The 69,403-nt window shown below is 41.8% G+C and overlaps 3 protein-coding genes across 9 annotated transcripts; 2 read left to right on the forward strand and 1 right to left on the reverse strand.

The window, feature by feature from the left end:
* The first annotated feature begins 3,116 nt into the window (after positions 1 to 3,116).
* On the forward strand, positions 3,117 to 20,853 carry mak (male germ cell-associated kinase). Of its 3 annotated transcripts, none has more exons than XM_076291053.1 (16): positions 3,117 to 3,250; positions 4,857 to 5,124; positions 6,218 to 6,272; positions 6,409 to 6,530; positions 6,930 to 7,009; positions 8,578 to 8,710; positions 10,155 to 10,326; positions 11,051 to 11,218; positions 11,826 to 12,092; positions 13,022 to 13,212; positions 13,436 to 13,578; positions 13,864 to 13,998; positions 18,292 to 18,360; positions 18,855 to 18,974; positions 19,186 to 19,281; positions 20,023 to 20,853. In XM_076291053.1, exons 2-16 carry the CDS (start codon positions 5,024 to 5,026, stop codon positions 20,172 to 20,174), a joined length of 2,004 nt encoding a protein of 667 aa, XP_076147168.1. In that variant the 5' UTR covers positions 3,117 to 3,250; positions 4,857 to 5,023; the 3' UTR covers positions 20,175 to 20,853. The 3 variants fall into 3 exon arrangements, with proteins under 3 accessions (XP_076147168.1, XP_076147167.1, XP_076147169.1); XM_076291052.1 differs by lacking the exon at positions 6,930 to 7,009 and adding an exon at positions 8,226 to 8,308; XM_076291054.1 differs by lacking the exons at positions 3,117 to 3,250; positions 4,857 to 5,124; positions 6,218 to 6,272; positions 6,930 to 7,009.
* A 63-nt stretch (positions 20,854 to 20,916) lies between these two features.
* On the reverse strand, positions 20,917 to 22,543 carry tmem14ca (transmembrane protein 14Ca). Its single transcript, XM_076291055.1, has 5 exons — positions 22,434 to 22,543; positions 21,840 to 21,946; positions 21,636 to 21,737; positions 21,405 to 21,492; positions 20,917 to 21,134 (listed from the first exon to the last, which is right to left on the reverse strand). The coding sequence occupies exons 2-5, from the start codon at positions 21,916 to 21,918 to the stop codon at positions 21,077 to 21,079; spliced, it is 327 nt and encodes a 108-aa protein (XP_076147170.1). The 5' UTR covers positions 21,919 to 21,946; positions 22,434 to 22,543; the 3' UTR covers positions 20,917 to 21,076.
* A 9,833-nt stretch (positions 22,544 to 32,376) lies between these two features.
* tfap2a (transcription factor AP-2 alpha) lies at positions 32,377 to 42,599 on the forward strand. 5 transcript variants are annotated; one of them, XM_076291056.1, is made up of 8 exons: positions 32,377 to 32,459; positions 34,783 to 35,199; positions 35,982 to 36,017; positions 36,142 to 36,193; positions 37,748 to 37,973; positions 38,473 to 38,591; positions 40,140 to 40,281; positions 41,106 to 42,599. In XM_076291056.1, the coding sequence occupies exons 1-8, from the start codon at positions 32,409 to 32,411 to the stop codon at positions 41,392 to 41,394; spliced, it is 1,332 nt and encodes a 443-aa protein (XP_076147171.1). In that variant the 5' UTR covers positions 32,377 to 32,408; the 3' UTR covers positions 41,395 to 42,599. The 5 variants fall into 5 exon arrangements, with proteins under 5 accessions (XP_076147171.1, XP_076147175.1, XP_076147172.1 ...); XM_076291057.1 differs by lacking the exon at positions 32,377 to 32,459 and adding an exon at positions 33,081 to 34,340; XM_076291058.1 differs by lacking the exon at positions 32,377 to 32,459 and adding an exon at positions 33,081 to 33,489.
* The last annotated feature ends 26,804 nt before the right edge of the window (positions 42,600 to 69,403 follow it).

Genomic DNA, 69,403 nt, shown 5'->3' on the forward strand with positions numbered 1-69,403 from the left:
CCAAGCTGAATTACTCAGCAATGAGAAAGGGTGTGTGTGTGTGTGTGTGCCTGCGTAGAGTGAAGCACCAGTCCTATTTGCTCTCGTCCACTCTCAGTGGAGCATCAGACAGGGAGAGCTGAGTGCCACTCCAATGTTCGTCGCCAGAGTCCATTTCAGGCCTGGACGCTCTCTCACACAGAACAGAGACAGCTTGATCTTTGCTGGACAAGGAGCAAAACTAATGTATCTTTACATGTATAATCATGCTAATCACTAAATGCTTTTGTCAGCAGTTTCCCAACCTGTTACTTCAGCCTCCATTCAGGCTGCAAATTATTGTACATTAAACATGAATAAGATAATATAAGTGTATTAGTCAGTTGCTTTGAGCAAACAGGCATTGCCCTAAATCATTTTCAAATGGCATAAGGGTGACCAGATTGTGTTCTCTTTTTGGTTTGTGAAAAAGAGGAAACAAGAGAAAACACTGCCTCAAAAGGCTATTTTGAACTCATTTGTGAACGACGGAGAGAAACACAATGCAAATTCACTGTAAACACGTTTGAGGCTAGAAGAACAAAATCCTGGATGATTTTTAGGTCTCAAAAAGAGGACATGTCCTGGAAAAAGAGGACATCTGGTCACCCTAAACAGGTTTCCTCCTTTTAACAGCTGCTGGACTTCAGGGTGACCTTGGTGGCTGCTCTATATCTCACCTTGCATGTAAAGCAAACTGCCTATATATTTGTTGTTAAAGCAAACAGTGTATTCAGAGGCCACTGGCATCAGGAGTTGTTAAACAAGTAGAGGACATCATAAACATAGGCTATGCTTCGTATGGCTTCTCTATTGAAATACTCAATCAACATAGGCCTATTGAAAAATTAAAAGGTGAAAAAGGAACTCAATACATATTTCTATAGTTTCAATGATTTGATGACTACATATTATTAAGCCATTTGGGAGGAATAGGCTACCAATTGTAGTAAAATAACAATTTGTTGCAGTAATATACTATACTACTATAACCTCAACCTGTTCTTGCACTGAAATAGTTTTTTATTTTACCTTGTCTACATTATACTTTACTCTCCTATTTGTCCATATTATTTATGCTGGTCTCTAGACCTTACTCTTGCACTGTTGCACTGTTGGACTAATGTTGGACTACTTTTTGCACCTTCACCATGACACTTACTCTCTTGAGCACCTTGCCATGCACACATAACTAAAGGACTATGGTTGGACCAAAGATTCTAGAGCGCTACACGGTCAACTCTAAAATCTTTGGGTTGGACTACTTTTTGCACCTTCACCATGACACTCACTCCATTTAGCACCTTACCAGTCCCGGCCCTGTCACTACAAGCGTCTTATGCTTGATCACCCTCAAGCACATTGGACTTTCTTAATTTAATTTATATAGTGTATTTAGTATTTCGTTTTCTTAGTTTTCTTATATTTCTTATCTTCTGCTGTCTTTATTGTACAGTGGAGTTTAGTTATATGTTAATACTTAAAAAGTGGGTATGCGGCGCATAGGGGCGCAGCACCATGGGGGCGCCAAAGCGATGGTAAAAATAATAATAATAATAATAATATATTTGGTATATTCTATATGTAGCTACTGTTGTACGTTTCTAAATCATTTCTGCATTTCCTCAATGTTAAATAACATTTTAGAGGACTAACAGGCTAGAGTAGGCGCCCTATCTCATAAGATTCTATCATAGAATTTTGACATGGGGTGGGGGTGCCGTGAGCGCTGAGTGAGCAGGTAGGAGTAGTGAGTTTTCGTCTATGGAAAAAGATGGATAAAGCAAAAAAGCTGTCAGGGGCTATAAATAGAAAAAGAAAGGGAAAATGAGATGGCATGTCAAGGTATGCGACAGTAGTTAAATAAGTGGATGGTGAAAAGCAACAGATAGGATTTAAAGTGTGACGTCTGTGCTTGGAGGCACACGTTTCATGTTCATGTTATTCATGTTACCAGACTAACTAGCGTTTGCTAAGCATATGCCGATTGGAATAGCCTATTCCATTCAGATAGCTAGGTGGCTACCATGCTCATACTGCACTTTTAATGGCAAACTGCAAACAGAAATGTCACACTAGCAACAACTCATTACATGTTTCCATTTCCTAACAATGAAGACTCCTTGTAATAACTTAATATTGTGCTGTCAATGTGGCGCAAACAAAGGCTAGAGTTGGATCAGCCTTATCCTTTGTGAGCAACAGCTGGCAAAAGGACGTTATGAGAACCAATGTTTGACTCTCTTAAAGTGACAATGCGACATTTAACAATACTTCAAGTTCAAATCGGCAGAATTTCTTAAAAAATAATAAAAATGTAATACATTATTGACTTTTGTTTTACTTTAGTTGTTTGTGGTTTTTTTTTTTTTTTTTTTTTTTGGGGGGGGGGGGGCAATTTGTTGTTGCATACCCCTCAAAAAATGGGTAGCTGCGCCCCTGCTTATGTTTACCATTTCTGCTGTAAGTGCATGTTGTGTGTGAAGTCTAGCCTATATGCTACTGAGACCCTTGAATTTCCCCTTGGGGATCAATAAAGTATCTATCTATCTATCTATCTATCTATCTATCTATCTATCTAAAAATGTGTAGGCCTATTGTGATTACAAAATTGTTTGTTATTTAAACGTTTTTCATTGCCAATAGCCCCTCCAAGACCAAGACACAAACGTTTTTTCATCAAGCTTTAGCGCCTCCAAACCAGTTGATGAAATACACTGCTGGAATCTTGAGTCATTCTCCCACCTATCGGTCAAACAGGGAAGTACATTTTAGGTGTGTTGGACGGCCTAAATGTCCTCGTCTTGGCTACATTTTGGAAATTATATTAGTTTTTCTTTGACAATAATTTTAGCAACTTTGATTGAATTTTGATTACAGCCAACCTGGAATATAAGATTATTGTTATTGTACCTGATTTCCCAATTATTATTTTAGAACACCTTTAATCATCTCTTACAAAACTACAATTCCCACAAGTCATTGCTTATTTTGAGCTGGCAGCGTTCCCAGAGCCATAGAGAGCCAACGCTCTCTATGGCTCTGAGCGTTCCCGTTGCTCTGTGTTAGAGTCAGTAGCGTTGCCAAGGAGAGGGATGTACACACCTTGTCGGAACAGAAACAACACAACACCAACATCTTAGGAGGCTGAATGTATATGCTCGCTTCACACGATTCTTTGTTATTTTTATATAAATCCAGACAGCAATCATAAAAGGCACGATATATCATGGTAAGTTGAAAATTAAGCACTAGCTGTTGAACAGGCTTAAAATGTGTGGGACGCTTGTTTGCTAACGTTATCAAGATAGGAAGGAAGGAAGGAAGCTAGCTAATGTTAGCTTTCTACTACTCGACCAACATTAAAGTTGGGTAGCTTTTCAGCTCCAGACAGCTCCTGATTGAATCTAGATCAATGTATTTAAAAGGATGCATTCAATTTCATGTCAGAAAAGGCATGTTATGTCTGAGTTGAATGCAGCTAATTGGTAGGCTATGTTAGCCGACTTAATGCTTAATGTACTGCTTGTAAGTTAATGCTTGATGTTGGAGAGATGGCTAGAAGCTGCTACTTCACTTGCTCTGAAAAGGGCAAAGTTAACTCTGTTTTCCAGACTAGGTAAATCTTTATTAGAGATAAATAATTACTTGACAGATATTCATCTGGTAAAATAATTATTGCCTGATGGCCAAGTTTAAGCTGTTCGAGCCTAATGTGAAGTGAGAACTTTCATTGTAACGTTAACTGTTCAGTCATTTGTAATGTGTTACAGCACGATGAGTGCGGTGAATGCAGTGTTGGGCTCTAGATATGCTATGCTATGCTAGCTAGACAGCTCAATAGTATTTTGACGATGGTCAAAATAGCTTGTGACGTCTGATTACTGCAAAGCCAGACGATGTGTATCTCAAGCCATGTGAGGGGTTTCAGCTTATTCAGCGACCTTGGGAAGCTTGCAAATGCTGTTAAGTCTTCTTAACACCCTCTCCAAGAGATTACAAGGTATTCAAGCTTAAGGTTTGTGGATACAAACAAGGTGGAAAAAAATGGTTTCAGTGATGTTTGAAAATGCCATGTTGGACAATTCAAAAACCTTTGCCTGTTATCTAGAAAGACTTCTCTTCGCACCATTGAAGTGATATTTGATCATTCATTTTGTCCAGTGTGTACTTGTCACCTATGCCCTGCATGTAAACGTTTCTAAGGAGCATTGTTCCCTGTAAGATCAGGTGTGTGTTCAGGTAAATAGTTCTGAACTAGATTTCTGTTGGTGTCTTTGTGTCCCCTGTCAGGCTGCAACTAAAATTAGTTTAGAAATGAATGATGATTAAGAGGACCTTTATGGTGCCAGGGAGGCTGTGAATGATGCATAACAAGCCATTCCGCGTTACCATCACCTGCATAAGACCAAGCCAACACTTTCTTAAGATACAAATTGGCAGTCATTCTAATTAGCTATTAAAGAGATTGAGAGCAGCTTGTAGTTCAGCCGGCCCGCGTTGTACGTTTTGGCGGTGATGTAAGACCTTAAGCTCCTATTCCCATCTACTTCCATCATCCCTGTCCTGTGCGTCGGGCTGGTCGCCCTGAGGCTGACTCATTTCCCCTGAGCTGTGGCTCTCCTGGGCCGGCCTGCCTGCACACATGGCCTGCTAATCCATCCCCGCTGAGGCAGGCAGGCAAGTCGCACAAGATGGCCTCCCTCCTTTACCCACGCTGACGTAGTATTCCTAAACAACTCCCACTGGGATAGAGTCTGCAGTGGTGTGGAGGAGAGTCTGCCGTGTTGTTGTTTTCACACACAGATTATGTAATAACTTGTGCTGTGCATCCACAGGTACAAAGTTGGCACCCGCAGACATAATTGACTTGTGAAGAAAAGAAATGAGCTGGACATCGAGTGGATTCAAGTGACCCCACACAGCTGTGACCTACGGATCACCTGAGACCCAGACAACGTTGGAGGAGAGGGGGCTGCTCGTCCTTTCGTATGACGCCTGAAGGATGAATCGGTACACCACGCTGAAGCAACTGGGAGATGGCACATACGGCAGTGTGCTCATGGGGAAAAGCAATGAGTCAGGAGAGCTGGTGGCCATTAAGAGGTATGACTTCATCTGTATGAAATATATGTATGTCTGTATGCATATATATATGAGCTGGAAATACATACCTATATATGCAGCAATGTGAAGATGGCATAACAGGTGCATTACTATAGTATGTGACAGCTATCTCAGTGCTTGTCATTGTGGTTAATTAATTTGAATGCTGTATAGGCTATATCCTGGACTGAAACAGCTGATCAGGCAGTGCGATCAGTCATTGACCCATTTTGCCATATTCTGGCTCAAGGTTTATGAGTAAAGCCTAACGTGGACTTAGAGACCCATGGGACAGTCTGGCTCAGAAAGTCTCAGAGTATTAGAGCAAATTAGCTCAGTCTGAGGGCTTCCGTCCTTTTTTCCCTCGTCTCGTCTGAGCCCCTCTGGCAAGCCAGCTTACACGTCCTGTTCTTTCAGCGGAGCTGCGTGTCTGAATAATGGATGCCCCAGCGGAGGCAGCAGCGGAGTGTGTACAAGCGGCCCGTTACCATGCAAAGCGATAGCCCCGGTGACAGTGAAAGGAGTGAAAGTGCACCGTGTTGAGTTGCCACCATGCCACATCAACTGATGTGCAATATAGCCACGTGTGTGTGGGAGTGTGTGTGTGTGTGTGTGTGTGTGTGTGTGTGTGTGCGCCACTATCCATTACATAATTCCACACACAGAAGCAGTGTCAGGTGCATGACTAGATTGGGTTGCACCAGAACGGCAGTTTACCAGATAGCGTTATACTGTACACAGTGTTACAGGAGTGCTATAATCTATTAATGTGGTAATGAGCACAGTACTAGATATAAATGGGAGTGTGGTTCACCTCAAAGCTGTCGGGTGTCAAATGTTTTTAATGCTATTTACTATTTCTGTGTATTTCTAATACAATTTCTAGTACATGTACTGATGATTAGGGCTATAAGCCCAGTGGTCAAGGAAGAAAAGAGAGATTGCAATTATTTGGTGGTAGTAAATTCAAGATGGATGGACAGTTTTATGTGTCAAGATAACTCCCGTGCCTGACAAAAATTGGCTGTTGTGGTGCTTGAACCATGGAGACATGGCTCACTCATTGTTTGGCCACCTGTACTTTGTGTCACAGGATGAAGAGGAAGTTCTATTCCTGGGAGGAATGCATGAATCTGAGAGAAGTCAAGGTGCCAGTATATATTAATATTATTACTAATATTAGTGTTCCTAGTGGGTAAACATTTTCCCCAAAGCTTTTGTTTTAAACTAACTTACATGCTCATGGCTGATTGTATTCATCTGATGTTTTGTATGTTCTTGCAGTCACTAAAGAAACTAAATCATGCCAATGTTGTGAAACTGAAGGAGGTCATCCGTGAGAATGACCACTTGTACTTTGTCTTCGAGTACATGAAGGAGAATCTCTATCAGCTAATGAAGGACAGGTATGAAAAGTACCTTAGCACTCATACCAATCCCTTAGGCTAGTAAAGACATGTTCTGGGTAGTGTATATTTTTATTCTGTGTAGTTCTACCAGATCTAGAATGCAATCACTCCCTGTAATATCAGTATGAAAATGGTCATGTATGTATTTGTACAGAAGTAATGTGCACATTGTTATTCAAATACCTTATATTTATAGAAATGTATGCATTGCATTGTATTAAGCTTGTAGAAAATGGGGGTCTACCACATGCAGTTTGATGGTTATGGTTTTAATAACCAATGTCTTGTTTGCTGACACCTACAGTACTAGTGCAGAAGATAGTCTATGTTTAGGGCTAGAGAGGTAGCCTTTGTTACATTATCTACATATAAGTTGTGCTGATTCTCCATTTGCAGAAACAAGTTGTTTCCAGAGTCTGCCATCAGAAATATAAGCTTTCAGATATTGCAAGGGTTATCATTTATCCATAAGCATGGTAGGTTTACCTCCGAGGCCTGTGAAATGCACTTCTGATAAACCAAAACAATTGAGCATGGAATTGTATGTACTGACAAATTCAAAAGCACAAACAGTGCAATATACTTTTAATAAACATACAATGAATACTTTTTAGGCCTTGTTGTATTCAACTTAATCTTACACTTGCCTCTCCTCTCCATGCTCAGCTGTTGGGTTTGTACTTGAAGGACTTGTGAAAAGTCAAGTGTGCCCCAGATATGGAATACAGCATAACTTCAAACTCACTCTGTTTAGATAAGGAGGGTTTCCATAGAATACGAGGGATTGAATCACCCTGAAAGGCTTGCTCAGATATGGCTGGCTGTATAATCTGAGACCCCGTTTACATTTGTTTTTAAAATGTGTCTTGGGTGATCTGATCACAAGTGGTCAGTTCTAAATACAAGTGTAAACAATCACCAGATCATCGTGATCTGATCGCTCAAACCCTTGCTGTGATGGTCTAAGACAGTGGTTCTCAAACTTTTTCAGACCAAGGACCACTTAATCAATAAAAATAGCCTCACGGACCACCTAGCTAAAAAAAAAAAGTAGACAGTAAATTACACAATAGGCCTACTCACTGATTGTCTTTGCACCTTGCTTATTGGGTCAGAGAATTTATATGATTTAAACTGGTATGCCTTACATAGGCAGTGTTGCAGAAATGTTTGGATTTACATACAACTTGGTTCAATATTGCAAATAACTCATCTATATTATATTTTACCACGTCTGCTCACGGACCACTTGGGCTAGCTTGCGGACCACCAGTGGTCCCCGGACCACACTTTGAGAAACACTGGTCTAAGACACATTTGACCACATGTCTTTTGTAGTGTAAACACTGCATTTGGATGCGCCCCGGACAATGGGAGTCATAATGGATGTGACGTTAGCAATAGCAGAATCTAAACACAAGTGGTCAGCAATGTCTCTGGCTGTACACCGTGAATTCATGTGTAAACAGTGATGTGTCTCGGCTGACCACTTGTGATCGGATCACCCAAGACGCATTCTAAAAAGAGATGTAAACAGGGTCTGAGTATGGCTCACTTGACCATAACGTCACATGTCCTGTGGGTTGTATTTGTTTCGGGTCTTGTCCTTCCTCACTTTCTTTTTCTTTTCTATTTTCTCTCTCTCTCTTTCTCTTTTTCTTCACTTGGGTGATCTGTCTATCGCCATCTTAGAGAAAATAAGATGTTCACTGAAAATGAAATCAGAAACATCATGTTTCAGGTGATCTCTGGCTTAGCCTTTGTGCACAAACATGGTAAGCCTCTTGCTGTCCTCTGTCCTGTTATTCTTTTATCCCATTCATTTGTGATTTGCGATATTTTTATACTCTCACTTGATGCCATGAAATAAATGCTGTAAATACAGTATGTCACAACATCAGCACTCTGACTATTAGAGTGGTCAGCTCTCTGACTCCCTGACTATTAGAGTGGTCAGCTGTCTGACTCCCTGACTATTAGAGTGGTCAGACTTGTATGTGTTCCATTTCCAGTTCTCACAGTGTGTTTATGATGGCACATGTAGGGTTTTTCCATCGAGATATGAAGCCTGAAAACCTGCTCTGCATGGGTCCAGAGCTGGTGAAAATAGCAGACTTCGGACTGGCCAGGGAGATCAGATCCCGCCCCCCATACACAGACTATGTCTCCACACGATGGTAATAGAACTTTAAAATGCCTTTTCTTGTGATATTCCTTAAAAACAGGTCTGCCAACAAAAACACATTTGAAGTGAGGATCTATAAGCTAGATCTTTTTGCTTAGATAGGCCTAGATTTTTTAAAGCATGTGTAGTAGAATCAGTACTGTATTAGATTTTTAGTCAGAATAAAAATGTATTCTGTAGTATGCCAAAAACAACCATAATTATGCCCTACACAATTACTGTTTTGCATTTAATGAATTCACAAGTCTACGATATGAATAAAGGTTTGATGGGGTACACGGTTTGCAGTACCACTGCTTTATATTTAAGTTGCTGTTAGATTGCCCATTTCTAATTTAATGTGTAGGGTAATGACTTACATTAGGAAGAATGCAAATGGAGTGAGTGAATCGCTGTCCTAACAAATGTTTAGCTCCACTCACTCAGTAAGATCCAATGGACCTTACACAATGATCTGGCCCGCTGCCAATCAAGCATTGAACTTCATTCCCCTACAGCGGCATTCCCTGTCCTCAGAATGTACTTTGCAACTTAATAATGGCTGAAACACAGACACTTTGTTGAGTCTGAATTTGGAATAATTTCTGTTTGTAAACACAATATGACAATACATTGATAATAAGGCACTTTTGGATGGGGACACAATTTTGGTACTAGTGTATTTAGACTCCTGATTGCACGAATATGGCCTGGTCTCATGGTGAAACAGAGAAATTACAGGGTGAAAAATAGGTTGTTGATGTGGTCAGCTGCCTTTGGCAGGTACCAATTCCCAGTGCGATTAGAATGTTGCAGAATAAATGTTTTCAAGAATGTTTTGGTTCATTAAATGTAACATGGATTTTTAGAATCTTATCGTAAATGTGCTAATTACCAACCATTTCGTTCGGAAAAAAAACCAACAACGTTTTTTAATACTTCAAAATAACAATTGAAAAATGAACGAACCTTACATTTTTCAGTAGCCATAGGTGTGTAGATTTGAACAAAATCTAATTTGGTTCTTACCGGGGCTTTCACTGCCTGAAATATTCGATTTTGTTTACCACCTCGGAGTTTAGTGCTGGGCTGGTGGGTGCCTATTCCCAACCTTTCTCACGGCACATCAACGGTTAGCCCGAGAATTCTTGTCGAGTTGTCGCAAATCAAAATTCCACTGGAGCTCCAAGCGGATTTGTACACGCAGCCTTACAACTCTGTTTACAGCTCTTCGAGTCACGGTAAAATGTAATTTTTGGTACATAGCTAATTTAAATACACTTATGGTATGGGTGCTTGCGTTTCTTTTGGAATTCGCCGTCTTGGTTTGTATAGAAATTAATATTAAGTGACACATATACCTAAAAAGTTGGAAATACGTGACGGTTGGTAATAGCTGACGTTCCTATACATTGTTGATGAATACATTCTTCCATTAAAATTCCATTTTCCCCCAGGTATCGCGCTCCAGAGGTTCTCCTCCGGTCATCTGTGTACAGCTCCCCCATAGACATCTGGGCCGTGGGCTGCATTATGGCCGAGCTCTACACCCTCAGGCCACTGTTCCCTGGCAACAGCGAGGTGGACGAGATCTTCAAGATCTGCCAGGTCCTTGGCACGGTGAAGAAGGTAAGATAAGCTTTATCTGGGCCACATCAGTACCTGCCCAAGTTGCGCCCAACAATCCATAGAGGTGTGACCGCACTCAAGTTGCTGGAAATTTCCCAAGGTCACCTGTGTTCCCTTTAGAAATAGGACACCATCTCCCATGAAGGAAGAGTGCTATTTCAAGCTTTTCCTTCTCAGAAATGTATATTACGGCAAAATAATTAACACATATTTTACAAATCATGCATTTTAGCACATTTGACATAAATTCCATTAATAATGTGAAATTGGCTGCTGCTTTGTTCCTTTACAGCAGTGTCTCTCAAACTTTTTCAGACCAAGGACCACTTAACCAATAAAAAAAAAATCACGGACCACCTAGCTACTCACTGAACCACCTTGCTTATTGTCTTTGCACCTTGCTTATTGTGATTTAAACTGGTGTAGCTTACATAGGCAGTTTTGCCGAACTGATTTACATACAAGTTGGTTCAATATTTTGCAAACAACTCATCTATATTATATTTTACCACGTCTGCCCGCGGACCACTTAGGATAGCTTGCGGACCACCAGTGGTCCCTGGACCACACTTTGCTTTACAGTATACCTCCTACATATTAATGAGTTCATATGGAACTCCAAGATACTTTTTTTCAATCGTTTGAATGTCCACCTGCCAGACCTATCCAGCATACCATACTGTAATACTACATGACCGAAACACATCTTTTCTGTGTCCTGCAGTCTGATTGGCCTGAGGGATACCAGCTTGCGTCAGCAATGAACTTCCGCTTCCCACAGTGTGTCCCCACCCCTCTGAAGACCCTAATCCCCAACGCAAGTCATGAGGCCATCTCCCTGATGAGGGACATGCTCCAGTGGGACCCCAAGAAGAGACCCACGGCTGCACAGGTACAATGACCAGCGTGGTCAATGATGCCCCTTCTCCACTGGAACTAGACTAAAGGGCCACTCACACCAAGAACGATAACAACAAAAAAGTATCTTTCTAATAACATGGAGTCATGGAGAACGATATCGTAAAGTTTTAGCCATTCATCAACACAAGGAGAGACTTTCCTTCTCGTTAGTTCAGTGTGGATACTTTTACCGCTAAGTTCTATCTAGTTATCTTTAAAGTTATCATTCCTGGTGTGGCTATTTTTCTATCAGCATATTGCACGTATCTGATAATTGAGGGTTATAAGATCAGGCTAATGTCAGGGGACTGGAGTTAAAAGATCTGTGTTACAGTATGGCTCAGTCTGTTACGCTTGGCTTTCACCCTGATACTTTACTGAAGGACAAGCCATGGTGGCATTATTAAAGATCTTGAATGTGTGCTGATATGATCATGTAGTTGACATTATAGATTGATGATATGGATTTGAACAGTTAGATTTTTATTTTCAACCAAACCTTTGCATAGGTCTTACAGTTATTTTGCGACTGAAAGTTAAGGAGAGATTTTTAAATAAGCTTGGCTGACATTGCATTTCATATTGATGTCATATTTTAGGCTCTACGATATCCCTACTTTCAAGTGGGGCAGTTGCTGGGTCCCCGACCACAGAGTTCAGATCTCCGAAAGTCCCAAGCAAAGTCGTCCCAGGCTACAGATCCTAAACTAGAGATCCAGTCGGCCTCGGAACCGGTGCTAAAGTCCTCGACGAAGCTGTCTGGCAGGAGTTCCCAGCAGCCCCTTCAGCCTCTACCTCAGAACGTCCCTCAGACAGAGCACCACAGCGACCCGCTCAAACAGGAGCGGCCACACGGACTCCCAAAGGTGACCTCAGAGCAGCTCCTGGAGTCGCTCTTATTCATTTCAATTTGCATTCTGTTGAAAACATATCATGACAGACGCACCACATGTACCCTTTCACTTCAGCTCGTTAGCTTAACAGATGACTTAGCTATAGCAATACATGTTAGTTTTAAAGAAGCCCTATGCAGGTCTGGTTATTCCTTTGCTGTTTCTGGGTTTTCGCCGGATTTGGGCTCGCATTTTTCACGACATAGCTCCTCCTGCAGCTTCGGTAGCAAGTGACTGCTACGCTAAACCCCCACTAGCTAGCAAGCTAGCCATCAAGAAACGCTAAACACATACAGGGCTCACAATAAAACGGTCGAGCAAACACATTGTTCAAGAGACTATCAAACCACATTACAAAAACGAAGTTCACCCAAGGGTAGGCTACTTAATTTCAACAGCAACAAAGCCAAGTCGGCGTCTGTTTTGCAGTCTTCTTAGAAACTACAATCTGACTACATTTTCGAGGCGCAATTGGATACTTCCGTTGAGTTACATCCGGATTTACCCGGTCCGGGTTCAGAAAGTTGCATATTCGTTTTTTCCGCGGAGAAGCGATAAAGGGAGACGAAGCACCCACCAAACAACCCAGAAAGTGTTGTAGAACCATCAGAACGACTCTCAACCTGTATAATTAAGGTCATTTTTGCTAAAATTGTTGCATAGGGCTTCTTTAAAACGCATCACTTTTGCTATGTTTTATACCTGGCGTCCGAGACTTTTGAATAATTATTGTCGCTTTAAAACACTTTATAAAAATGTTTATATAAAGTTTAACGGTGGACCAGGTAACGTACATAAGACTGAGTTTGCCTCTATTATTAGCACAGTATCATTTTGACAAACAGATCTGTGTGTTGGCAGTCCTGACCCCCTTATCCTCTGGTCTTTGTTTTTCTGGACAGAAGTCTTCTCTGCCAGGTAGCGAGAACACTATGGTGGGTGTGAAGGGTGGACGTAGGCGGTGGGGTCAGACCATGTCCAAACCGTCGGACAGCTGGGATGACTCAGATCGCTCGGACACTGCCGTGTCCAGCTCCAAGAAGCCCAGCATAGGCCCTGAGGAGGAGAAGGCCAACAAGGACTCCAACGCTCAGTAGGTTTTGTTCAAATTGTCGTTTTTGAAACTTTAGCTTATCATCATTTTACTTGTTTTGTTAGTCAAACTAGTTTGCATTTTCTCAGCATGCTTTTGCTTATGGTGGTATTTTAAGTGAATAACAACTTTTGCGAACACAAAAATTAAGTCTTTACTGTAAACGTGAACTTTTGCTGTCTCACATATTTAATTGTCCCTTGTTTCTCCTTAAAACATCCAGGTCCAAGGAACAAAAAGCCCTGTATACCTTCAGCACTGTGACAAAGCTGCCAAGCAACATTAAAGTCAACCAGACAGATTTGGGTATCCAGAATTCAACCTCAGCCAGACAGCATTACCTGCGCCAGTCACGCTATCTTCCAGGTAATGTGGAATTAACTGCACATAGTCATTACGGTGCAGTTTTCAGACATTTTTCTTGACAGATCCAGCCTGCTGCATTTTGTGGCTGTCTTGAGCCAGTTGCACATTGCTGTTGTATCTTGTCTCATGTTGTACTGTATTCATTCGGTTTGCTTGTTGATTAGCTACCTTTGGAGGTCCACAACTAATAGCACAAGGAATTGAACATCTTTTCCTGTGTTTCACTCATGTCATGACATTAGCTTTGCCTTGACAATGGATGGCTGTTTTTGTGTACTCTTACAGGCTTGATTAGCAAGAACACATCATCATCGGGTGACAAGGGCACAAGCAAGGACCCGCTGGAAGGCACCACGAATCCCATGAACAAGCCACTTGCTCCCATTGGTGGTGGATCATCCATCACCCGGGTCAACGCAGGTCAGTGACTGTTACTTTTCCATGGTGCATTTGTAAAGGCCTGGCATGGTCTGCGCTGCCCAGGTACTAAATATGATCCGTTCTGCTCGGCTAACCTGCTAATTTCCTAATTCACGGCTAATCTGACATGCCAGTCTAGCACAAAGCAGTGGTTTGAATGAGCTTAAGTGGCACGGCCAGGCGGGTGACCGGCGTCTCTATTATTCATTTGCCCCACATGACTGACACCAGATATTAACCCTTGCTCTACCCTTTACTTAATTCATTAGACAAGCAGAGTATTGTCACTTGTAGCTTAAGCTCAAGTGTCCCCCAGATTGCCACTGTAGGTAGTGGGGCAGATAACTGTAACAATCGTTCAATTCTGGTGACAAGCGTAAAATTTGATATGTTTATCCCTCTGAGGCCATTTATTTGAAAAATAACGTTAGCCACGTGAATTTTCAAAATGGCGGCCATTTTCCAAGATGGCCGCCAATTTTGCCATTGGAGAAACCCATTTTGCCCCAGAATTTTAGCCATGGGACATATTTCAATGTTTTTATTATTGAATCCTACATTTCAGACCTTGGGAACATCACAAAAATATATATGAGTGTGATTTTAGAGTATTTAATGCCCTTTCTAGCAAATAATATGAAAAAAAGGCACAAAACGTGAAATAATTTCAGAAAAAATATTTAATTTGAAGTATGGTGAAGTAATAGAAAATGTGGTATATATGTTTGAACTATTATGTTTTCTGAAGCATCTAAGGATAAAGTTACTAGTCCAGGCATTTACAGCTGCATAGAGCTGTACAGGTAAGACCAAACTGATAGGGTCGGAGAAAAAAGGTAGAGATATCTACAATACATGGACATTAACGGAGGCAGAAGCAAAAGTTTTTAAGCCATACTATGAACGTTTTGAAGCATATGTAATGCCGATGTAATTTCCGCACGCTACAAGTTCCATGAGAAGATACAGGGACCTAGCGAGCCTTTTGAGCAGTTTGTCACAGAATTGAGGCTGCTTGTGAAGGACTGTGGATATGCGGTGTGGATAACGGTGAAGAAAGATAAGGGTCGCTTCCATGGTCGCGCTAAAACCTGCGGCTACTGTGGAAATAAGGCACACGACACGAACAGCTGCCCGGCAAAAGGGAAACAGTGCATGATGTGCAACAAGTGGAACCATTTTGCAAAAGTATGTCGTTCCATGCAGTGAGTGAAAATGAACCTGACGAATACACAGACGGTGAAGACTTGTTTATTGATGCAGTAACAGAGGGAAATAGTTCTCAAGATACCAAATTGGACACCGGGGCCTCAGCTAAGGGATTGGGAATACAGAATATGCTACAACCCTCAATGTGCCCGCTTTATGGTTATGGTAGAGAGCAGCTTGTAGTTAGGGGCAAGTACAACATGAAATGCCAATACAGGGACATTCAGTTGATGCTGAAGTTTTATGTTGTAGACACACATGCACCACCAGTGCTAGGATTGCAAGCATGCCTGGATTTTGGATTGATCAAGCTCATTCTCTCTGTGTCCGCTGAACAAGAGGTGTCTATAATGGAGGAGTTTGCAGACGTTTTTAAAGGAATAGGACTTTTCCCTGGTGAATGTACCATTCACATCGACCCCAATGCAGTGCCCGTTGTTCACCCACCAAGACCCGTTGCTTTACGTGATCGCCTGCGGGATGAGCTACAGAGTATGGAGAAACAAAAGATCATCGTGAAAGTCACCGAGCCAACCGAATGGGTCAACTCAATGGTAGCAGCAGAAAAACCACGCACAGGCAAGCTGAGGATATGCCTTGATCCCAAAGACTTGAACAAGGTAATCAAACGACCGCACTACCCATTACCAACCCTCGATGACATCACATCCAGGTTAGCTGGAGCATGCTACTTTAGTGTCATGGATGCCAAGTCAGGCTACTGGGCTATAAAGCTCACAGAGGAGTCTTCCAAGCTGACAACCTTCAACACAGTGTTCGGACGGTACAGATTCCTGCGGTTACCCTTTGGAGTAAAATCTGCCCAGGATGAGTTCTAGCGGAAGGTGAACGAGACCTATGAAGATCTACAAGGCGTCATGGCGATTGTGGACGACATTTTCATATACGGCATATAAGCAGGAGCATGATGAAAACCTCCGTGCCATGCTGCAACGTTCCAGAGAGAGAGGAGTGAAGCTCAACCCGGAAAAGAGTGTTGTCTGTGCCACTGAGGTCAGCTACTTTGGGCACTTCATCACCAAAGATGGAGTCAAGCCTGATCCAGCCAAGATTGCAGCTATCAAAGAGATGAAAGCCCCAAAAGACAAAGGTGAGCTGGAAACAATCTTAGGCATGGTGAACTATCTGTCAAAATTTGCCCCAGATCTTGCCAGCATCAATGCGCCTCTCCAACAGCCGAAAACGTACTACGATAGGTCAGCCAGACCTCTGTCGCCGCTGCAGGAAGGTCAACACATCCGCTTTCAAGAGCAAGGTCAGTGGAAACCTGCAGTAGTCATCAGACCGGCTGAAACTGACCGTTCCTATCTCATACGTTCAGCTGAAGGAGGACAGGAATACAGGAGAAACAGACGCTACCTCCTTTCCACTAAAGAACATCACACTCACACTGACAAGAGTCTTGAGGACAACACATCACAGACTCCACACAACAGCACATCTCCTACTTTACAGACCGCAAATGAATTTGCCTCTCTGACCACCAATTACAAGACAAAATCAGGACGTGAAATCTAGCCTAGAGCTATTTTGACTTGTAAGACTATGTAAAAGGGTGTAGGCGGATAGCTGCCCTTCCAAAAAAAACCTCACTCACTTAGAAACAGTTGCTAGGCTACATTAGTTCTTGGCATTCCAATGTGAACGGAAATACAAGAATACAAGGCAACATCCAAATACTTTTTTCTTTCTTTTTTCAAATTAAAATGAATTTAAAATTCCTTAAGAAGAATAAATGATTGTAATCAATCAATAATGAATAATAATGATAATTATGAATAGTAGCCTATGATTTCCATTCTGAATCATGACGTCCCACTATTAGACTTACCTATTGATCTGGAAGTTTTATGGTATTAGAAATAGTATCATTGTAATCCTTGACCATCAACATGGGGGTAGACATCACCATTATTGATTTTCGATGTTTGGCGAAAAAGATATGATGTAGGCCTAAAATATATAATTCTGTAATAGCAGATAACAAAATGGCTGCCATTGCAGTCCAGAGGCATTCATTGATGTTTTGTATGGTATCCTTGGCATCATTGACCATCAAAACATAGGGGTAGATCTCATCATTTATGTGCTTAACTGTTTTGCTTAGTAGATATGATGAAAAACACATAATTTGGTAATGGCGGAAACAAAATGGCCGCCGAGGCTGGCATGGGGGGGGTTTGCAATGGCTAACGTTCTTTATTGAAAGAGCAATACCCATACAGCAATTGTGCCAATTTTGGCGCTTGTTACCAGTTGTGAACGATTCTTATGAAAAAATTCAGTTATCTGCCCCACGTATTGTCTACGTGGAGTCTTCCACTTTCCTGGCCTCTTCTGCCTTTGTTTGGATTCCACGTCTTTCCTGCTTAAAGTTTCACTTAAAGAAGCACTATGGAACAATTTTAGCAAAAATGACCTCAATTTTGCAGGTTGAGAGTCGTTCTGATAGTTCTACAACACTTTCTGGGTCTTTTGGTGGGTGCTTCGTCTCCCCCTATCGCTTCTCCGCCGAAAAAACGAATATGCAACTTTCTGGTCCCGGTCCGGGTAAATCCGGATGTGACTCAGCGGAAGTATCCAATCGTGCCTTGAAAATGTAGTCAGATTGTAGTTTCGAAGAAGACTGCAAAACAGATGCCGACTTGGCTTTGTTGCTTTTGAAATTGTAAGTAGCCTACCCTTGGGTGAACTTCGTCTTTGTAATGTGGTTTGATAGTCTCTTGAACAATGTGTTTGCTAGACCGTTTTATTGTGAGCCCTGTATGTGTTTAGCTTGGTTTCTTGATGGCTAGCTTGCTAGCTAGTGGGGCTTTAGCGTAGCAGTGACTTGCTACCGAAGCTGCAGGGGGAGCTGTGTAGTGAAAAATGCGAGACCAAATCCGGCAAAACCCAGAAACAGCGAAGGAATAACCAGACCTGCATAGTGCTTCTTTAATTGGTTCAGTACAGGAGCGCTTGTCCTTTCCTGTTGCCTCGTTCACCTGTTTTATGTTGTATGTTATTCTATGTTCATACATTTCCTTTTCTACTCTGTGTCTTGGTGCTGCGGCCCGTAAACAGAAGAGGGCACTTCTAAATCATCTGATAAACCAAAAGAAAAAACACTTGACAGAATTGAGCAGCCGAAAGGTACATATTGGGCAGCATTATTAGGATGAATGGCTCCTAACTGGAGCATTAGCTAAGCTTTTATGCAAAGTATTAATGCATTTGATACTAAAATGATATCCCTAGTGGTGCTGAAGCTACCGGTACATGGATCTTGGTTGCCCCCTGTAGGTTGGTTAGCAAACTACAGCTCTCTTGTTCGCTAAAAATGAGAGCAAATGGGTGACATGCTGTTTAAAGCATAACATTAGAGGGTATCATTCTGAATATTGGGCTGGCAGGATGCAGAACTGGTGTGTTAGACTGTATTAATTTGATTTGAAAACACATGGAACATGAATCCAGTTTAACTTTAGTTTAACCTCAGATAAACAATTAAGAGACATTAGAGAGATATATATTATAAGAGATATTGTGCTGAAACCAATGATTCAGCGTGCACACATACTGAGAATGCTCAATAAATGACATTGTGGTATTTGAGCCTTCTGAAATGTGTCATTTATCACTTGCAGGTAACTTCATTAGCACAACGTACAACCTCTCCGGAGGTTACATCCCGTCCTTCCAGAAGAGGGAAGTCGGCTCTGTGGGTCAGAGGATCCAGCTCGCTCCCATAGGAGGTCAGCACGCACGTGAGTGTCCATACTACTCCTGCATAAGAGACCAAGCTCCTCTGTGGCATCTCAGACACCTCTTGGTCCACTCTCCTTACTCCTGTCTTTACATCCAGAGCCTTGTAGACATCATTCTCTCTCTTTAGTCACTGTTAGCTCATCTCATCATCACCCCTCTCATTCATGCTTCTATTCTTGCATGTTGTCTTTCTTCTCTTCCTCTTCTTAGTTGATCTTTCCACTGTTCCGGATAGTAAAACTGGCAAAACTAAATCTTCCAAGCCAAAGCCAATTTCCAGCGCTTCTCTTACTGAGAGCAATGAAGGTAATGCCTCTGATGCTGACTAGAAAAGGGCTATTGTGACCTTGTTCTAAATTACAAAAATCTTACCACTGCCTCATAGAGTAATATTCTATCATATGGGCTAATACAACTGCTCTAGCATGGTTATGGAATTTAGCAGACGCTTTTTTCCCAGGATAAAAATTAAAAAAAATCTTGTAGTTAAGTACAGTGTGATTAGTGGTTGTTATACCCTACATGAGCAGCAGCCAAAATGTTTAACATTGTATGGGAATTTTTAAAATGAGGTATTTTAAAGCAACACCAAAGAACTTTCGTTCTGTCGCACGCACGCTATTTGTTTATCCAGCACCGGCTTTGCAAATAACGATGTCCACAGACAAGGTAGAATATTTTGCACGATTTATGAAAGTACGATGCATCAGATGCAAGTCAAATTTGTAGTTTCTTATGTCTCATTCCATCGAACTACAGACCCGCTACGGCAAACTTACATAGTGCGGTTATAGCCGATAGAGGGCCGCGAAGCGAATGCACAAGTGCCGTTCACCCTGTTACAAGTTGATGAACCACTGAAACGATTTTGGAAACATTATCTTAAGGTACAAAAAACTCTTTGGTGTTGCTTTAATGAGCATCTTATTTAAACAGTCTATGATTAGCACCCCATCACACAGCAACAGTTGTTGTACCCATGTCTAAATGAATGTGCACATCCTAAAGACGTGCGAGTGGTAAATTCTCCCCCCCTTGCGATCCCAGATTATGAAGGGTGGAAAAAGAGAATGGAGAGATCACAGCTGAAGGGCAGCAGCTACTCGGCCCTGGGGAAGAACTCGGGGAACCTGCTGACGCGCGCGCAGCCCGTCCACGGCAGAGTCGACTGGGCAGCCAAGTACGGAACCCACCGGTAGCGCGTCTCAGAGAGAAAACAGATCTTCACCTTTCCTCCCCCAGCATTTGTACATTCCTGTAATGCAGGCCTTAGTGGAGCTTGAGCAGCCTGCACCAAGAGCCTCCAAAGACCTCTGTTGTGGCAAAGTGCTCCAAACAGCAGTGTGATCACTGCATCCATATGAAGGTAACAAAGGGAATCCGGCTCTGCTTTCACTGCGTGATGGCAGAGTCTTGTGTAACATCATAGACACATATTACAGATTATAGTGACTGTATTAAAAGATCATCGGATTTTGGTTATTGATACAATCAAATACTGAACGATTTTTTTTTACCTAGTTTGAAATGTATTTTCATTTATTTTATCTATCAGCAGACTTTGTGTTAAGTCAGTCTTTTAAAATGAATGTCTGAAGATGGGGTTATTTTGTATGTTTGACCCACCACATTGAGTCCATTAGATTATGCTGTTTGGTAGCGGTCTAATATTTTGCAAGACACATCTTGAAGTATTTTCTATTTGGTATTTTATTTGTCCTAACCACCTTAAACAATAGGGTATGTGACTTTTGATAGCTTTTCAGGTCTTTCTGAAACTTTTTTTGTACTACCATTAGTTAGAAATGAGACTGTAAAATGGGCCTTAGTCTCACAAAACTTTACGGGATGCATGTAATAAAGACTGTTTTGTAAGTATTTTATACTACAAAAAGTAATGTTTCTTTCAATTGGTCCAACACCATTCAGGGTACACGGAAATTCACAACAAATTTTATTTTACAAATTTTGACTATAATTTTATTTATACTTTTATACAAAAAGATCTGTAGGAATACATCAGAATATGTGTATTGTTATTACATACAAAAAAGCCATGAATCATGCTTGGGTTGGGGGTGAAACAATGGCTTTTAGTGCATCATGACTGCTGGGGCTTCTCCAGCATCCCATAACCGATCTTGGCAACCATCAGGACACTGCATAGATAGAGTGATAGGGTAGTTAATATAAAGACAAGACCAAAGCTTTGCTTGTTGATCCAGTGATGCTTCATGTCAGATAGTTTAATGTTTGGAAAAACAAGAATACAGAATGTTTACTGATCTTTCATGAATTAAGGAGCATGTTTTAGAAACTCAAGTCAGTGCATGTAATGATAGATACTCTGATTAAATGACTGAGTTATTAGGCTCATCTTAGATCTCCAAATGTCCTATGACAGATAGGCCTACTGTACAGCAACATACCTCGCAATACACACCAGACCGGGGGGCATGAACTTCCTGGAGCTGTAAAACCTCTTCCCCATTACGGCAGCCAAGGTCCCAGAGGTGGCTGTGGAGAGCACAGAGAAATACATTTCACAGACATCAGATAAATGCACATACTATCAGTTTGTATGAGGTACTGTAATACGCTTGGACCAAGGCTTGAGCAGAAACACGTCGGTCTCACATCGACCTAAGAATTAAGCCTACCTAAAGAAACCCAAACATTCTTTGGATCTTCGGATATCTGATAAGCCCCAACGCCTGCTAGCCCTCCAAACAAGAGGCCGGCTGCCAGGGAGGGGACACTGCCTGGAGAATTAGATAAGGAGATACGCGTTAGCATGACTAACTCCTAACAACACACTGCCAAATTAAACTACTTACTCTTTCACAAATGAAATGTTTGATCACCTGCTTTAACATATCCGAGTACTCCTCCGGATGCAACTAGGGCTGCATATCCGTATCCAGCCCAATCAACCTCCGGCATGTTCAACACCTGGACAGGTTCACGTAGCCTGCCAAGCCAATGAATGAATAGGTATATATGTTTTAGGTTTAAACTTGCCTTAAATTACATCCATGTGTAGTGAGCCAAAGTGACCAGAGATTTTACAGTAGGCTGCCCGTGTAGCGTTGACATTAGCTTAGAGCAGAGGGGTTTAACCGGTTAGGCAATGTGTGCGAGTAGCGCGCTGTCATTGCGTTCCCAAATGCAACATCCCGGATAAGCAATAAACTGACACAAAATAGCGTTTCAAATTACTTTCTTGACGATGTCATCACGGTTGGGAATTGTATTTAATGTTGCACACTGTAGGTTAGGCTACATAAAGGAAATCAAAGTAGAAGTGCCAAAATGCTTGGAAGTTGAGGTTCTGTCCTACATTCTCTTACCCTACAACAACATGGATTAAACGCTGCTTGTTTCACACTACGCTCAAACAAGTGCAACCACAATGAATAGTTAAATAGGCTTCTGATCATGTAACAGTGTATACTCACAAGACTTTCAATCCTTGACGATCAAATGGGCTACCTTTATCCCACTAAACGTCCTTTAACTAGCGCCTTGCTTGCACACCAATGCAATGGGCTTTTTGACGCCGTAACAACACACCCAAGGGCTGCTGGGAAATTGAGTCTCTTCTGCGATCTTCTAAATGCTTGTTGGTATTTTTGGAACTATACTTCCCAATAACATTGTCCAAAGGTGGCCGAACAAGTACCCAAGCGGCGTTCGAGCGTTCTTGAGAACATAACTCCGTTTTCAATCTGATCACTGACTGATTGAAGAATATTGTAAGTGGTCGTGTTAAATAACCTGTTGTGACATGTTATACGAAGCTGTAGTGGGCCAAGGCAGGGTTACATAAAACATAGATTTAGCCAATACGCAAACAAACGTATATTTAAAAAGACAAAACTAGTTTACAAGTAGCTAATGATGCGCTCTTCACCACATATGGGAAATAATGCTCATTCTGCCGCACTGTGGAAAATATGGGTAGCAGGCCTACATCAACAAACTAGGCTAGGCCACTGTATGCGTCTCTGTTTCAGGATTAATATACTCATCTAATGTGATTGCAAATATAAGGAGTGTAAAGGTCTAAATACAGTCAGTGTAAGTTCATTCTTGTATTTGGCCTATTTTTATTTTAGGATGAAGCGGCCAAGGATGTCTTAATCTGCATACCAAAACATTACGTCTAGCCATAAAATGTATGTCTGTTGGCTCAGAGTTGCTTTCATTTTCTGCAAAAAAGAGGAGATAGTTGCCTGTTAGCCTATAGAGTAAGATATAATCATGTTTATCCAGAATTGCTATCCCTGATTGCTGTATTGGCAAGTTGTGGATGATTTCGTGTGTGTGTGTGTGTGTGTGTGTGGATTGACCATAGGGTTGCCACCTGTCCAGGATTTTCCTGATTGTCCAGGATTTTCATGGTCTGTCCAGGAAAATAAAAATAAAAATCCTGGACACTGAATGACATTATTTGTTTTTATTCCACATAAGCAAAAAAGCAGAACCTAATTATGTATTCCCCCTTTTTTCTCAATACTGCCCCAGGTGTCCACAACTAAAAACTGTTGAAAATATAACAAAATAATAAAGGTCTGCTATTAAATAAAGTAATTAACTAAACAAATAACTAGAAATTGTCATTCTTACTAATTTTAGCTTTACAATTGTCGCTTAGAATGACGGTTTTTATCTGGGGTTAGATGTGCGAAAGGCGCCGTTGCTTACGAACAAAAAGGTCGATTGGATGGTCAAAATGTCCAGGATTTTTGTCAGACACAGGTGGCAACCCTAATTGACCACCAGTGAAAAGGAGGACAAAGGTGTAAAAAAGATGAAACCCCCACATTTTCTTCATTGGCTCCAAGAAAGGTGTTGAGGAGACCGAGGGTTGTCTGGGTTGCTGTGTAGCGTACGCCAAGCTAAAGCTCAGTGAAAATGCATTGCATTTGTCCACTGTTGTGTGTGGACCATGTTAAATTTACAAAAACCTTGGCAGTGTTAATGTAGTAGACCTAAACCTTTACAGCCTGTACCCAAGGTTTTCAGAGGTGAACGCACAGAGGTGGTCTGGAATATTCATCAAGCAACTGAATAGGTTACGTAAGGGATAACGGCCGCCGAGGTGTCCTGTTATACGAGGGCGAGGGGCAAAAACTCCCCGACGCGCAGCTTCCATATATTCCATATAACTGGACACACCTCGAAGGCCGTTATCCCGCTTATCACCCGGTTGCCACTGTAAATAAACACGCGGTTCTGTTTAAAAAGAAGCTCACTAGTTCAGCTTGTTGTACAACTTTAGCATGGACAGTTAGCTTGTTTACAGTTGATTCCATTGTTGGGAAGCCTGCAACCAAAAGATTCTAGAGCGCTGCAACCGTCGTCCTACTATGTTTGTTATAGTTACCATTCATAAGCATTGATATGGAACGGTGTCCTGTTATTCAGAATTAAAGGCCACCCGCCAGCCAATCAGAAAAGAGTATTTATTCTCTCCGGGTGATAATCAGTGATAACTGTAGGGCTACTAGGCAACAGAGGCATAGACCAACCAAAGACAAAATAACCAATAAAACAGTGAAATGTTGGCATAGGCCACCACTTACCAGTCCCACTAGTCCATCTTCTCATTTTGACTATATGAAGCCCATTTGACAAAGTGAAAAGAATACAGGCCATTAGTCACACTAAAATTATTTCACCTGCGCTATCCTACGCATGTGCAGAGCAGCAACACGAATCTACACCGACTGGTTAACTTTTATCTATAAATGTGCGCCCCATACGGGCCATTCATTCATTATTTGTCTACCCAACTCTAAATGCTGAGGGCCTGCTACACCTGTGCCGGTCACACCGTCACTGCCCACCTACAAGTCAGTGCAGTTTCTCTGAAACAACAACAGTTTCACACAGCAATCGAATTTGTTGGTGAGTATATAGTAATAGGCCTAATTTTGAGTTTGGTTAAGGAACATCATCAAACTGTGAAGGCCTGTGTTGGCTGGTCATGCAATTGGCAACTAGTAACGTAGGCTACAACTTCAGGTTAATCCAAAGCTAAAAGCAACTTCCCGTTTGGCATGAATTGTTGCGCAAAAACCCACGCGTAAACCTTTACATTTTGTCATTCAAAATGAACAGGCAACGTTCCATAAACATCACATTTCATTGGTTTACCGTGTTTTGGTTGGCTCTCCGTCTCCCCGCTCAGTTTTCGCTTCAGGTGGCGAATTTGGGCCTGGTTTGGCTGTAGGCTACCTTTCTTCCAGTACTGTACAGTTTTCAAAATAATCACTTGTTACAAACTGTAAAATGGTAGCTGCTAAATAGTTAAAGGAACCGTAGGTAAGAAATTTATTTATTTATTTATTTATTTAAATGTAATTCAATTAATCATAAAATGGCCCTGATTTGTCACTAGACATTAGGAAATCATGCTAATTTCAAATACTTATATCACTGACAACAGTAGTCCGGCCAGGATATCGTAATTTAAAAAAGTGAAGTTGCAGCCCTCAACTGATGTTGATGTTTACATATTTGTGTTTTAGCCTGATCCGCCACTTTCCACCTATCTAGTAATCACAAAGTCAGTAATGTTTCGGCATCTGGGTTGCCAGCTCTGCTCTAGTTACCACATCTGCAGATGTACACCGCTCTACAGTATTTTGAAAGTGATTGTAGTACCAGTTTTGGCCAAAATCCTACATACGGTTCCTTTAAATAACGGATGGAGAAAGAGAGTGCAGTGGTGAAATGATAAATTGAAAAACCTGATTACAGGGAATTAGGCTACCGTTAAAACACTGACTTCGGAATGGTACCCAGGCTAATACTGACTAGCCTTGCACAGTAATGCTCTCTTGAGCCATCACTTAAGTGAAGTAAAGTAAAGTATACTTTATTGTCCCCAAGAGGAAATGTGTCTTGGGCTTCAACACTAACAACTAAAGTTGTCGAATACCATGGAAATTATGAAATACCAATTGTTAAAAAGATTGATACTTTGGCCACAATTAGCTGGACTTATTTTCTATACCAATGCACAGATTTATGTTCATACGATTATAGTTATGATAATTTGTTGAACCCTCAATGACATAAGATAGAATGGCTCACAGAAATGAGAAAAACAGAGAACATACATGTATCACCCCATGTGTTCATGAATTTGAACATAATACAAGAACTGATTTAGTTGGTCCCCCCTCAAAATGTATTTTAAAATAAAATATCAAATACCCTAATTTTAAGTGTAACAAAATAAACTAAAAAAATACAGTAGCCACACCATTTATCTAAATAAAATACTGTATTTTTTGTATTGTCAAAATTCCTTTGCAAACCTTATCTGCTTATTTAATCTATTATTATTATATCAGTGCACTGACTGTTGATTAAGTGGACAGTGTTTGAGAGCAACTGCTTTTCTCTGCCTATGAGACATGCTATACGTCTGCAAACAGTCAACAGATCAACTATTCTGACCTGCCTGTTACATAGAGATGTAGTCAAAAAGTCACAACTAACCACATAACCTATTGAGAGCCACAGATGTGGACTTCAAGCAACCCAATGCAGTTCTAATTCTGTTGCCTTAAAAAAACGACTTCAAACTCATGGCACACTGACATATATGGAGAATGAAGTCTCTGACATTTTTAATACATGCCCAGAATGCTTGATTTTGTTTTGGATACATGGGGCACCTTTTTCAGTAGGGCAACCACTTAACCTGTTCCATATGTTTCGATTGGATGATCTGGTTAATTTGCCCACTGATGATTAAAGTCCTCAAGAAAAATAAATTGCTCAATCTGAGAGGGAATGTAAGAACAGCAATACTCACGAACATTTCCTCATTTCTCAGAAAGGTGCCTTGTGTGTCATCAGCTTTTGTGGACACATACTGTACACATCACAGTGAACGTTCCAATGTTCTATTAAAAACAGGCACACTTTTAAGTGTGGGTGAGCAAGTAACCATGTGGTTGATTGAGTAACTGGTTTAAGAGTGGGAGTGTATTGTGTGTGTCATGGGTGTAGGTTTGCATATGGACCATATGACCATCATGTCCAATAATTTGGGAGGACAAAATTGTCCCAAACAATATTTTAGCAAACTCATTTGTATTGCCTGCATTTGCCTATAGCAAACTGCATTTGTATTATTTCTGTTGTGAAGTCGTATTCATTCGACCGTTTCCTCATAAAATGGACATCTCCAGGAGAAGTTTATTTCCCTACCAAGCTAAGACCAATCCTAGGTCATTGGTGTGTGTGTGACAAACCATCTTACTCATCTTGCACTAGATCATCTTCATGAATCTCAATATTCTGAGTCTGGGCAAATGACCAAGTCAGCACCAGTCAGAGGCTACATTCATTGTTTTGCACTTTTGTGATGTCATCTCCAAAAGCATTGATGTTAACAGAAATATTTGGCAGTATTTTTCAACTACAAAAATATATATTTAAAAAACTATATTATTACCTAACCTATAAGTATGTTGATCCAAAATATGCAGCAATTTTCTTCAACCCAATAAAATACAAATTGCAAAATACTATTTTGTATTTGAAATAGGTATTTTAAATACAAGTATCATGAATACTGCCCATCCCTGGATGTATTCGAGAAAGCAGACTGAAACAGGTTATTAAACTGACATCACTGTCTGTCACTAAAGTTGTTGATGAAGCACTCTTGTAATCTGCAAACTATAGCCTATATTCTTCTTTATTTTTTAGCACGTGCAACTGCCAAAAAGCCAGACATAATTGCACAAACCAACATGAGTTACACGTAGGTTAGTTGCAGTAACTTGTCACCACCTTGACGAAGTTAACTTGCAGGTTACGCCAAATCACCTCTAGATGGTGCCCGTGGATCATAGATAAATGGCCAAACTGCCCTGAAAACAGTAGGCCTACTAAGCATCATGCGACAGCTGTCCAATTTCGAAAGCAAGTTGTTCATGATGAACAATGATTATGATGGCAATAATTCAACAACTGTCATGCAGAACCTAGCCAACTGCAGGGAAAACGCGGGGGTTCAACAGTTTTTTTTTTGGCGGCCTATTTGATAGCCCATAGAATATGTAGGCCTACGGTGTTTTTAAGAATCCCACATAAAGAAACACTTTGAGGAAATTAAATGTACTATTTCTTGTAGTTGTTCAGTTAGTAGCATACAGTTAGCCTTCTATGATGGAGACAATTTTCCCACACATTTTATGTGGCCTACTAGGCTACCTGATGGAAGCTATGTTTAACCTTTGCGTGTAGTCTGCAGCTCAGCTTGAATGGCCACGTAGCTATAACTAGTAAGTAGACTAACTAAGTAGACATTTTATAAGGCCCTATATAAAACGGTCAGGGGCTACCCAATTTTACCATAGCTTGTCGTCATATTTTTATTATTATAAAAGATTAACATTTAGACTTATCCTCGATATAAGGGAGTTCAATGCTCTGCATTTAGTCATGCGTTCTTTTTTTATACAGAAACTCTTGAAGTCAGCAGAAGAGCCCAAGACGGTTGGGCAATGCTTTTATGTGTGAAACTGACCCACATTAAATGTCTGTTACAAGACTACTTGCCTTACACTTTATCATTAGTGGCAGCTTGGGCCCATCACACATTTCTACAGGTGTTAGGCCTATTAAGAAATGTATGTCTCTCAAATACATTCATGATGCACAAAAGTCAAAGCCTTACCATAGTATCTGCGCACTTCTCTCGCAGTCAGTAGGCCGTATGAGTTCAGAAACGAAAGATGGCGCTAGAGAACCAATGATCGTGGATTGTGCATTGTGCCAAATTCTATTAATTTAAATATAGTAGTAGACGCCTTACCTTATACAGGCTGTTGACTGAGCTAGATCGTACCACACTTTTGACAAACCATCTTCGGTTCCTCCAGAAACAGAGTTTGGATAACTTATTGTGGAAAGTCCAATGATGTATATTCAAAATGAATATTTCAACTAAATTAGATATTGATTTGCACCGTTGGTCTAGTGTAAGGATTTCTTTTTTACCAAACCGAGAGAAGGGGATAACCTTCCTGTGATTGCATTAATACCATGGTAGGGCTGTTTAGATTGTCGTTGGCAAAAGTCAAATAACTGTTGACATTAGTTACAACAGTGAACATTATTTCTTAGTATTATACAAGAACAGAAAACCGCACGTTCTAGAAGTATTTCAGTACAAGGCAAATATTTTCTATAGACTGTTAGGAAATGAAAACAAGGGGTCTTGTTCAGTTAAATGCGCGTTTGAGCTATTCAAATCCAAAATTGGACGACTTGTTATAACTTGGATGCACTCCACTGGGTAATTGCAAAATATTTCATGTTTGAATTGGCTGAAGCCTGCCAATAATGACTTTTACTGTTCATTAAGCGAATAGAGAGTTGTGTTTGATGCAACAGGAACAATTCCATAAGCGCATGCATCTGTCCTCACACCGCTTCAGAGCAAACAAACAGCCTTAACTGTGCACATGTAGATGAAAAATATTCATCTTCATTTGAAAAATCTTTCACGTCTTTGACATATATACACTAAATTCCTTTTGTGTTTTGTTTTGTTTTACCATTAAAATGATGTTACGAAAAATGTTAAACAACTTTGAGCGCAGTGTAGGTGATGCATGGTCATTTAAAACAAAAGACCTCTGAACTTATTCTCACCTCCATGTGTGCACGTGTTGCTCTACTAAACAGTCATGTCCTTAGGATCTGGGCTCATTGAAATTTGTCTGGGGGGGGGGGGGGGGTCGCATATGCCTACTTTTGTTAAAAATAAACCGATTATAAATTATTGATCGCCCTACACTTACAACTGGCGCGTGATGCAAAAGCCTTTCTCGTGTATTCGAAGGGAATGAAGATATGTAGATTTGTTGACATTATTCAAATTGTATTTATTTTCGGAAAAAATCCTGTAAAAACAACCAAGCCCAAAATATACACACCTGCGCAGAGAAGTATTGAACTGTTTCTTCTTATCCATATTTTTTAGCATGATTTTCTAAAATCTTGCAGTCAAAATGTAAACATATATAGACCACGGATTTTGGTCGGTTTTCTAGATCTTACAAATCTAACGTACAGACATTTCTTTCACCGTTAACCACAAAGCAAACTTTTGGCAAACCAATTTTCTTTGCATTTTTGAGAGGTGCCAGGTGCTTATGGGAAGGATAAGGTAGTATGATGCAGCAGATTAACATCTGGAGATGTCCACAGGGGGGTAATATAAGAAAGACGTTCTTGGCAATACCTCCTCAGGTAGTCTCTGAACTCAGGTAAATTAGTATAGCCTACACACCAAGCGCAATGCAATGCGCATGCGTACCAGAGTGGCGTTCTTTTTTTTTACGGCCAGGTGAGCTCATCTAGTCCAGGTAAAAACATATTTGCCGTAAGGACCGAAGGCTCAATGAGATAACACACCGTGTGTTCTAGCTTAGCCTACATATCAAGACCGACGGCAAAAAACAATGTCAGTTATGGCCAAAATGGGGGACTGGCAGGTATGTGCCTTTTCTTTTTCACACAACGGTCTATGGTGACCGAGTGGTAACACGTTTACACATGTGTTGTCTAATCAGTGTCGATTTTCTATGGTCATGCCCAACATGCAGTGAAGATAATGCATTTTAGAGTGACTGTCATTTTAACCGATACAACAAACTATTTCAAATATTGTCGTCAAACGTCAAATAGTTTTAAACTTTGCTGAGGTGAACGTTTAGAAGTAATTCTGAAGTTGAAATTGAATTGAAAACCATAGAAAGAAGGACCTGTTCATGCTGACTTCCTATTATTACAAATCTCAAATTACAAAACCAATATATAATGGGCCAGTCTTCTAGTGCGTTGCGCAAAGCAGTTGAAAACGTGCCTTGGTGAAATACATGCTAAAAGAGCAAGTCTACATCTAGAGAGAGAATCTCAGGAATATGATTAGGAAAATGTAATTCATAGATTTAAGCCTGGGATATCGAGCTGTAAATTTCTTTGGATAAGGCCCACTGCCACTGATTTGAGATTTGTCAACAGTTTGTTTCATCCGAATTGACTTATTCATCCACACATCTAAAATAACAGAATTCTATTTAGTTGACTGAATGGAAAATGCTCGCTTCGTGTTTGCAAGCTTACATGCCATTTACGATGTTAGGACTACATTTCCCCCTCATTTCTGTGATGGTTCTGGCAGTTTTTGTCTCACTTGTTTTATGCCCATAGCATGATTTTACATCCTAAAGTTGTGTAAAACAAACAAAAAACAAGTTCTGTGGTGCGGTGAGACAGACTTGGTTGTTTCAGTGTAGTTTCAGCTCAGCATACCCCCACCAAATAGCAACAAAGCAGGCACACACAGACCCACACACCCATCGAGATTTGATGCAACTTTCTCGGGGTTCATTGTCATTGTAGACTTGTCTCACTCGCCTCTCATTCATGACAACTAGTTTAGAGCTACTCCACCAAAAATGGTAATGTGGGCATAGGTAGGCCAACGCCTTGGAGTTTGGAGACCTGTCTCTTGACCCGCAACCTGGGGTGCTTGCGACGCCGCCGAGAAAGGCTAAACTTAACTACTCTAGAGGCTCATTCAAATTTAACAACCCATGTTGTTGTGTTAATTATTTACATTTCTAGAATTGTGCCCTTACATGTCGTCAATAGACTCGGTACACTCGCTCCAGAATTAGCCTATTTTACATAACAGTGCAGGGTCTGCTCCTTAAATCTCGGATCTCAATGGGACTAAAACAACAGTCTATGAAAATAAGACAGGCTACAAAGTGTTTAAAGGCGGCAAAGTGACTCCGTATTTGCATTAGGTGGCACGCTCTCTGTGAGAAAGTAATAATGGGATCTTAAATCCTGACGCCACCATGTGTCGGTATCATTCAAATCAAATGTGTCACTTGTTTAAAATGCCATGATCTAAATACCGAGAGAAGTCTCAGAAAAAGTCATCATGTCTGTCATTGGCATCAAGTTGTTTTCCGATAGAATCCCATTTTGACTGAAGTAAAGTCAAAGTAGTCTGGAATAGGCTACCTTATGTAGGTTAATAGTCATTGTTTTCAAGGGAAAATATCTTGATGTCTACACGTGATTACAGCTCATATTTTGTGGGAGGTTAAATATACATTCAGCCGTGGCAAGCAAGGTATCGTCCCAGTTTTGTACCTGTGCTGTCCATTGGTGTTGGGCAAAGAGGAATCAAAGCGGCTGTTGATATGCTAATGAGAAATGCGAGTGTTATTACAGTAGCGCGCGAGCCTTTCTCTTTCACCATTAGAGGGAGATCTGAGAGCGCGAGAGAGAGCGAGCTCACCCAAAAACCCATCCAATCCAGGGCGCTATTTACTGTGTAAAAACAAGATCAGGCGCACTTCATATACTCACAGCCGATGAAAATGCTTTGGAAATTAACTGATAATATTAAATATGAAGACTGCGAGGTAAGAAGTTTAGTCTGACTTTTATTGCAATTTTGCACGAAAATGCAAAACATTTCAGCACGTTTGCACAGATGTAGCACTATTAAAAGAATAAAAATGTTTGCATGATGTTAACGGATGTGTAATATAGTGTAGATATCTTACACGTTGTTTTACAAAAAGTTAGTAATATCGTATATTGCAATAATAATTACAGCATGTCATGATAGTAGTTTTATTGTTACCAAAACTATTTTAATGTAGCCTACTTTGTTGATAAATTACACCAAAATACAAAATAGCCTTTTTCTCATTTTTCCTTACATTTACTTGCGTATGGTGACAGAATTGTAAAACTTGTGCGTAATACCATATATATATATATATATATATATATATATATATATATTCAAAAATATACAGACAGTTTTGCATCACCTCATAATTTCCAATATTAATGATGAAATAAGCGACTTTTTTATTTAGTGTATTAAATTATGCTGTGTATTTTGAGCCCGTGTGCACTTTGCGCGTTGGCCATGATTAGTGCATGGAGAAAAAGTTTTGGCACTAATATTTGGGAGTTGTTTCGGAGTGGTGCAGCCAGTTAAACGTGTTTTTTTTGCCCGCGCCTGGTGTGCAGGAGGCAAGCCGTGAGTAGCAAAGGAACTCGAGGCTTCTCTCGATGTGTTTTGCGCTTCGTTTTTCCTGTTCGGCGAATATGCCGGTGCTAATCGAAATAGGTTGTTTTCTGTGAAGTTGTTTCATAAGTAGACTTCTGTTTCGCGTCCAGTAACCCAAAATGATCGCGTGTCTGTAGCCTGGCAAGGGAGTTTTTTTTTCTCTCTCTCTCTGTCGTGTTTTGTATGAGTGCATATGTGTGCGTGTGTTTGTACGGAGAGAGAGTGGATTCGTAAGAAAACTTTGGAATACGTTTGCTCTGAGTGTCCAAAAGCTCGGTCGCTGGACATTGGATTGTAGCGGTATAGCCGTGGATAGATTCGTTGGAGCAAATCTACAGGCCATGGAAACCAAGACGTCTGAAGCTGAGGTAAAATGAGAGCAACGACAGGGAGGGAAAAAAGAAAAAAAAACAATAGAAGAGAGCGCGTAGACTGCCACCTTATGAACATTACAAATATGCGAGCAAGTGTGCCCATGCGCCTCGGTTAGGTGTTCATAAAAAGCAGAGATTCACATTGTTTCCTTCCTTAGCTCTTCCTTTCGTCGTTGCCTCCGTCATTCTGCCTTTCTTTCACTTTTGCTTGCCCTCGAACCTTTTAAAATGTTCCCCCCTCTCTCTGATTCGTCAGACGCAAGAGAATGTCCCTCTTTTTGTCTCCCTCTCCCTCTCTCTCCCCCTCACTCCCTCTCTTTCTCTCCCCATCTCTGATTAGATATACTGATTCCTCATTCAATGGACGTCATTTAGTGCAGACTCTGCCTTGAGTTGCTTCCTCGCTTCACGCTCGATTTCCGACCATTCTTCCCTTATTAAGTATTCGTGTAATATTAATAGTCATGAATATCTGCTATTAGGAGTCCAAGGGAAGAGGCAGCTCTTTGCTAATATGAGCTCAAGCGAGGGAACAGCTCAGTGACAGAGCAAGAAGACGGAAAAGGGATATAAGAAACTTTAACAATAACCCGCAAGAGAACAACGCTGCATTTTCACAGCAAATGAAGGACAGCAGGAATTTTACCCACTTCTGATGGATTATCGTCCGTTTGCTGTGCATATCTGAACGATTGGGCATCGCCACCTCGTTTAAGAATCCGCATTGGGTTTATTTTCTTTGGTCGTTCATTTCGTTGTTTTGTCAGCGGTTTCTATCTCAAATTCTTTCGTTTTGAACTGCTCGGAAAGCTTCGCAGATGTTAGTGCACAGTTTTTCCGCGATGGTGAGTAGTATTTGTTGGTGAAGAAAAGACTTGGATGTTGCACTTATGCCGTTGTAAAATCTTGAGTTCTTGTTAAATCTGTTTGGCATGGAAATAAATTGTATTTCTGCATCATGGTTTTAGGCAGTGTTAACCTATTTAGTATTTTTTGTCGTGTTTTGAAGAATGGAGTAGGCTATCTGAACGTCAGTTAAATATAAATAAATATTCATGGAAAATCCTCAGAAATAATGGTCAATAATTTAAATGGTGACGCGACTACGCAATATTTTATAATAATAATGATTATTATTATTATTATTATCATTAATAATTTTCATTATTATTATTATTGCCATTGATCAACAGTCATTGTAGCACTGACTAGGTTGGTCTTAAACGTGGCTTAAATATTTGGTCATTGCCCAAAATTAAAGATTCTAATTGCACCATTTTCTTTTAGGATCGTCACGACGGTACCAGCAATGGGACAGCCAGGCTACCTCAGCTGGGGAGCGTGGGCCAGTCTCCTTACACCAGCGCCCCACCGCTTTCCCACACCCCGAACTCCGACTTCCAGCCGCCGTACTTTCCTCCGCCCTACCAGCCCATCTACCCGCAGTCTCAGGACCCTTACTCGCACGTCAACGACCCATACTCCCTCAACTCGCTGCACGCTCAGCCGCAGCCGCAGCACCCAGGCTGGCCAGGCCAGAGGCAGAGCCAGGAGACCAGCTTGCTGCACCAGCATCGCCTGCCACATCAGCTGTGCAGGGAGTACCGGAGGGAAGTGCTTCTTCCTTCGGGACACGGAATAGAAACAGGAATCTCTGATTCTATCCCCATCCATGGAATACCTCATTCTTTAGAAGATGTTCAGGTAAGACGGCTTGTCCATTAAAGTTACTTCACATGAATTACTACTGAAAAAATATAGCCTACCATAATCCATAGTATTTTAGTTTTGATGGTGATGTTATCTGTTTCCATTAATGGGTTATTTTGAAACTGTAGAGGAAAACATGGGTTATAATGGACAAATTATATTAAAAAATGTATTACACACTAAATTAAATATTTCTTTCAAGGAGGCCATCATACCCGTGAAAAGTATTGTATTACCATACTAAATCATAAAGTAGCCTACATATTTTGAGACGTGGCATATCACTGTATCATTTTTTCCGAAACTCAGCTACCAGACTTTTTCTTAAAATTATCATTAAATGTATCTGTTAAAAGCTGTTAGTTTTGTTATCTGAAAAATTCAGTGGCAGGTGAACATACAAGCTGTTTAGTTGAATTAATTATCATAATTATTTCTGCAAAGGTCGACAATAAGTGTTATTTTTATTTTATATTATTTTATTTGTTGGGCGTAATGTGTAAATACATCTTGCAGTCCCGTAAGCTAGCCTACTTTATGAGCTTGCCTGCCCCTGTTTGAATCTGACGCGTGCCTATCCATGTAGGGTTTTTATTTACATTTTAAATGAACACTGAATTATTTTTTCAAGTGAGGGAATTCGATGTGCTACAGTGCATTTATTTGATCACATCTTTCACTCTCTCTATTTCGTCAGTTACACCCATACCTCATTTAATTTAATCTAGTCGCGCCACACAAAAATCAATATTTTGTTTTGTTTTTCCACATTGAAGTCTCTGGCCTTGTACTCAGCGGCTTGCTTTCAAATGGTTAGTCTTCTGATTTAAATATTCATTCACATTCACATGTTGATGAAAGCCAAGCAGATGGACATTATTATTTCTTAGTATTTCCACAAGGTCACTAATGTTTGCTTTGTGTTTTGCATTTCAGCACGTCGAAGATCAAGGCATCCACATCCCAGATCAGACTGTAATTAAGAAAGGTAAGCAATTTTCCACCAAATACCGTGCCTCGTTCTATAACCAGGGCAGCACTGCATAGCCGTCACTGTTAGCGCTCAGGGGTTGTTGCACTGCAAAGGAATTGGCTAATTTGTAGGCCTTGAGTTAGAGCCCGGTGCCTAGCAATACAGCGCCATCAATTTGCATGAGTCTTGAGGAGTAGGCTAGGCTCTTGCTACGATGCGCCCTATATAACAGTCTGTTAATGCGATAGCACTTGTTTTATCTTTTGTTGCTCTCCACGCTTCGGGACTAAATCTAAAATGGCAGCTCTTAGTAGTGTAAGCTACGTGTAACACTAGGGGGGAACGCAACGAGCAGATGAGCAAATCCCCGAAATGATATACTCATCTTTACATATCCTTTAAGACAACTCATCTAAGCCACAATTTACATTGATCCCCGTTGTGTTGTTGGAGATATGTGGATTCAGAAGCATAGTTTCTCATAAAAATAAGAAACTCACAGGCTAGGAATTTGGTTGTTGAAAATGTGATCTCCCCTGGCTTGGTTTTAACGACGACATTGCTGCACGATGCTTTTTTTGTCTGGCAAAATTAGAAAGTGAATCCTGAAGGTTGTGAATCTTGATGCTCTTTCCACAGCAACATGATAATTGGCTCTTATATTAGTAATCTCAAGAGTTCGTTTTACTGCTCTTGTCTCTATTTGCCTCCCTTGAGCTATTAATGTCACAAGTGATCTATCCGAAAGTGCTTGTGCCTTTGTCTCCGGTTACCACTCACCAAGGGGTAACCCTTGCAACTAAATAACACGCACAACGCTATCATCTGGCCCGTAGGATTGTGTGGGATATGCGTTGTGTATGTGTGTGTGCGTGCATGCAAGCGCGTGCGCGCGAGCTGGTGCGTGCATGAGCACCTTCAGTGCGTGCTTTTGAACCATGCATGCCCTCTTGTGAATTGCAAACAAATTCTCCAGTGGTGTAGCTTCGTACTGCGTTCTTTCACCGCATCACGCTGCGAAAATAACTTCAAAGCAATATAAGTGATGACAATTCGTATTGACATTAATTATTGAACAACCAATTTTTATTATAATTTCGTTACTGTTTTAATTAGCTTCACACAAATTATACACGGGCTTCGTATATTGTTTACAGATGCATTGTTTGTCTCATTCATTCAGTGGCCCCTTGGTGGGTCTTGCCGTTAATGTCAGACTCAAAGCAATCCTGTGCACTTCTCACCATCATATTCCCCGCGCATAGGGTTGGGATAATATTAAATATTTTGATGGGTAGGCCACTTCATTACCCCAGGCACATTCAAGCTGTTACATTCATAAGATGCATGAAAAGGCACTGCTATCGAATCTATTTTCTTTCATTCGGCGTTTTCATTCCGATAACACTATATTGCCTTTGATTCTGCGTGTTCTGAGATGAGGGTAGGCACCACACTCGAGCTACACAATTTGGCTGCTCTGAGGTTCAGGATTGTAATTCATCTTTTGCTTTGTCGTCCTGGTTTAAATCGAACTTCTATAACCATGTCCATGTTCTCTCTTCGCAGGGCCTGTTTCTTTATCTAAGAACAACAACGTCTCGGCCATCCCTCTTAATAAGGATGGTCTATTTGGTGGAGTGGTGAATGGAAACGAAGTGTTCTGTTCGGTTCCGGGTCGCCTGTCTCTTCTTAGTTCAACATCAAAGTACAAGGTCACGGTGGCGGAAGTGCAGAGACGCCTCTCGCCACCTGAATGCCTAAACGCCTCTCTACTCGGCGGGGTGTTGAGAAGGTGAGTTGGACCTCTAAGATTTTTTTTTCTCTAAATGCCATCCATAATTACATTACAGCGACCACTGCCCTGTGCGTAAACATAACCAAGATGGCAGCCCATCCCACAGGCATTTTATTATTTCAAACATTACTGCTATTAGATTTATGTCTTCAAGGCCTGAATTGGACTGTATTGTACGTAGGGCTATCCTAGTTGCAGAATAAAATACCCTAAATCAGAATACAATTAAATGTTAACTCTTGTAACAGAATTTCAACTGAAATTAGGCCACATTTCGTGCATAATATTATTACGCAGAGCCAACATGTAGATGCACCATCACAGAGTAAAGACACAAACACTATTAGTATAACACAACTTTTGAGTTTGACTCGTACATTCACCTAAATATTGAATAAAACTCCAAATCTCGATGTGCTCCTTGTTCAGGGGCTTAGGCTGACAGTTCTGGAGAGACAAAATGGCAAACGTAAAACCTTGTTTTTTTTCCCCACAGGGCCAAATCCAAGAACGGAGGAAGATCCTTACGAGAGAAATTGGATAAAATCGGATTAAATCTACCTGCAGGTAGACGCAAGGCTGCCAACGTAACCCTGCTGACGTCACTCGTGGAAGGTAAGAAAAACTGTAAATGATACGAGTTCGGTGCCCGTGATGGCAGGTGCTTTGAGCGGTTACATGGGGGCCATTCCATATCAGCATACGCGCTCATCCGTATAATTTGGATTGAGTGTGCCCTACAAGCAACAATGCATGAAGGATATGTGTGTTTCAAAGAAAAAGGATGACAATAATTTCAGGAGCTTTGGGCGATTATAGAGAGGAAGAGGGGGAAGTTAACTTACCTGTGGGTAAATGTGAAGCATTGCGATCAAATGTAGGCCTGCAAGGCTGCAGAGTTGGATGACAGTTTACATGGCCTACTTTACGCCAGATGGCTAGTCCTTGTTGTTTTTACTGTCTTGGTAGCATCATGGATTGCTTATTTAATGGCTGCATTTGTGTAGAGGTTAGACAGATAACTAATTAACCACCAATGTAACAGATAATGACTACCATGGCGGCGCAAAATCGCAGGAATGTTATTTATTATGTTACTACTCCAGTTGTTACACAGCAGACTGTTAATAGTAGCTTAGTGCATGGTGTTTTAATGGAATAAAACTGACCTGTGGGTTGTGAGCTTATTATGAAAAATAAATGAGTTAATTATGTTTCAGTGTGAGGATGCCATTGTTGTAGAATAAATCCATTCTGCTTGCAAAGTTGAACCTTATTATTCAGTGCGGTGGTATTTGTGAGCTGTGGGTTTTTAAAGGTGAAAGCTTGGGACGGTTCATTGGTTCCTGTTAATCATTATAGTCGAAGACTGAATGCAATATTCATTGTGCTTCACTGAAATTTGGTGCTGTATGGTAATGAGCCTGAAGAAATGTATGATTCCTTCTGATAAAGCGGAGGAGGTGGGGGCTGGGGAGGCAAAGGGAGTCGGTTATTTAGTGAAGGGACACTGCGTTTCTCAAGTGCTGTTATTGTTTATGATCCGCTCCATTTTATGGAAACGAGTTTACTGGACTTGCGCTTTGATGCTAATTGGCGCATGCGTTCTTCCGGGCTTGAAGCTTATGACAGGAAGCCCCGCAGTTAAAACCCAACTGTTTCAGGAAATTAAAACCAAAGACTTGGAAAAAAATCAACAAAACAGTGCGACTTCAATGGAATTGCCCTTTAATTCTCAAGGCTAAAGTATGTAAGAGTAAGATTTATCTGTAGCCGTTTGGAATTGTTTTCCTGAATTTGTCAATCTGTCAGACAACCAATATTGTTTGGAGACATCACGAATCAGTGCTTTGTTTATGGTTAACGCCCACAGTCGGATGGTATTTGCAGTCATCGTGTTATGACGTTCTCTGATATTTGGCAATTTATGCACAAAATAATGAATTCAGCCACAGTGAAGTGTCCACAATATTTCATATCCCACTGTGCTATTGAGGATGCAGGTGCTGTGTATCAAAATTGATGCCTCAGAGCAGGCCTTCTTTGGCCGATCACATTAATTAGATGAATAATGTGTTAAGTGGAAGTGTTAATTGGTCCATATTTGATGTCAGTAATTTAGAGCAATATATTACACACTCAACCCCGTTTTTTTCCTCTTAGGCGAAGCCGTGCATCTTGCCAGGGATTTCGGTTATGTATGCGAGACTGAGTTCCCCGCCAAGGCAATAGCTGAATATGTAAACCGTCAGCATTCCGACCCAAATGAGCAAGTCCAAAGAAAAAACATGCTTTTGGCTTCAAAGTAAGTTCCATACTTAAATATCAGATTTTCAATGACTTATTGCCATGTTTACAGATAATCGTCTTTTACTTGCATTTGAAGTGTCTTACAATTTCAAAATTTGAGCCATTTGAATAATCACAGTTTTCATAGGCATGTTTCCATATAGCCTACTGTCATGCCATTACTATAACTTATTGGTTTTATTTCATAACATTTTGAGAGATTGATATAAGTTTAAGACAAATGCAGTGGTAGACTGTAGTTAAGCAGCCAATTAAAATGCACGCTGCCTTCAGTGTAGTCATCAAAGAAGACACGTGCACAGCCCTAACACGTTCTCCAGAGGTGACACATTCTAGAAACACTACTTGTAGTAGTAGTAGTAGTAACAATAATAATAATAATAATAATAATAATAATAATAATAATAATAATAGCCTAATAATAATAATAATAATAATAACAACAAATAATAATAATGATGATAAACAGTTTTGTAGTCTCACTGTTTAGACGGTGATCTGTCTTGGCAACAGTCCTGTTAGGCCCAATTGGTCTACCACTGATACGAACATAAACCTATTTAACCGGGTTCACGTCTTTGGCCGTGTTTTGACAGTGTAATCAAATGTCAAAAGTAACACAGAGGCCACTGGGGAACCCCAATCCTGACACTGACGACAGTGCCCATGACAGACGTTGCCATTACATTATTTTTTCAACTTCTTGAGTTTGGTCCGGCTCAAGGCCTGACCCCAAAAAGGAACCAGCTTGACATCTGCATGTGTAATTAAATGACTGACGCCGACAGCTCATGCGTTTGCATTTGTCTTTCTTTTTAGACAAATCTGCAAAGAGTTCACAGACCTGCTTTCCCAGGACCGCTCGCCCTTGGGGAATTCTCGCCCACAGCCCATTCTTGAGCCAGGGATTCAGAGTTGTTTGACCCATTTCAGTCTCATTTCGCACGGATTCGGGACCCCGGCCATGTGCGCAGCTCTCACCGCGCTGCAGAACTATCTAACCGAGGCAATAAAAGCCATGGACAAAATGTACCTCAACAACAATCCCAACAGCCACTCTGACAGCGGCTCTAAAGGCGGAGACAAAGATGAGAAACACAGAAAGTGATTCCCCGATTCTTTCAAATCCCTATAAATATTATAAATACATATTAAAATACAAATACTATTGATCAAGACGTCAACGTTACGTGCCACTTCCAGACCTTACACCTTACAACTCGTTTGTTTTGACCGTCATTATACCCTGGATTCACGGGAGATGACTTCCCAACAAGAAGAGGAAAGACACATGCGAAACTCACGAAAATGCACCGAGGAACAGCTACAGAGTGCTGTGTGTGCGTGAGTGTGTACGGAGAAGAGAAAAGGAGAGCGAGTGAAAAAAACGGTCTACCACATGATAACTTTAAATACACTCCCTCTTTTTCATGAGCTACATTGGACTGATATCCAGCGAGCCCTCAATATCTTCATTTACGATTGTAGCCACATGACAAAAAAGTGGGAAAAGGATGATTTCTTTTTTATCAGTATTGTGAATAATAAACTTGAAAAAATGATCCACGGTTCCATACAATGTCTTCAGCTTAAAAAAAAGACTTTCACTCTGAGCGACCAACTTGAACTTTTGAATTTCAACACGATTCGCGGTTGTATGAGGGAATCTGTGTTCATGTATGTATATATTTATTTATGTGTAATTTAATGGGAATTGTAAATATGGTGAGTCTGTTGAAACTTCTTTTTTTATTTATCTGGTGCCTCCTGTTTTAGTGGGTTTAAATATTCGGTTAGTTCTTCATGTGGTTTTATGGTTCTTAGAAAAAGAGAAGTTTGGGGTATTTTTTCCTCTGGGATATTTCAGTTCAGCCCTCTTGTAGCATGTTGAGGCGACATTGAAGCAAGTGAACAAATTGAATTGAAATAAAAGATTCCATCTCAATATCATCCTTACGCCATTCAGTTTTATAAAAAAAATACATAAGAGCCCTGATGAGAATTGTTTGTGTTTCTATTTTCTTGTTTTTATACAAGCTTTCATGTGTTGTGCCAATCAGAATACGTTTCACCTCTTGTTCTTCCCTTCAAGCACCATAAGAGCAATAAATGGATATTGTCTTTTGAATTTTTTTAATTGTTCGGAGAAATTCAAAACATTTGGGACCATCTGATATCTTGTATGTCCAATGTCCAAATTGGAGGCGGTTTTAGCTGTATTGTATAGACCTGTGCTGGCAATAGTTCCCATGCCTGTCAATGTATTATAGTCCTTTGTTGCCCAGAAAAAAAATAAATATTTGATACGCTTCATGTTGATTTTACTCATATCTTTTATTTTTATTCAGCGGTTCCTGCGCCCGGGTATGTTTCGTGCTTGGCATTTTTTTTCTTTTTTTTTATTCACTACGGTTACAGTAATTGAGTTTAACTCTCCCTTGGCGGTTGCTCTTCGCAATAAGCAGTTGAACCCATTGTTTCCCTCAAGTATAATAAAAAAAAAAAACTTACTTTAAACTTCTCGTTCAGAGCACAGGATCATTCAAACATGGCGCTGGGCGTTTTTCCAAGCCAAATGACACACAAAACAACGAACACTCATATGTGTTTGAAGTGTGTGTGTGTGTGTGTAGTTTCAGCCCTAAAGCCAAACTCCTCTTAAAATCAGTCAGATATATGCGTGTGCGGAGGATCATTACGTCTTTTTTTCTTCTTTTTTTACCTCATTGCAACTTGAGGTAGGCATCATGTTTCGAACATTGGCTCAAGTAAGAGATTGGTCAGCTATTTGTTATTGTAAAAAAGGAATGTCTAGTCTGGTTCCATCGCAGTCAGTTCGAATAAAATTAAGAAAATCCAATTTCAGCATTATCTTGTTAATACGAAAAACAACCTCATTCAAGAATGTGGAAAATGGCCGCTCTTGTCATGTTTTGGTCTGATCTAATTTCTAGTCCAAGGCCCAGTGTGGTCATTTGTTATTCATGGGAATTAGCACGTGTGTGAGCGCACCTTGTAGTGTACTATTTGTGCGCGCAAGTGTGCAGGAACTCGGCGTTATATAACCAAAACTCAAATTGAATTTGATTGTTTATTGATACCATGCACCCCGAAATCAATCTTCAGCGAAGCATGTCAAGTCAAGCCTGGTTGAATATGTGTGTCCTCTCTCACTCTCTGTTGCCTCCATGTTAGTTTCAAGTGCAGCCACAGCTAGAGCAGCAGCATTGAGAGAAAACGCACAAACACACACACACACACACGTGAGCGGATTTTCTCCACCATAGCGGTCATTTGTTATCCGCATATTTTTAGCTCCAGACAGGCTGTTTAATTCGGAGGCAGTTGTTTTCAAATAAGGTGAATGAAGCCTAACTGTACATGTCCTTGGCATAATTGCAATGCACAGTACTGCAGCAGGTGAAGCGAGGCATTGTCTGTCAGGGCTGTTTTTGTTGGCTGCGTCTCAGATTGTGTGTGGGATCTTAACCCCAGGCACAAAAGCGCGCTCAGAAAGAGGAATACCCGGCTGCTCCTGCTGGAAGAAGGAGAGAGGGGGAGAGAGAGAAAGAATGAAAGCATAAATAGCCATTTTAAAAGAAGAAATCGTATTAAGCAATATTCATTGGAATTAGTGGTCTCTTCACATACGCCATTAATGCTAATTCAAATTAATAAATGTACCGGAGTTAAATTAATATTTTATTTTTCTGTGAGCGAAACTAAAGCATTTGGGATGGTATCTTTCACAATAGGCGTCATCACAGGCATGAATGTTTTGTTGCAAATAATGATAAACAACCTCATTCGTTCAGCCTTCATTAGGGATGCAATTAATGCCATGCAGTCGTTTGTTGACAAAACTATAACTTAGACTGCTCGGTGTTACAATGCTTGTAAGCATGTATTCTATAACCTAAACACATTTATCGACGAGAACTACCTTCACATTAAAATGCCTCTGAGCTATATATAACTATATGTAAAAATGGTAGGGACTGAGATTCGATTGCTCCATAGAATACCCAGCTGAATGTGTTTAATTCTCTCAGAAACCTCTGGTAGGAACTATATCAATTACACTTGGTTCCAATAATTAACTTGTGCATATTTTTATGCCGTTTCCCCAAATCATTATCTGTTTTACAGCATTGAATTATAACGAGTTTCATTTCAAAATGCATGGGCGTTACGGCTGATTTTTTATTGACAAGTTCTCTCTCTCACACTCACAAACACACTGTAGTAAACACACACACACACACACACACACACACACACACACACACACACACACATTGTAGTAGACACTGAGTCACACAGAGACATGCGCTGTAGCTCACATACGTGTCGGGTACAGTAGCCCAGAGCACGCAGGCGCGCATGACTATGTCTTTAGACTGTAGTCTGGGTTCATTAAATTGAGACAGCAAACCACAGGTAATCTGTAATCGCACCTACCTCTTAACAACCTGTAACCCAATATGTTTCATTTGTAATCACAACCTATCCATAGCTCCTTAACGAGCAAAGACAGTGTCGGCGCTTCCAAGCGAGTACAAGCAGTCACTGCATGTTTTGAACAGTTTTTGAGTGTCATGCTACTTTGTGTATCAAAATATAAATATGACGGCGGCCTGAAAGGGGTAAATGCCCAGACCTGCTTTGCTGTGAGACTCCATGTTTTACCATGATTCTTTTCATTGACGTAAGGATTTGGCCAATTTACAGAATTATTGTTTACATATTAATATTGTTTTCCGTTTCGTTCATAGGAGAGACCTGTCGCCACTGTGATCCTATATTTTTTTAAATTTCCTTCAGAATATACAATTATCCAATGCCAATTATCTTGACAGACCTATCTATCTGTATTATTATATAGAATATGGAGTACTTATTTACTGTAGGCTACAAAATTACTGAAATACCTATTTTGAAAACCTTGAGGTGCGTCATTCATTTATTTCACATTTCAGATGGCCTATTTGCCAGACTTCAAGCCAGTCTTGACATTGTGAGACCGCCTAACCCTCTACGAAAGTGACAGATGAAATGGTTAGCCCCCCACAATCGAATTAAGTGACTCTATACGTTTGCAATGAAGCGCAAAATGGCTAATTGTGCTCGACTCTGGCATCAGCCCTGGTCATTGGAGTCCACCCCTACCAATGACCTGGGAACACTACGAGGGGCTCTTAAAATACCCTGGTCAACGACTTTGCCAAATCCTTGTGTGATTACTTGAGACATCAGGTAATCGATTAGAAAACATTAAATGACTTTGAATAAACAGGCTTACTTAAGCGCAGCGACATCACAGTAATTGGAAAGAAAGTTTAGAATTTGGGGTACGAGACAACATGGAACGGAGTGGGGTGGGGGGTCTAGGGCGTTTTGTTAACGATTTGATCATGTACTTTGCACTAAACACGTCCGACCACACAGACGCTGTAAGAGAGACTGGCAGACAAATCCATACAAGCAACTGTAACTGGCCAACTAAACATAATTTATTTAGCCAGTTACACAAATTAATGCGTGTTTTCGCATTTTGCCATAATGTTTAGGTTATGATCGAACACTGTGGAAGACTTGGCATCATACACAGCCTAGGCCTATCACTAAACATTTGATCTTACATTTGTGCGCTCGAATTAATTCGTGAAACTATTTTAACTGTCATTCAGAGAGACATGAGCCGTTGTATCATGCCTTTGTTAACAAAACTTTGATTATTTACAGTAGGCTATGGGAGAGATGCTGAGCGTTGTAACTGACATTGGCCTGGAGTCATCTTTGACAAAAGCATACTCTGACCTCTCCCTTTCACTGCCAAGTGCTAAGACACTCTTGTCGTGGCCTAGTGTATGTCCAACATATTAAAAAGAAAGTCTAAGAATTGTGTTAATGTTTCCCCTTCTTTCGCTTAATATAGTTGATATTCCAGTTTCAGTCTCTCCCTCTCCCTCTCTCTCTCTCTCTCCCGCATTCTCAGAAGCCAGCCGGGGGGAGTGTCGCCCCGGGCCAAACATATGCTTCTTTCCATTGCACTAATCCAAATTCAGCGTGCACGAATAATTGCTCGAGTGGCCATGGCTTCGCAGGGCTTTGTCCCTCGCTGGCTCCCGTCAGCAAGGCACACGCCATTTCAATCAAGTCCTTTTTTGAAGGGACTTGTCTCTTTTTATCAAACCCACGGACCTTGCCAGTGATGTGAACATTTAACAAACGGCTTCACGCTTCATAAATAATGCCAACCCGTCCACAAATCGCATACCGGCCTTATTTATTTATTTATTTATTTATTTATTTATTTATTTATTTATGCTTTTACACATGTTTTATTGCGATATTTCTTAAATGTGTGCAATGTATATGATGGCCTTAAACGTGATTACCAACTGGTAGGAAGCATCACTGTATTGAGGAAAGAGAAGCATGTGATCTTTCAAAATAATTTACGATATGAGGATGCGCCAGTGCGTTGCCTGAAGCCAATGTTACTTCTAAACCCATGCCAAAACGTAGGGAAAAAGACATTGAAAACAGACAATGTGTTTATTTTTGGAACTTCCTTGATCATGATCATTTGACAACGGCCAGCCAACTTGCAGAGAGGAATTAACCTTTGTGCATACAGGCTACATGTTATATGTAGGCTTAGCATCACTGGTATTTTAAATGTTCGTATATTTCTTGAAATTCCACCGCACATGGGAACTTGCAAAGTCGACATCAGACGACATCTTTAAAAGTAGCCTAGGTTATGTCCTTAAAGACACTTTTGACGCTAGAGTTTAAGCCAATTAAAAATTTCCTCATAAAGTCAAACCCATCGACCAAGAGACCAGATAAAATAAATGGCACATTTGATTGGGATGCGGGGAGCATCTGAACTGCTAGTGCCAGGGGGGATATTTTGAGGTCAAGGGGTTGTGAAACTGCAACTCTCTCTCTCTCTTTCTCGTTTTTTTTTTATTCAATACCTATGTGAGAGATCTATCAGCAGTTGCCTTTGTCATGATCAATGTGTTTCTGTTTCTCCTTTTCAATAAAAGATTGCATCATTGGGGTAGGCCTACATTAAAATGATTAGCAACCAGCATAATCGGAATGTCATCAAATCAAAGTTGAACGTGGGGGTTTGACGTCTGCCTAAACTAATTGCAAGTTACTACTTTACAATGTAGAAATATCAAAATTGCAGATGGGTTGAAATATCCAGAGATTTTTTCTGTCAATGGACAATTGTACCAGTAAGCCTTCAATGTTTGGTTCGATGCTGGTCGCACTGAATGCGCAATCTGTTATTTGGAGATATCATACTTTTGCAAGTACCAAGGCCCTGGAGCAATGTTGACCCAATAACATGCGTTAAGGTTTGCACAGGGTTAATGCATGGTAATCAGACCCAAAGCTAGTTTAAAGCTTCTTTTCCCGGTGCAGATTGCACAAAGCCTTTTTAAAGTAAGGACAAATGTATTTTGAATACAAATTGCAACAAAAGCAATATTAATGTAAACAGCAATGATGTAACTTTGGCTTGATTCTCACCAGGCGATACAATAACCTTATACACATCATAGACATCCCAAAATGTTATGTTAGCTATTACACATCCACTGGTCCTAGCAGATTATAATATTGTGCGCTAGTTTCAAAATAACTAGCTCAAAATAACTAAGAACGAATGCGTCAACATCTCGGAGATTGTATTGCCTAGTTTATCGAATGCTAAAAAACGAATAGGTTTTTATTACTGTCACACGGGATGAGTTGACCAAATTCAGAACCTATCAATTGAGATATATGAATTCATATCAGAGTCAGGTTATTTGATCAGTCCCCCGCTGTTGTCTCTTTGGTGGTGATGAATGTGTACATTGAAACAATTTCGGCAAATTCGAAGGGAGATAATAGCGGTACACATCATATGTTTTGTTACAGTTTATAGTCCCTCCACTGTGGCATGAAGCGCTCTCTTTAGGCAGCTCATTCCCTTCAGCCTTATTTTCTGTGAATCAACGATGAAAAATTACTCCAGTAAAATGGACCATTTGCTTGGAAATCGCATATTTTCACGGACAAGGAATGGAAGAGGAGCGAGGCGGGTACGAGATAGATAGACAGCGAGAGAAAGAGAGTGAGGGAGAGGATGATGTCTGCTTGAATTAATAGACATGATAATTTCACACCAAAGAAGAACACTATTTCATCTAGAAGCTATCTGTTCCATCACAAAGGGGTCACAGCGCAGCTGTGCCGAAGCCCGCGTTATTATGGAGTTTGATGATAGGATCCCTTTTGCTATCCTAGCACCTTGCTCCAGGCAAGCAATAGCTGGAGGCGACGTCAGTGCCGCCCCGTGATAAAGGACTTACTCTGAGCGCAAAAGAAAGAGCGCAGCTTTCAGAGCAGACCTAATAAACTCACGGGATTGGTCTCTCCAGCTTGCCTGTTTTTTTCCTTTTCAATTCTGTGTGGGTTTTTTTTCATAATGCATACAAATAACTTTTGGCTTATTGCACGTTTACACGTCCATTTATTTAAATATTTGCTCCGACAAGAAGAGGCACTGACGTTTCCTAGGATTCTGTCTGCATGCCAAACACGTCCCTTAGCAAGTGTTAAAGGCTGTTCTTGTGCCAGTAATTTGCTCTAAATTATTTTATCATTAATTAACAAAGAAACAAAAATAATTAAAAGACAAAACAAGAAGTTATTTGTTATAGTCAAACTTTTAATAACCATACACAGTTTAAAAATGTATTCCAACGGCCATTATATTAGGGTTACAAATAGCAAATGCCGAGTATCAACTAGGATTATCACACTGTTTGTGTTGCCTAAGTGATTGCAGAGGGAGTACCATGCACTTTTTGCTCAGTCTATTTCTGACAGTTTATTTTTCAACACATGAAAAGAAAGCGTGTACAATATTTGTGATGGGATTCAATGAAGTTAATACATGATCATTTCTATGAGACATTTCTGAAAGAATTCCTCCATTAAAAGTATTTCTGACTCTTCATCTAATCACATTGCATCATATTCTTCTTCTTCGTATAATTATTATTATTGTACAATGTCTTTAAATGTTATACCCTGTTCAATTCTCACAGGAGTTGAGTTTGCAGTTCCTAATGGCAAGGATCACTTCTTAATGGAATAAATAAGTTTCAGTTTGTTAGGAAACAGCCTTTAGTTTGCCAAAAAAATATGCAAAGAAACTAAAAAAAAGAGAATGCATTACAATAGAATTTCGAGGCGCCACAATGTAATTTCTAGCCCATCTGACACCATGTCAACATTATACTGTTCACAGACCATTAGCAACAATACTACTGCTGAAATAACCAATGTGCAGATTATTTGAACATATGTTATTCTTTTGAACAGAGAGAAGACGTTTAAGTTATTCACATTTAAGATCTAAGTCTGTTTGAATGGTTTCCAGTACCACTTCAAAAGACACTTGGAGAGAGTCTGAAGTGAAAATGAAGTGCATTAAACCGCGATTCCCTGTGACTGCGGTCATTAGAATGACTAGTGGAATTCGGGGACTGACCATTCTCTGATGGCTTTTGTACTCTTTTCCAGTCGAGGTGCCGGTCACAGAGAAAGAATGGGAATAAAGAACTCCTTTTTTTTTAGAATGGCTAAAAAGTTTGAGAGAAAAAGACATTTTTAAAAGCCATATTTGGGTCTTCATCCTCTGGGAGTTGAAGGAAGAATGTACACTGCCACACTGCTAATATAGGAGCCCCCATGTTCAAACATTAGATATGAATTCTGCTATGTTGAACTTACCAGACAGTGTTTGCATCCTGGGATAAGACAGATATGGTCATCAGAAAATAGCAAACCCCCGCCCCATTCACTCATTTTTAATACAATCTTGTTCTCATCAGTGCAATAACTGATACACCCAAAGAACCGTGAGAGGATCAAAGAAGCGGTATAAACAAACTCTGTACTCTGATGTGGTGGTACCTTTACCAGATGCAAAACAGGTGCATGAACTAGGCCTTCTGTGGGTTGACAATATCCGTGATGTCAACAGGAGACCTGCTATGTATTTTTGGACACTGACGTTGCACCTTACATGGTGGAACGTTTGTGAAAATGAAACCAAATTTCATGGACATCCTTGTAGAATCAACTGTTTGGGCGTGGTGCCAGCAACAACAAGGCTATAGTTAATCCACTAGCAGGATAAACATCACCTAAATCTAAACCTCTCAATGTAGAGTTTTGTGATTTTGTATAAACATAGTTTTGAATAGAAAAACTCAGTGGTACAATAATCATTGTTGAAGTGAATCATCATGATCGCATTAATCAAGAGGACCGTCAGTTCTCCCAGCAGTTATAGGCCATGTGATGCCTTCAGTGATGCACCATCTGTTCTCCACGGTGAAACGCCTGCAATCCCAGTCCACTTGAGAAGGTGACCAAGGCCTGGATGCAGGTCACACTCTCACTGTCACTCATAACTCAAGTCTGCAATCTTATAGCAGTATATGTTTGTTTGTGTACGTGTGTGTGTGTGTGTGTGTGTGTGTGTGTGTGTTCCTCAGAGAATCTGGTTACTTGGCCAAGCCTGAGAAATTTCAGGAGCTTTTGATAGATTTCCATTGTAATACTGATGTTGCAAAAATGTCCTCTCTGTTGCAATTATAGAAATTTCAGTGCAATTTCATCAACAAAATAAAAATCAGAAATGAACATTTTAATAAAGATCACAATTGGTATTACTATTATACAATTTGCACTGTTACACATTGCTGCTACTGACGAACATCATTGGTCATGGTCATTGATGCCTTTACACATGCAATCAAAATTGCCACCCACTTAGCATGTGAAGGATGTGGGCAGCCTTGGGCAGTGCCGAGGGTCCCCTTTAACCCGGCAGGTTCTGGGAGGGCAGGGGCCTGTCCGGCGTGGGGCAGGACCGTCCCAGCATCACGCCGGCAGCCCCGCACTCCGGCTGGGCCTTTTTCATGGCTGACAAATGAGCCGGGCTGTGTGTAATCACACCAATAAGCGTCCCCTCCCCGAGTGCTGGGGACAGGAACGCCGGGGCTCCAAGGACTGTGTTTAACGTGGATTCCATTAGAAAGGAGCCCATTACTTTAACCGAAGGAAAACACATACACACACACACACACACACACACACACACACACACACACAGACACAGACACAGAGAGAGAGAGACACAGAGACACATAGACAGTGCCTGAGGCCTTGAGAGTGGTGCAAAAACCTCATTGATAATTAAGTGTTGGTTGCCCCCTGTTAGTGTAGTTTGCTTACCAATCACACCACCCCTTTCTCTCCCTCTGCCTCTCTCTCTCTCTCTCTCTCTCTCTCTCTCTCTCTCTCTTTCTCACTCACTCTCTGCAGTGTGTTCATCACAGGATCACGGGACCATCTAATGACCATCAATTAGAGCAACGAGGGCCAGGGTTAATTATGACTCACCATGTGATAGAGTGTGTCAGATGTACAGTGTCGAGCAGAGAGAGAGAGAGAGAGAGAGACAGCGAGAGAGAGAGAGAGAGAGAGAGAGAGAGAGAGAGAGAGGATGCACCACCATGAGCTGAAAGCCAGTTTGGGGCTCTTCCTTTGAAGTGTTAACAAAGATAGTGGGGGGGGGGGGGGGGAAACTAACAGCACTTCCATATGTGTCATAACATCTCATTTTGAAATTACTGATTTGCATATGCCCAATGCATTTGCGTAGAGTATTCAAAATATAGGTTTTGCATGTGTGAAAAAAGAGGATGCACCTGATCTTGCTGAACGGAACACACTGAAGATGCATGCAGTATCGAGAAGTCAAGATAATCTGCATAATTCTTCCTTATTATAATTGTGGAAAAAAAAACAAAACATTGTTCAATATCTAACGCCTAAAAGCTTGTGTTGAAATTCAATGATCAGCAACGTTCATGCAATTATTTATTTCTAAAAATCGATGCAGAGCACACAGGACTCAGGTTATTCAAAAGCACATCTCCATGCTCTGAGGCTAAGCACTCGAGAAACCATCCATGAACCATAAACATTTACAGTAACAAAGTTGAAAGAGAGAGAGAGAGAGTAAAAGAAAACAACAAAACAGGGTGAAGACAATAAGGAGAGAGAGGATGATGTGTGCCAGTGAAATTGATAACAATCATTATCCAAAACAACGGCTTCCCTCACATGGTGAAGGGCGCAACATAAAAGTAACTTCAAAATTAAGCTTTTGACAGGTTGTTAATGGATAGCTGTAGGGCCATCTGCTCCATTGCAAACATAAATGTGGTTTGATTTCGTGAACTGTTACCACTGTCACTGTAAACAATAATTGTCAAACATATTTGCTCGCAATCGCTTTAGCAGATGTTACGCTTTTTGTTTTCAGACGCCTTTGTATCTCCCTTTTGCAGACATGCCACGTACCCCACACCACCACCACCAACCTCCACGACCAAACTCCCCCTTCCCTCACCACCCACCCCACCCCCACCCCCCAACCCAAAACACCAAACACTGCCGCTCCTCCACCTCCCCCTCCCACTCCCGAGCCCTTCTCTGTCTGCTAGAATATTGAGCAGGTATTTGCTGAGGTGCTCCAGGGCACAGGAGAGAGGGAGGGAAGAGAGGGAGGCAGGGAGGGAGGACAGAGGGGTTGCAGAGAGAAAGAGAAAAAAAGAGAGAGAGAGAGAGAGAGAGAGAGAGAGGGAGGGAGGGGTTGAGATTATCTTGCCCCCTCATCAGCAGTGTAGTCCATTCCCTGCCCAGTTGGCCCTCGGGCCTGGGGAGTCGGCCTTGCCTCCCAGCAATGGAACCTCCTCATCACCCTAATCTCTTAATTGTAGGTGCTAAATTGGCACATGGTGGCTTTTTATTAGAGCCTCTCCACAATAAGCAGGCCCAGAGTGGCCCCGTGCTCCCCTTCTCTCTCAGCCCTTGATGTTGCTTATAATGGGGTTGAGGGGGAGCCTATTGGGAGAGTGATCGAGCTAAGAATGCCCCCCTCCCACCAAAAAACAAAACTGTATCCAATTGATCTGATCTCAGGTGCTCTCTTACTTCGCCTCCCCCTCAGCCACGGCCACCACCACCACACCCTTGGCTTTCTATTCAATTGTGGAGACTGCTACTGAAATACCACCCTGTTTCTTTCAGATTCCGCAGTAGGGTCACTTTGCGAGGTCCAAGCACCCCCCTCCCCTCTCCTCCATCTGCCTAGTTTGGGCTTGTCGACTGCTCTTTTCTCAAACCATGCCCCCCCCTTCCCCAACACACCCACACCTTTTTTTTCTTTGTGTATAGCGGACCTGTGGTTCATCACCGTCAGTGATGAAAGGTCCTGCTGCCGGTTTATTGGAGAACCAAGACAGGTTGAATCTGTCCTCTCGTCCTGGTTCTACTCTACCCGTCCTCCTCTCCCTGTGTCTCCGTACTCCGTATTCTGTGTCATTCTGTCTTGACCCAAACAGGATCTGTTAGCTTTTTCAAAAGGGTGATCAGGAATAAGCCTGCTCTTGCGAAATGGCAATTAAGAATGGGGGGTGACAGAATTTGTCTGTTGATTTGAAAATGCTTTTGCATAAATGACATTTACATTGTGCTTGATGGTGAATATGGAATAGAGGAGCAAATAGCGTCAGGTGGTTCATCTTTGCAATGCAAAGTAACATTTGAATCTGTTTTTTTGTTTAAACATGATGAACCAAGTCAATTTAAAACCATGAATGGTTTTAAAGAAGATGGAACATTGTAGGACCTTTGAAGTATTTCTCTCTGGTATTTTAACACTTGTTTGATGTCTTTGGTGGTAAAAATGCAACAATTCCAGAAATGTGCCAACAATTTGGAGAATGGGGTGTCCTTGAAAGCTGCTACCTAAGCCCTTGTTATTACATTGAGAAAGAAAAAAAAAAGAAAAAAATGTGGACCTGCAACTTGGTGACAGGACAATGGGGTGAGCGATTTATGGCCAGCTATTAACGGCCATTGCTTTCAGCCACGGCAAACAGGTGTTTTGCAGATCGGCCTCTCCACAACCCTACCAGGCCACTTTTTCTTTCTCCCCCTTCCAGCGGGCAGAGGGGACAATCCACGGGCGCAACTGACCACCACCACGATCAAAGGCACCTTGTCCCGGAGACTCTTTCAGGCCGGTGTCAGCCTCTCTCTCTCTCTCTCTGTCACAATTTACTGCTTCAGTCTTTACAAATTAAAGCAATAAAAAAGCGTCAGTGCAAATTGAATTTTAGTGTGTGGATTGAATTTTGGGTAATTCTTTTCTGTTTTTTTTTCTTCTTCCCCTATGCCATGCTGTGGGTCAATGAGGTCTTTGTCATCGGCTGGCGGCCGTGAGTCTAGCTATGCCGTGCAATGAGAGAGAGGAAGAGAGAAAGAGAAAGAGTGAAAGACAGAAAGAGCAAGGCAGGAGAGAGAACGAGTGAGAGAGAAAGAGTGAAAGAGAGAAAGAACAATGGAGGAGAGAGAACGAGAGAAAGAGCCAGGGAGGAGAGAAATAGTGAGGGAGAGAGAGAAAGAGTGAAAGAGAGAAAGAGTAAAAGAGGAGAAAGAAAGAGAGAGAGAGAAAGAGATCGCTGATGCCATTGCGTGATTTCTTGGACTCGGGGTGGATTACCGTCTCAAGTGGCCAGCTCATTGACGGGGAACTGGTCGGAGGGCATACCTTCTTAACTCACAATGAGCCAGTAAGCCCAGCACAAGCACGGGCTCACAATGCCCAGACAAAACCTGAAAATCAAACCTATTTCTGATCTCTGTATTTCAACAGCCATGATCTGACAGACCAGTTGGATTTAGTTCGAATAGTGATTGCTGACCTGAGAACAGTTTATCAGAAGAACAATAATACATACAATGATCTAGATCTTCTGAATTAAGACCTTTAATCAACTGTCCAACTGCCCGCTGCACAACAGCGATGAGATTACCAAAGCTCACCCATCAACGAGAACAAGAGTAAAATGTCAAAAATATATGTATTTTAAATGTGCTGTTTATCTCCAGACGTCATGAGTTGCTGGTCTCTGGGTCTGCTGTAGTCTGTGTGTGAGTCATGCGGGTGGAGATTTGGCTTGTGGCTGGTGCTAGCGGGTGAAGGCTGCTGCAGCAGACGTGTTAGAGGGCCTGTGCACACGGAACAAAGCGGCTGGGGAGGCCAACAGCCGTACGAACCGTTGCAGATCAGTGTGTCAGGCGGGTGACAGAACGCGTCGGAAATCCTTGCTAAGAGATCACACTGAATTAGCCTGTTTTAACGTCAACCCCACTTTATCTTTATTTGTTTGTCTCTGTGGGGGAGAAACTCGCTCTCCTCTCCTCTCTCACTCTCCTTCCCTCTCTCTCTCTCCCTCTCTCCTTCTCTCTCCCTCTCTCTCACTCTCCCTCCCTCCTTCTCTCTCTCTCTCTCTCTCTCTCTCTCTCTCTCTCTCTCCCTCTCTCTCTTGGCTTTCCTGACTCCAGCACATGGCTTTTATTGTGACTTTTCGTCAGACTAAATGGGATACATTTTATCATAATGGTTTGGGGAGCCCGGGTGTATAGGCCAACACAAATAGGGTTTTACAAGTTAAAGAAGTCTTTTCCTCAGGCGGCGTTTTATTACAACTACTGTTTACATCTGACAATACATCCTAAGTATTTTATTATTAAGTTTGGACAAATCATTTGCCTGAGGTGGGAGGTGGTATGCCATTGAAATGTAATCCCTTTGTTGATCTTATTACTGCCAAACCAAACAAGAAGAAATCAATTTCAAGGGAGGGAGGGAAGGGGGAAAGGAGGAAAGAAAAGCGAAGAAATTAGATCAAAATGATAAGGAAAAAAGGTGTATATGACGCTAGCTTGGTCGGTGCCCCCTCCCAACCCCCCCTCCAACAAACTCGACAAACACTGTGCTGCAATTTTTTGCGACATTAAAATATGGTGCCTTTCTGCTCCTTTTCCTTCCCCTGCCCTGGAGGTGAAAACAGACACCTTGTATTAGCTCTCCATATTCACACATTGTTCTAGCACTCTCTTCTAAGTGGTAAAACAGCATGGAACTGCTTGGAGGGCTCATAGCTTGTGCTATTATTGACTATCTGATTCCGTTATCTGCCTACTTTGGTAGGTAATTCACAAAATCTAACACTATGGGTGTTTCTTTTTTGCGGTGATTCAATTGAGGGAAAAAAGAAATATTTCTGTGCGTGTCCACAAAAGCATTCCTTACGTATCAGATATCTAAATGTGACTTGACAAATTAAGATGGAGATTGTGATTAAAACGCGCTTGGCACAGGCCTTCAGAGAACAGGTCTGAAAAGGAAACGGGGAGTGGAACGCCTCGAACATGAAGACTGGTGTGAGTAATCGGAGTGAGCGGCGCAGTTCTGGGACCGAAACAGAGGCTGACAGTCAGGGGTGTCAGCAGACTGCACCGGATGACTCAGCGCTTTCTGAGCCGCTTGGGCTGCCTGCTCAAGGGATTCTTCTTATTATTATTATAACCTTTATTTAACCAGGTTAGTCTCATTGAGATATAAAATCTCTTTTTCAAGAGAGACCTGGCCAAGATAGCAGAACAAATAGTTACACATCACAATCATAAAACAAACACAAAAGAGGCAAGACAACTCAAGTGCATTCCAGATTAGATAAAAGTACCATCAATTAAAACATTTGCACTGGATGGACTGGATGGATAGTTTGAGTGTTTTCTGTAGTTCATTCCAAGCAGAAGGTGCAGCAAACATGAAAGCCTTCTTGAACAACTCTGTCCGGGCTTGAGGTACATTCAATAAAATAGTGTTCTGAGACCTTAAGGCATAAGTACTCTGTGTAAAAGAAACAAATTCAGATATGTAACATGGGGAGCCTGCCTATAATGCTCTTATATAAGAAATAGAGGTGAGTAAGTCGGCGATTTGACAGAGAGGGCAAATTCACTGTGGAGTAAAGTTTACAGTGATGAGTGAGGGGTCTGCAATTTGAAATAAACCTTAAAGCTCCATGATACACAGCATCCAACATCTGAAGACACTTTGATGGGGCATTCATGTACAACAGATCACCATAATCAATAATAGGAAGAAATGTGGCAGCGACTAGCCTTTTTCTGGCAGAAAAAGTAAAACAAGATTTGTTCCTAAAGAAAAAACCTAGCTTAAATTTAAACTGTTTCACTAAGTTCTGTATGAAGCTTAAAAGAAAGGTGGTCATCAATTAAAAATCCTAAGTATTTATAAGATGAAACTAAATCAATTGTTTTACCCTGATTGGTAACAATATTCAAGTCTAACTCATTTTTCCTTGAGTTTGAAAAGACCATTACTTTGGTCTTTACAGCATTAAGCACAAGCTTTAATTGATAAAGCTGTGCTTGCACTCTGTGAAAAGCAGTTTGCAAATGCTCAAATGCCTTCCTTATGGTAGCAGCACAACAATAAATAACTGTGTCGTCTGCATAAAAAACGAAAAATGTATGTTGTACATTCTCCCCCAGACAGTTTATATAAATAGTGAATAAAAGTGGGCCCAGAACGGAGCCCTGGGGGACCCTTTGCTGGGATTGCCTTTGCATGTGCAGTGCATGAGGCTGTGTATGCAACATGTATGTGTGCATGATTTTATTTGTGTATGTGTGTGTATGTGTGTGTGTGTGTGTGTGTCTGTGTGTGTGTGTGTAGGGGGGGGGGGGGTGGAAGGAAAAAGGAAAGGTAGCTTGCACTAAGCTTAGTGAAATTTACTTAGTGAAAGAGTACTTATTAACTCTCCCTTGCACAGCTACTTCTTCGCTTACCTGCCCAATTCCATTCACACACTTCCTGTGTGTGACTGTGTGCCTCACATATTACTTCAGTCCTCTATCTCACTCACACACTCACTCTTATAGTCCGGTACTCACTCACTCACTCACTCTTATAGTCCGGTACTCACTTACTCACTCACTCTTATAGTCCGGTTCTCACTCACTCACTCACTCATTCACTCACTTCACTCATTCACTCACTCTCTTTTTAACTCCCTCCTTTGCTTCCTCAACTCCGTTCCTCACCCACTCGCGCACTCGCACAGTCTCAGGGGGCAATAGCAACTCATCCTGCCCAGAGAGGAGAGGCGAGGAGAGGTCTCTGTTCACAGTGGATAAAAGATGCAGTGAATTAGCTCCCGGAAGAAATGCACAGCCAGGTCTCTGGCAACGAGCCACATGGAACCCCAATTTAGTAAAAAAAACAACAGCGTTGCTTGCTCTCCCACACTGTCCTCCTTCCTACGGCTGGCACAGGAAGGGAGGGAGGGAGGCAAAGAGGGAGAGAGAGAGTGATACCAAGAGATGGGGGGATATGGTGGAGAGAGGCAGGCAGTCATAGAGAGAGAAAGAGTGAAAGAGACAGAAATACAGATGGACAAAAACAGAGACAACAAAAAACTGAATGAGAAAGAATAAAATAGAGATAAAAAGAAAGACAGAAAGAGAGAGAGAGAGAGAGAGAGAGAGAGATTGTGCAGACCTGTTAATAGGTTTAATGCCTGACGAATGATGTCATGGAAAAGCTGCCACCCAGCAACGGGCCCTCGACCACCTCCTTTAGCCATGGTGGGGGGGCGAGTACCATTCCTGCGTCCTCCCCTCTCCTCTCCTCCCCTCTCCTCTACCCTCCGCACTGGCCTAAGGACTTCCACGTGTTCCCCACTCCCCATACAGTTAATCAGGCTCACATTGTTAAGAGTATGGACGCGCTTGGCTTTACCCTCATAACACAAGCATTGGGTTATAAACAAACTCTCCCTGACAAATTGCCTGGATGTGGTTGTCTGTGTATGTGTCTGAATGCTGTATCTGTGGAGGACCAATATGTCCCATGCAATGAATGCACATCTAAAGAACTAAATGCAGGGGACTAGGACACATCTAAGAAATCTACTACTGCTGTTCTACTGCACTACTACTACTCTCTCATTACTCAGTATATACACACACACAGGCAAGAGAAGTCTCAGTGGGGTCAGTAAGATGGAAAAAGCCAGATGTAATGGCCTTCTTCAGCTGAACAAAGTGCTTTTGGGTCTGAATGAGGGGGACCGTTTGAGGCATAGCATGCATTCTTCAGCTCTCTCAACCTCTTTCAGAGTTTGTAGATTAGTTGTTTTCATGCAAGGTCTGATATTGTTTCCATAACAAACAGGAAGAATGCTAATGGTGATGGCTTTCATGCTGCGTGCATTGCTTTATTTACAAACACACACACACACACACACACACACACACACACGCATACTGTATTGATAAGAGTAGTTGCATAGTTTTTTAAAATCAAATGTTTTGCACAAACTTTTTGCTTTAGCAGGCAGACCTTCTTGAGCTCGCTTCATCAGACTCAAAATTCGGAGGCAATTCTAAATGTTCATACTGTATAATATCCTGTGTGATTATTCCATGATGAGCCCCTGTTTGACTGAGTGCTAGCACATATCCAACTAGAATGTCTGGTAGGACGCCACCACTTGCTTTGGCTTACATCATACAGCTAAGTGGAGCTGGCTAAGGAGGTCAGTCTATTCGCTTATATGCAAATCTGAGTGGATCTTCCAGCACAGCTACTCTGCATAGCTCTGGGAGCCAGGGAAGAGAGACAGCGCTAAGCTGTCACACACACCGAAAATTCATAAGCCAATGCCCCAGCACTGACACAAGGCAACAAGATGTGTCATGCGAAAAAACGCATGACGCTCCCACTTCAAAGCGCTGAGGACTCACTCACTTACACACACACACACACACACACATGCATACACAACTTGTTTAGTTTTATAGGCTTCCCTTCGAAGCGTCTTTGGAGACAGAAACTTTCTCACGGTTATTCCTGTCAAACAAAGCCAAAATAAAATCACTACCTGAATGAGCGATTTTATGTACAGGCCTCCTTTATGAGTATTCGTAACTCCCTTTACATTAAAAAGAAACACTTTACATTAACTTAATAGAACCATTGTCACCGTGGCCTATTTGCAGTTGTTAGGGGGAGACATGCAATAAAAATGCAAATAGATGATGATGTTGTGCTGTAAAAGATAGCAACATTCCCAATTCCCAAAGTGGAAAAAATAATAAGGACAGAAATCATCCTACCCCACTTTCAGTCAACTCTGAGTAAGTTGAAATAACAGCTATTTCTCACAAGTTATTTTCAGCACTATGTGAGTAAAAAAACAAACCTTATGTAGATAGTGCCAAAATTACATTCAATTGTGTCTCTCTGTTTATTGTTCAAAGGCAACATCACCATTAGGCCATGAAGGAATGATCCGAAAGAAACAGAAATGCTACAGTATTTGATTAAGGGCGTGTTACGCAATCTACCGTTTCAACATGACTTTGATGTGAGACAACACACGCAGGAGGAGCAATAAACCTTTAAAGCAAGAATATTTATGTTCTCCTGCTTTCTCTGAAGTGGTGAATAGATTCAAAGATACAGGATGACAAGACAAAGAGAGAAAGAGACAGAGAGAGAGAGAGAGAGAGAGGGAGAGGGGGAGAGAGAGAAAATAGCCTCGGGCTCCTGTGCTTTAAGTCATGCCATTTCCCTTCATGGAAGGCGGCCCTAAATAAGTTACTTATAAGCATTTATTGATGCACAAGTGTGGCATCTGTGACTGAGCTGAGGCTTGGATGCAATTAGCCCAAACCTTACACTTCAATCAGGCGTCACGCTTTAACAAAAATAGGCCTCTCCCTTCTCCCCCCCTGCCCTTCTCTTCTCTTCCTCTGCTTGGCTGTTTGTCGAAATGCTCATTACAAGACTCCACCATGCTCAATAATTAGGCAATGATTGCCTTAATCATCACTGCAGTTGTCGTTACCATTGGCACATACGTGCTATGTTACGACAAACGACAAAGCTGTTACGACTTTGCAATGGACGAGAATTAAAAACAGCAGTGGAGTCATTTTGATAAGATTTCTGTAATGAAAATGATTCAGTGCATCAAAAGAGGGTGGCTTTTCTATGCAGCTGTATAAAATGCTTTCTCCTCGCTGCATTTGTTCATCTCTGCTGTAAAAAACACCTTCAACTCAATACATTTCTGCAGGGTAAAGAAAAAAAATATAAACTATTCATTTTGCTTTGGAGAACACAGAAGAGGTTTAAACCTAGCCCAGGGGTAGGGCCCTTTTGTGTCAGGGCTCCTCTGATATTACTGAAGGCTTTTTATATTGAGTGCTTGACATGATAGATAAACCATATAGCGTACTGAATGGCCCTCTCTGCCACACACAGTAAATGTCATTTGCCATTAACAACGCTCTGGCGAGGTACATAAACCATTAATACACCCTTTACGACCAGACCCACTAACTGTGCATGTCTCCTTGCCAACAAATCTTAATGATGACCGACCAGTGCCCCAACAACAGGGACTCAAATATGACTTAAATGCACCCTAATCTAACCATACGAAAATAGACATCTAGTACATAACTCTGAATGTGAAGGTATAAAGTCTTATTCATAGCTACTTACATAATAATTACATGAAAATTGCATTTAGACATTACACATAATATGTATTCATGGGTAAAAGACTGTTTTATTGTGAAGAGGTGGAGAGGACAGGCGATTTGAATGGCAAATGGATCTTTCCAAATACTCCAATCCATATACTTACCATTACAGTATATTTGACAGAAATCCGCCATTCTCACACAAGCGACAATACAACTTTATCTTTATTAATTTTGGGAAGTATGTTTTAACTAAAATTTCAAAAATAATGTTTTGCCTGAAATTGCACTGTGCCTATTTACAAGGGCATTGTTCCCACCTCTTCTGGGGCCTACCATCAAATGTTGGACCTCTATAGAAAGATGAGAACCTCTAGTTTTCGTAGAAAACAGTCAAAATGAATGTGTGATGTACTCACAAAGAGTTACAGAGGCTAGAATATAGTTTTTTCTTTCTGCCGGATTACAAGCATCTCTGAACTGACCACATTTCAGCCCTCTGGGTCACTTGATATCCCTATAACACAACTGAGCCCTAGCACCAGGTCGTGTGAGGCTGTGTGCAAAAGTAGATCAATATAAAATGAAAATATGAGTGCTTTAGACCATTATTTGCCAAGGTATGCTCATGTGTTTTGTAAAATGCCTATGGAAACTCCCCATAGGACTTTTTGTTATCCAAAATGCATACTGACACTCAAATGCTTACTGCACATGAACCCCTTTGTATAGAAGCATAATCCTGGTCTCAAATGAAAGGTAACACTTTGAGGTTTCTGATATAGACTTACTACACAAAATAGGGAATAATTACAAAAAGATCTCTATTTTTGCATTTACTTTGTTGGTTCAATGAGTGTGTATAAGATAAACTATACATCTGTACAACTAATATTGGATAATTCAACATGAAGATTAAATTTCTATGGATTCTTGTGAATATTTCAGTACCCAATATGTTGCATCTACTTATGGTGCTGCAGCTACACTGCAGCCAGAAGTCAGAGTAGCACCAAAAGCGGAGGAGGGGGAGGGGGGCAATTTGGATCAAATTTAATTTAGACATAATAAAATGAACCTGAAAATGTAAAGCACTATACAGATTGTACATGAAAAAAGTTGTCATTTTTGGATTACCAAGAGCCAAAGCTTTGAAATGGTATATAACATTACTATGCTACATAGCAATATGGTGCATACAATTGATTTAGTATGTTGGGGGAGGTGGGTAACCGTCCCGCCGGCGGGACACTGTTTAGTGTGTGTGTGTGTGTGTGTGTGTGTGAACTCTCTGTGTATGTGTATGTGCGTGAAGGAGATGAACTGTGTGTGTGTGTATGTGTGAGGGGGGTCGGTTGTTAAGTGACAGACGCCTCAGTCTTTAAGGATGTTAGTCTGGATTCTGGATGGGGTTCCTGACAGGCTATCCGTCACCTCCAGGACCGAGACACCCACAGAGCTCTGTGGAGCCAGCACTCAGGCCCACCAACCCCAGCCGACAGGCCAGCCGGCCGGCCGCCCATAGATCACCAGTGGGAGTCTATTGGGCTGGGTTGTGACTAAAGCCGTCCTCTCCACCACACAATGGCCCACAGTCTGCAGGACGAGTGCAAGCAGCTGGACGTCACTAGTCTTTAATGGGGGCAGAAGCCCCACAGACAACCCACAATGCATTGTCTGTATGCCCCCCCTCACCATCAACCCCCCCCCCCCCCCCCCCCGACACACACACACACACATTCAGACATGCTACAGTGAAAGGTGGTCAGGGGACCGAGGGTGTCGTGGAGGCTTTTTTATTCTTGTAGGGGCCCACTGCCAGCTGAGGCGATAGGCCACCGGCTGGACTGTTTTGTGTGGGAAGTGTGCCCTTTTTTATAGGGCTGTATGGGTGAGGAAACGCACACACACACACACACACACACACACACACACACACACACACACACACAAACACACACACACACACACACAAACACACATGGCTGTCTTTAAGGTAAAAGGTACTGGGGTGGTACATGCAGGCAGTGGTGGAATGTAACAAAGTACAAATACTTTGTTACTTTTTTTCCTCCAAAATGCCTACCTGACAGGCACATGTTTGTTTCAGCAGTGAAGTTGGGTTGCTACCAAAGATTGTAGAGCACTACGCGTCCCGCTCTAAATCTTTGAACCAATCAGATATGATCCTTCCAACTGCAGCATTGGGCACCTTTGAGCAGCAGCACCCGCACTCGCTCACAGCAGACAGAGTCTGAAGTAATGTCAATGAGCCACCCATGGGCCTATTTACAGAAAGGATTCCAAATAACAGGATCAAAAGACGACTTGTGAAGATTCCAGTGTAAATTATTAAAAATATGAATCATAAGTTGGAATGTAAACTGGGCAACAGCACAGCACAAAAGCACAATTACACTAGCCTAAAACTAACTATGTTAACCTAAAACTAACTTAATTAAAATCCCACAGCCCATACTGTTTTTTTATTATTAGAATATAGACATTAAGAGTATAAATAATTATGCAAGTACTTTTACTAAAGTACATTTAAAAGCAGGTACTTTTTACTTTTACTTAAGTAGGGTGTCATTGTGGTACTTCTACTTTTACTAGAGTAAATATTTCCCTGGTTATTTGAACTTTTACTTAAGTACTGAGTTTCAGTACTTCACTACTGTAATAAATAGGATGTGCATGTGTTGAAAAAGACACAGGTGTGGTAAACCTTAGGAAAATCTCCACCCAAAACTATTTAAGGCAAGGTATCCCTAGGAACACATTTTATTGTGTGGGTGTTACCGTGAGGCAGCCGTGGCCTACTGGTTAGCGCTTCGGACTTGTAACCGGAGGGTTGCCGGTTCAAACCCCGACCAGTAGGCACGGCTGAAGTGCCTTTGAGCAAGGCACCTAACCCCTCACTGCTCCCTGAGCGCCGCTGTCGTTGCAGGCAGCTCACTGCGCCGGGATTAGTGTGTGCTTCACCTCACTGTGTGTTCACTGTGTGCTGAGTGTGTTTCACTAATTCACGGATTGGGATAAATGCAGAGACCAAATTTCCCTCACGGGATCCAAAGAGTATATATACTTATACTTATGAGCTTGTTACAACAATTAATAATTTGCTGCTGACGTGAGATCAGGGAAACACCAGCAAACATGGGCCAGGCAGAGCACCAGGAGGCTGGGGGAGAGCAGTGAATGACTGGCACGGCCTTCATCTTGTGCCTTATGACATATGAGAAGGAATGTTTCCACAGTGCGGCCAAACCGTCTGACTCAAATCCTACTTTAGCTGAGTCTTCCCTGCCCCTCCCCTCCTCCTTTCTCCTCCCCTCCTTTTTCCGCCCCGGACGGTGGTTTTCTGGAGAGCGCTCAAGTTTGCAAACACACACACTCACACGCACGCAAATCTCTCCTTTTTTCAGCCACCCTAAGTACTCTTTTCTCCCATTCGTTGCCTATGAAGCGTGTCTAGGCACATGACTGCCATTGAAATCCCACAAAAACACCTGCCAGTTCTTGCCCTGGTGTGTGCTTGTCTGAGTGCTGTCGTTTCCATCAAATCCCTACCTGCACGCACACACACACACACACCAATTAAGGAGGAGTCACCAGTGTTATTACAGGTTAGCTTTTTTTGTGGCGAAGTCCCAGGACTTTCCGACAGAGCTTGCGTCAAATGGCCTGTAATTGGATTAATTGAATTCCCCTGGCCTTACCTCGCTCACTCGCAAGCGATGACAAGCCGTGGCCGACTGAAGTTGTCTCCGGTGGTGGCAACCCAGTGGGGTTCAATCAGAGTTCATGCAAAGTCTAAATGGAATATCACGATCACATTATGATGCCGCATTAACCTTTTCTTCAACAACGTGCGTGGTGGTGATGAATTTGATGTGGGGGCCGATAAGATGTGACCTGATGGATTTCTGCTGTCATTTGTCCTGAGTCCAGCGAAGAGGACAGGCGACCGGTTGTACCACCCACAGCCTTATCACTTGACCGGAGGAAGTGGACTGGATCAAGCAGCCATTTATCAAGTCCTTGTCAGATCTTGACCTCATTACAATTAGCAACCAGATGTCCCTGTGTTGTGTTGCTCCTGTTAGCCAGGCGGCCATGTTCCCCTCCTACCAACCGAACCCTCTCCCAGCTGCCCTTCCTCTCCTCTCCTCTCCACTCAGTTCAACCTTTTCTCCGTCCGTCGGAAGGACATTCTCTCACATGGCTCTCCAACAACCTTGTGCAGTTGTGTGCTTCAGGTTGTCCTGTTAGCTCCATGCTAATTTTTGATGCTAATTGACCCAAACATTAGGTAAGCATAGCCCCAGTGAGATTAGGCAGACCTGCCCTTGGGGGGGGTAAACGTACATACTGACAGAACATTCTAGAAGTATAGAATGCTGTTAGCCCCCCCCCCCCCTCTCTCTCTTTCTATTTCTCTCTCTTTTTCTGTGCTGTCATAAGCAGCTGGCTGCACAAGGGAGATACAAGGGCAGTCGCACTCCAGTCCCCTCAGGGAGTGACAGCGAAAGGTGAGGTGAGGTGTGGTGTGGAAGGGGGTGTATGTGCGATAACACCTGTGCTGGTTTAAATAACGTTTCCAACAGGATCTGACCCTAGAAGAGAGGTTGGTGTAGGAGTGTCAAGGCTAGCTAGGGCCCAACCAGTTAACTGCCTTAACAGTTAGGACACCATGGTGCTTAGAAGTGCAGGGATGGAGGGGGGTAAAGGCTGGTTGAAATGAAGAGAGAGAGGGGCAGTGGTGGGGTGGGCGGGCAATGGCACATCTGAACCTCTCAACATGGCCACCTAATTACCTCCATGCTGAGGCTAATGCAGGATCTCCTGAGGGGTCTCCATTGTGAGGCCGGGGCAACACATGCAATAAGTTAACCTCCGTGACAGGCCACTGCCCTGTCCCCCACCTATCCGTCACGTGCGCTCTCCGGCCATCCCTTCCGGTCACGCAGCGTTTGGGGGGGGAGACAATGAAGTGGCCGTGGTAGCTCATTCGGAGGTGCTGGCCACCGCTGGGTTGAGGAGAGGGGGAGGTGGGGTTGCCATGACACCCACGGTGGATGCTCCAGGACGAGAGGCAGGACGAACCCCAGGAGGGAGGCCCTATGGCTGGGTCGGCCCGGATGGCTCGCTGACTTTACGGCTCCATCGGACACAAAGCCGACACTGCAAGGTCTGCGTCTCAGAGAGGGGCCTTTGGCAGGACAAAAAGCCCCTTATGTGCTACACTCGGGGTGCCCACATGTTTCTTTCCCACACTTATCAATGAGACAATCATGGGCCTCGGCAAAAACAATCCACCCCCCTACACAGCCACTGTCGGTGGTCTTTGTGGGGGAGAAAGACCATTGGCTTCAATTAGCGTCCCAAATGGTCCCAAATCTGAAGCATCTCAAATGTATGGTATAATACAGCACCCTCTCAGATGTGCAGAATGTACACCTGTAGGTGTAGAGGTTGGCAACTGAGAAATGTTCAAAAATATATAAATACAACAGCTGGAGCACAACTAGAAATACAAGAGAGGGGGCTAACTAGCATTTTGGACTATTGTCCTTGGCCTGTGATGAAATTTCACGCTCCTCTCCTTGGCTTGACCACTGGACCTCTATTTGCAGGGAATGATGGTGGTGGAACAATCTCCTTCTTGTTTCAGCTTTACCTCTTCTGACACGCCATGACCCCCACATCGATCTTCAATTCGCCAAACGGGCTTCCTCTGGAAGAAAAGGTTGCTTGTCCTCCATTAAGAAATAGTCTCTGACAAAGGGAAATGTTCACAATAAAAGGCCATACTGCAATCACTTCTGTGCTGGGCCACTGAAATCATGTGTTGTCATGAACATGTGTGTAGCTCTATATATTCCATTCTGATTTATTTGCATGCGATTAACCTCTAGTTGTCTAAACATGGACAGGACATGAAATATCACAAACATACAGTATACAAACATACAGTATACAAACTCACATACACATGCATGCTCAATAGCTGCTCATAATGTGCAGGCTTAATACAGTATAATCTGTTTGGCAATTGTATGGACCTGTATATGTATTGCTGATCTCTAAAATGAAGATTTGCACAAAAAAATATATACACAAATTAATTCCTGTGGTACACAAACCAAGTCATGCGCTTTAATAAGTACATGCACTCAGCATACCAAGTCAGCCCTGTTTGGTTATCTTAAATCTACTTCATATGGTAATGAAACAAGACATTGTAAAATGTCCACCCCCTCAAAATCATACCCCCCCCCCCCCCCCCCTTCTCCTCGCCTCTCCCTGTATATATAAAAAAATACAGACAGAAAACAAAAGCCAAGGAGAGAGTAAAATAAATTAGACTAAGCTTTAGGAGCTGGTTTGGGCCTGGAAAGTGGCTTCAGATAAAAATAACAAGTCACACGGCAGAGGACAGATCCGGCCGCCTCTGCCTGCGTGCCCTGAGGGGCCAGGCCTGTGCAGCCACCGCTGAGGCGAGAGTGGAGCGACAGGGAGGGGGGAGGACAGAGAGAGAGAGAGAGAGAGAGAGAGAGAGGGAGAGAGGGAGAGAGAGAGAGAGAGAGAGAGAGAAAGAAGGAGAGGGAGGGAGGGAGGGAGAGGGAAATATGGAGAGAAAGAGAGAGAGAGGGATGGAGAGTGTGAGAGCAAGAGAGAGAGAAGGAGAGGGAGAGAGAGAAGGATGGAGAGCAGAGATGGAGAGATGGAGATGGAGGGAGGGAGGGAGAAAGATGGAGAGAAAGAGGGGAGAGAGAGGGATAGAGAGACAGAGGGAGGGACATACAGGAAGAGAGAAAGGGAAATACAGAAAGAAAGAGAAAAAGAGGTTAGGGAGAGAGACACAAACAGAAAGAGATAGAAGGAGAGAGGGATGTTGGGAGCGAGGGACACAGACATGCAGGGAAAGAAAGAAGGACAGAGGGAGGGAAATTGGGATGCGGGGAGAGAGAGCAAGAGAGAGATAGAGAGAGAGGAAGTGATGGGGGGCAGGGGTCCAGAGAAATAGACAGAGGGAGAGAGACAGAGAGAGATGGATTGGGGGATTGAAGGGTGGTATGAGAGGGAGCTAGTAATGCTTTCCTGCACAAAAAACAAAGGGTGGAAGGAGAATGGCAGGAGAGGAGAGCCAGATAGAGGGAGAGACAGGAGGCTAGACAGAGAAAGAGGGAGAGAGAGACAGAGAGGGAGAGAGAGAGAGAGGGAGATCTGTGTTTGATGTATAAGCTCTGGCTTGCTATTGTGAGTCACCCCCTCCCATCCACACACACACACACACACACACAGAACTTAGCTTCAGGCAAAACGAAAATCTTCTGTGATTAATTAGAAAAAACTGGACAATTCTGAATTGACTGCACAAAAGCCAGTGTATATGGCAATATAAATAGTAAAAGAATCCTGCACAGTGTCACGCAAATAGCCTGTGTGTGGTTTTGTGTGTGTGTCTGTGAGCATGTGTGTGTGTGTGTGTGTAAAATCACAAGGAAAGGCTTTCTGGACTCTTTGGCTGGTGTGTCTTTGAATAGCACCATCTTTAGGCCTCCCTCCCCGGC

The sequence above is a fragment of the Alosa pseudoharengus genome, unplaced genomic scaffold (genome assembly GCF_046254945.1).
Source record: "Alosa pseudoharengus isolate Yale_2024_CS ecotype anadromous, Long Island Sound unplaced genomic scaffold, YU_APseudo_1.1 YU_APseudo_1.1_scf_18, whole genome shotgun sequence".
In the NCBI taxonomy this organism is placed as follows: domain Eukaryota; kingdom Metazoa; phylum Chordata; class Actinopteri; order Clupeiformes; family Clupeidae; genus Alosa; species Alosa pseudoharengus.

What these genes read in the sequence shown, in the direction of transcription:
- mak (XM_076291052.1), top strand. Translation starts at nt 5,024, where the DNA reads ATGAATCGGTACACCACGCTGAAGCAACTGGGAGATGGCACATACGGC. An exon ending in GGCCACACGGACTCCCAAAG is followed by an intron (nt 12,093 to 13,021) that starts GTGACCTCAGAG and finishes TTTTCTGGACAG; the next exon opens with AAGTCTTCTCTGCCAGGTAG. An exon ending in TCTTACTGAGAGCAATGAAG is followed by an intron (nt 19,282 to 20,022) that starts GTAATGCCTCTG and finishes TTGCGATCCCAG; the next exon opens with ATTATGAAGGGTGGAAAAAG.
- tmem14ca (XM_076291055.1), bottom strand. Translation starts at nt 21,918, where the DNA reads ATGCCGGAGGTTGATTGGGCTGGATACGGATATGCAGCCCTAGTTGCA. An exon ending in ACTCGGATATGTTAAAGCAG is followed by an intron (nt 21,738 to 21,839) that starts GTGATCAAACAT and finishes CTAATTCTCCAG; the next exon opens with GCAGTGTCCCCTCCCTGGCA. An exon ending in GAATGTTTGGGTTTCTTTAG is followed by an intron (nt 21,493 to 21,635) that starts GTAGGCTTAATT and finishes TGCTCTCCACAG; the next exon opens with CCACCTCTGGGACCTTGGCT.
- tfap2a (XM_076291056.1), top strand. Translation starts at nt 32,409, where the DNA reads ATGAAAATGCTTTGGAAATTAACTGATAATATTAAATATGAAGACTGC. An exon ending in ATTCTTTAGAAGATGTTCAG is followed by an intron (nt 35,200 to 35,981) that starts GTAAGACGGCTT and finishes TCCACATTGAAG; the next exon opens with TCTCTGGCCTTGTACTCAGC. An exon ending in GCTGACGTCACTCGTGGAAG is followed by an intron (nt 38,592 to 40,139) that starts GTAAGAAAAACT and finishes TTTTCCTCTTAG; the next exon opens with GCGAAGCCGTGCATCTTGCC.